This window comes from Apostichopus japonicus, chromosome 16 (genome assembly GCF_037975245.1).
Source record: "Apostichopus japonicus isolate 1M-3 chromosome 16, ASM3797524v1, whole genome shotgun sequence".
Classification (NCBI taxonomy): domain Eukaryota; kingdom Metazoa; phylum Echinodermata; class Holothuroidea; order Aspidochirotida; family Stichopodidae; genus Apostichopus; species Apostichopus japonicus.
In genome coordinates, this window is record NC_092576.1 from 29,615,461 (window position 1) to 29,687,549 (window position 72,089).

At 41.7% G+C, this 72,089-nt stretch overlaps 3 protein-coding genes, 2 long non-coding RNA genes and 1 pseudogene across 8 annotated transcripts; 5 read left to right on the forward strand and 1 right to left on the reverse strand.

Moving 5' to 3' along the window:
* The first annotated feature begins 8,730 nt into the window (after window positions 1–8,730).
* LOC139982503 (uncharacterized) lies at window positions 8,731–14,454 on the forward strand. The gene is made up of 2 exons (XM_071995398.1): window positions 8,731–12,896; window positions 13,913–14,454. The coding sequence occupies exons 1-2, from the start codon at window positions 11,531–11,533 to the stop codon at window positions 14,452–14,454; spliced, it is 1,908 nt and encodes a 635-aa protein (XP_071851499.1). The 5' UTR covers window positions 8,731–11,530.
* Window positions 14,455–24,735: 10,281 nt separating this feature from the next.
* On the forward strand, window positions 24,736–28,800 carry LOC139981930 (uncharacterized). The gene is made up of 3 exons (XR_011797929.1): window positions 24,736–26,916; window positions 27,947–28,132; window positions 28,655–28,800. It is a non-coding gene; the product is annotated as an uncharacterized lncRNA (long non-coding RNA).
* A 25-nt stretch (window positions 28,801–28,825) lies between these two features.
* Window positions 28,826–35,702, reverse strand: LOC139981931 (uncharacterized). 4 transcript variants are annotated; one of them, XR_011797933.1, is made up of 6 exons: window positions 35,129–35,702; window positions 34,200–34,409; window positions 33,112–33,711; window positions 31,812–32,971; window positions 31,544–31,688; window positions 28,826–31,463 (listed from the first exon to the last, which is right to left on the reverse strand). It is a non-coding gene; the product is annotated as an uncharacterized lncRNA (long non-coding RNA). The 4 variants fall into 4 exon arrangements; XR_011797931.1 differs by having other exon boundaries at window positions 31,812–31,988; window positions 32,352–32,971; window positions 34,200–35,702; XR_011797932.1 differs by having other exon boundaries at window positions 31,812–32,572; window positions 33,168–33,711; window positions 34,200–35,702.
* A 12-nt stretch (window positions 35,703–35,714) lies between these two features.
* LOC139982504 (piggyBac transposable element-derived protein 4-like) lies at window positions 35,715–49,760 on the forward strand. Its single transcript, XM_071995399.1, has 2 exons — window positions 35,715–42,763; window positions 47,715–49,760. Exons 1-2 carry the CDS (start codon window positions 42,016–42,018, stop codon window positions 48,863–48,865), a joined length of 1,899 nt encoding a protein of 632 aa, XP_071851500.1. The 5' UTR covers window positions 35,715–42,015; the 3' UTR covers window positions 48,866–49,760.
* A 5,980-nt stretch (window positions 49,761–55,740) lies between these two features.
* Window positions 55,741–55,835, forward strand: LOC139983886 (U2 spliceosomal RNA; annotated as a pseudogene).
* Window positions 55,836–67,206: 11,371 nt separating this feature from the next.
* On the forward strand, window positions 67,207–68,100 carry LOC139982505 (uncharacterized). Its single transcript, XM_071995400.1, has one exon. It carries the CDS (start codon window positions 67,207–67,209, stop codon window positions 68,098–68,100), a length of 894 nt encoding a protein of 297 aa, XP_071851501.1.
* Window positions 68,101–72,089: the final 3,989 nt, after the last annotated feature.

Here is a 72,089-nt window from a genome sequence, read left to right on the forward strand (position 1 = left end):
ACGAGGAGCTAAGAACTCTGCCTGCTCGCAGGAAAAGGGGGAACACGGCTAGGTGCCGAAAAAGACTCGTATTGGGGACAAAACATCGTACATAGGCGCCTTTTCCGTCATCACCGTTAATGTGAATGGGTTGAGGGGTACCCCCAAAAACCCTGTCGTCTGCTGTCGGGACGGCGTTCCCAGGGTGGGGTTGGGAGTGAGTTGGTTGTTAGGGTTGTGTGGTCGTTACATAATGAGTTTGTTTTTTTTGGTAGGTTTGGAGTTGTTTTTTTTGGGCCGGTTTGTTTTGCTTCTGTTCGCCTTTGGGTCCCTGTCCTTTTCACGTCACGTTAAACGCTACGTTAGGAAGAGATTTGTGTTTGTGGGTTTCAGTTGGGTTTTTGGTGGTTGCTTAACTGGTGGTTGTTTGTGGTGGTTGTTTTACAGACAGATTATTTTTGGTTCTGTTGACCTTTGGTCCGTGTCCGTCTTCTTTGCACGTATATAGCGATGTAATTATTAACATGATGATCACGTAGGTTTGACGTGACCCGCCATGCGGGATCCAAAACGATCACGTAGAAATGTGGCAGTACATTAGTACTTTTAACGTGACCCGCCGTGCGGGATCCAAAATGTCACGGCTAAACGGCACTACCGAATCATCCCATTCTGATAACGAAACGAGCCAGAAAAAGATATGCCCACCGACCTGCAGAGACGAACCCCCGACCACCAGGGTTGTGAATGAGTGGAATAGTTTGCAAGTAGTGTCAATGGGTTAAGAATGTTTTGGACTTGCCAAACTTGTTCCATTCGTTGTGCCAGGGGGTGCCAAAGTGAAATGCGGGTTACCAGCGACAGTTGACCAAAAACGCTAGATTTGCGAAAAGAAACCCGTACAAAACGCTAAATGGTAGTTTCCCTAAATTTCGTGTTGTTTCGAGTCAAGTTAGCACAGATTCGTAGGATGAATGGTCACCGATCACAAAATAGATTTTCAATAGTTGATTTGAGTGATAGTCTGACCCAGAAAAGAACCAAAAAAATATGGAAATTTCCGAAGATTGGGCCAAAATACTCAGAATAAATTTGGATGGGTCGCCAGGTAAGAATTTTCTTTGAAAAATCTGAAAAAATTGTCTATTTTTGGTTAATTTAACTACTTTTAGGCAAAAAACGCTAGAATTACCAAATTAGAAAAAAACCTACGCTACAACCCCAGAAATGACTAAAAACGCTAGATCTAGTGTAAAAACGCTAACGCTGGTAACACTGGTGACATGTGTTGTTTCGAGTCTTGGCTCCTTTCGCGCACTCTGCCAGGATTTACCTATTTTTGAGAGAGCGTCCGGGGCGAAGTTGGATCCAGAAAAGACAAAGGGCCTTCGTCTTGGTAGCTGGAGATACAGAGTCTTACCATTCGGTGCGTCGTGGTCGGATCAGAATATGAAAATTAATGGTATATGGTTCGGCTACGATGCACCTTGTGACGTCACCTGGAACGAGAGAGGGCTGAGGTATTTGTGAGCAGACACGAAACCTTTGGCACCCGCTGGCTTTCGATCTTGGGGAAAGTCACCGTTATTAATCGTTTTGTTTCGCCCATCTTGTGGTACCCGGGCGCGGTGTACCCAATTCCGCGTCGCGTCCTGGTGCGGTTGGAGAGGGCGATTTTTTGGTTCCTTGCTAAAAGCAAAGGAACCTATGTATTCAGGTTGGCGTGCGTGTGTGTGTGTGTGTGACGCTTTAGCTTGTATGCACGATAACTCAACAAGGGATTGACCGATCATGATCAAACTTGGTGGGTGGGTGGCCCATAGTGAGTAGATGAACCCTATTGTTTTTGGTGCCCACAAAGGTCACCAAAGGTCAGTTATGGTCCAAAAACCCAAAATACTAAAACTGCAATAACTCCCAGTGCCAATGTGCGACAAGGTTGATATTTTGGTACAAGTTGTGAACTGGTTAGGGGAACATTTTGAAACTTAACGGTCATGTGATCTGAGGTCACCAAAGGTCAATGAATGTTAAAAAACTAGTATTTTTGCGATAACTTGAGAACGAATTGTCCGTTTGGGTTGGGAGTTGCTTCAGTGTAATCCAATTGTCGACCCGCATCTGGGTGACCCTTGACCTCAATTTGACCTCTGGTGACCTTTAACTCCCAGTGCCAAGGTGTAACAAGGTTGATATTTTGGGACAAGTTGCAAATGGTATAGAGGAATATTTTCAAACTTAACAGTCATGTGATCCGAGGTCATCAAAGGTCAATGTTAAAAAAGTAGTATTTTGGGTGAGAAAATGGGCAAAGAAAAAACTTTTTGAATTTTTACAGTTTTGATGCTATATTCACGTCTCACCAATCAAAAATGTCAATAGGTTTACCCCAGGTGACCTTTGTGTGTGAAGTTATATGAGGTAAAAGTTAATTTTCAGACATTAAGTGCAATAATTCCCAGTTCCAAGGTGTGACACGGTTCATATTTTGGGACAAGTTGCAAATGATATAGGGGTATATTTTGAAACTTAACGGTCATGTGATCCGAGGTCACCAAAGGTCAATTAATGTTGAAAAACAAGTATTTTCCGATAACTTGAGAACAACTTGTTTGTTAGGGTTGGGAGTTGCTTCAATGTAATCTAATTGTTGACCTGCATCAGGATGACCCTTGACCTCAATTTGACCTCTGGTGACCTTTAAGTGTTTTGGGGATTTTTACAGTTTCGATGTTATTTTCAGATGTCAAAGGTACCTTCCGATCATAAATATCAATAGGTTGACCTCCGTGTGACCTTCGTGTGCGAAGTTATATGGGGTCAAAGTTTTCGGTCGGAGTTAGGATGGCTGTATAGACTTGTCGTGTTGCTTTTTGGAATCATGGGATCAAACTACATCTGAAACAAAGGTCAAAAGTTCCAAGGTCACATTAGAAAAAATGTGCCTGGTTTCGGAGAAAACGGAGGAAAAAGAAAATGTCTTTTCTTGTATGGGTTATAAAACTTCCACATATTTTTTTCTGGCTCAGTCATGGGCTCGATCCAACTGAACAATCGCTTACTTGAATGTTCTAGCATTCTTTATGGCCAAGCAAGATGATACTGTGTAGTCTCTGTACCATCCGTAAGATACATACTGTGCTGTGGCACCTTTGTACAGCACACAGATCACAGAAATGGAGAATTGAAGTGACAAGACGGCTGATCTGCGAAGGACCAAGCAAAAAGAAATCTCAATATTGTTGTAATTTTACTGTACGAATGTACAGAACAGGGGCACCGATGGCAAACAAAAAGAGCACGATGGCAATTTGTTTGCCGGCGGTTGACTGTATTTTACAGGCAAGCACGTCACTTACTTCAATAACTAATAGTGAGTCTGATGACTTTGATGCTCATATGTTGATAATTTATGAGGTTGAAGGATCAAACGTGAATATTTCAATTGGCATTAACTACTGACAACCATCATTTGGAATATCACCAAACTTGGTATGTTGATGTTGGTAGATAGACTATACACATGCTGTATGTTGCAATGATATGATACAAATTTATGAGAGGGCAGGGCTTAGCATTACTTTGGTAACCAAAGTTTGTGTGCATTAATTGCTGTTGTTTTATTAGGGCTTTCTTAAATTTCCCTATGAATGGAACTATTGAACAGCAGCAAGGAACCAACAAATCTTTTCATTATGATTATGTCGGATCAGTCATTATGATATTATTCAAAATGCAACATAATTTTCATTGCTTGAACTAAGTTCAAGTTTCAAGTTACCTCACTGCAATTATTCAAGATACAGTTTATAATATCTGGTTATGTCGGTTCAGTCACCAAATTTTTATTCAATATGCAACTTGATTTTCAATACTTTCGCAAAGTTAACGTTTCAAGTTACCTCCCTGCAATATACTTAATATTTACGGTTAGGTTTCATTGGGTAGCATTTTACATGTTTATGGCACGGTCCTGACTTTGTTTCTTCTAAGTGATGGTGTCCAGCTACAAGCAGTTTGCAGTAATTTGCTGTGTTGCATGTTCTTTGGTCGGCTCAATTTATTTCTCTTTCGCGTTCGTACAAGAAGGAAAAAAAGAAGAAAAATCCGATAGATTTCAGAAGAATCTCAGTTGAATTGAATGTATGTGCACGTACAACGCTTTAAAGGTAAATATGCATGTTTTCAATTTTTCTATTCAATGTTGTAATATTGTTTTATCTTAAGAATATTTATATATATTATATTATATTTATATAAGAATTCAATAAATAAATAATCATTAGGTTGTGGGGTTAATTACATTTCTTTCTGACTATGCACTAGCTGCATGGCCATCAACCAAGTGAAACATGGGGGGGGGGGTGGAGGGGGTGGAAAGCTCTCGTGAGATTTCCTAAAGACTAGCTGAGCGGAGTGGCACCTTGTATGGCGCGAAGCGATAAACATTTTTTGGAAAAAAGGACTTCTCAGATTGCTGAAAGAGGCACTTTCCAGGCTCGCAAGTTGCATCTAAGCGGTCCCTATATTTATACGTCATGTTCTAGAAACTGTACACTTCCTGACAAATAAAACTAACAAATTACTAGATGATTCAGTCAATCGTTGGAAGGGGACAACAACAAAAGCCTATTGCAAGGAATGGAGACAAGTTTGCCAGTGTCTTTGAGTTGAAATCCTTCCAGAGATTCTAGTGGCATACAGTATATTGTCAGTCACTCACCATACACCATCAAAATCCCCCAGTAATATTTTTATTGCCTGTGATCTTTGTGAAACCTTGTTAACAGACCTGTATTGTTTCTTGGCAATATTATGTTTGATATTGGCCCACAAGATCACATGTTCATGTTTATATTACCAATTCATCCCAACTGGCCAGTCATTTCGAAGTATTTTCTTTCAGCCTTTTTTGCAATACTCGGTGACAGCTCAAAACTAAGATTTTACGCTTTTGTAAAAATCAGTATCATTTTATTTTCTAGCCCCCCAAATTCCGATATAAAATCCCAAATTACACCTGTGTAAGGCCTGGGCAAAGTCTATCACTCGACATCGCAGTTGCCTCTTTGGCTCTCCTTGGTTTCCCTGCTTTTGAGATTTGGACACCCCGCAGAAGTTATACTTCTTACATCTGAATTGCGCGCCGCAGTGTGTGTTAACTTTTTCTAGTATAGTGCTATACAAGTACACTGGTGGTTCATTACCAGTGAAAGTCCTGTAAAAGTATTAAGGTAACCAGTCTACTCTTGGTGATCGTGTTTCCAATTCTTAATTGGTGGAAATTTTTAATGTTTCTCAAAGCGTTGAAAGCTTTCATAAAAATTTAAGCGACTTTCGTACTTTATCTTCGACGACTTCGTAATCGAAAGGCTAACGTAAAATAGATTGTATTCACAGATGATTTCAGACATGGTTGCAGTTACTAGGCCCCCTAGGCTTTAGGCTATCCTAACTGTGTTACTACTACTAGAGCGGCAATACCATATCATATTTATCACGGAAATTGCCTTCCAGCAATCGTTCGTTTTACAGTAAGATACGCATATATTTTTTAAGTGGCTTTGCGACTAGGGCTAGCCTATGTAGCCTACTGCAATATAATGTTGAAGGTTACCTATTATAAGGCTAGCCTACTTGAATAATTTTTATCATGTGTTTGTAACTTTGTAGAAATTTGATTTTTAATATTTGTGCGGGCGAAGGCTCGTACTCCTAGCCTATTAGCTGTATTACTTCGGCCTATGTGTGACCATGGTTAGTGTGTCATTGTACCCTCCTAGTCTTACCTATTCTGTTATAGCGCCCTCGAACTGATACAAGTTTGTTTTCAAAATGGCTGCCCCTTGTGGCGTTAGGCCTAGCCTATGCAAAATAAACACAGTCTGTGTTTACCATACATTGATAGGGTGTTGCTATAGCTACAGTTGTCTAGAATGAGTCGATAGGCTGGTGGCAGTTGTGTTAATTTAATGGTTATTGATTCCTCATGTCGTCGGAGAGACTTGAAGTATAGGTCGACACAATCATCCTATAAAAACAAATTGTGTCTCCATAAGTAGGCATACAGTAAACAACGGTAAATAAAAGGCAAAATGACCATATTTACCCGCAGGTGTTTTTAACGTTACAAGCTCAAAATGAGTTTTTGGCTGTTATTGTTCTAGGCCTAGAGAACGTTGGCTACCTTTTTTTTCTCTTGGAATAACCACTTGGTTAAAATGAAGCAAAATGTCTGCACTTTAGCTTAGTAGTACTTGTAACTCCCACTTCACCAGCACTATCAGTCAAATGTGAAATGTTGACCATTGAAAAAGTGACCCATATTTTGGGAACGTGAGTCAATTTGTACATCAATGTAAGAATTGGTGAGTCACTTTTGTGATATGTCCCTTGTTGGTAATTTTTGGGTTTGATGAAACTGTAAACTATGCGATGATGATGGCATGTGTGTGTGTGTATGTGACACCTAGCTTGTAAACACTGTATCTCCAGAAGGGAAGCTTGGACAGATCTCATATTTCAGATGTAGGTCTATCACATTGAATACAAGAAGCCTATTGTTTTTGGTGGAGGTCAAAGATCAGCTGGGGTGAAATTGGGAAAACCTTGTAAACACGATATCTCAAGAAGGGAAGCTCGTACAGACCTCATATTTGGTATGAAGGTGTACCACATTGACTGCAAATAGCCTATTGTTTGGGTGGAGGTCAAATGTCAGCAGGGGTCAGGTTGTGAAAACCTGGTAAACATGATATCTCAAGAAGGATAGCTTAAATCAATCTCATTTTAAGTATATAATTGTACAACATTTGAGTGCAAGAACCCTATAGTTTATGGTGGCAGTCTAAGGCCATTTTGGGTCAGCAGGGGCTACATTGTGAAAACCTTGTAAACATAATATCTCAAGAAGGGAAGCTTGGATCAATCTCATATGTAGTGTATAAGTGTACAACATTGAGTGCAAGAACCCTTTAGTGATTGGTGGAGGTCAGCAGGGGTGAAATTGTAGAAAACTTGTAAACACGATATCTCAAGAAGGAAAGCTTGGATTAGGTATGATTTTGGCACAAAGTTTGCTCAATATGTCTTGGCTTGTAATGTGCTTTCACCCTGGATGTTCCCCACTCTGTTATGCTTCATACTCACACTGGCAACCTGTGCAGCCTCTGTGATATATATACTTAACAATTTGTCAGTATCAAGTGAAGACTCCCAAATTATGTATCCCACCTGGCTTCTTTGTGAAGGCCAGGTTGTACTGTATATCATGTAGCATTTTGATTGTTGCACAGCCTGCAAGGTCTATTTTTTGGTTTAATTTAAAATTTCATTCTTGTTTCAGTGTCTATTGCAGTTTGTCACTCATTGCCCAGTCACGTTCTCCAAAATTTAAAAACCGTGTGTCTGAACTTGATTGTGTGAACTTTTCTCACCATCAACTGGAGCAACATCACCTTGTCAACCACACTATTGCTAAGGTAATTTCATAGTAGATGGTAACATCATGATAACAGAATTTTGAAATTCAACTTAGTTTTATATTTTTTTCACATGGGAACAGGAAGGGGTCCTAGAAAAAAACAATGTATGTAATAGTTTGTTTGCAACTGTTTTCAAACTGTATAGTTTTGTACTGTATAGTTTCAAACTGTATAGTTTCAAACTGTATAGTTCAAACTGTATAGTGTACTGTTTTCAAACTGTACAGTAGACAGTATAGTAGACAGTTAAAACTATAGTAGACAGTTCAAACAGTATAGTAGACAGTTCAAACTGTATAGTTTCAAACTGTATAGTTCAAACTGTATAGTGTACTGTTTTCAAACTGTATAGTAGAATTTTTATCAATTCATCATAGCACTCGCTACATCAAAGCCTCTGTGATATATATACTTAACAATTTGTCAGTATCAAGTGAAGACTCCCAAATTATGTATCCCACCTGGCTTCTTTGTGAGGGCCAGGTTGTACTGTATATCATGTAGCATTTTGATTGTTGCACAGCCTGCAAGGTCTATTTTTTGGTTTAATTTTAAATTTTATTCTTGTTTCAGTGTCTATTGCAGTTTGTCACTCATTTCCAGTCACGTTCTCCACAATTTAAAAACCGTGTGTCTGAACTTGATTGTGTGAACTTTTCTCACCATCAACTGGAGCAACATCACCCTGTCAACCACACTATTGCTAAGGTACTTTCATAGCAGATGGTAAAATCATGATAACAGAATTTTGAAATTCAGCTTAGTTTTATATTTTTTCACATGGGAACAGGAAGGGGTCCTAGAAAAAAACAATACATGTAATAGTTTGTTTACAACTGTTTTCAAACTGAATTTTTATAAATTCATCATAGCACTCACTACATCAAATGATATGTCACTTATATGCAATTCTCAACTTATAAATAAATTTGTATCATTTAAATTGTTAACATGAGGTCACATCATCAACTCGTTTCAGTGTCCTAACAAAAACTGAAATTTTGTGACAGCTGATTGAATGATTGTTGGCTGATAATGACAGGTAGCGAATTGTTTGTGATACTTTTTAATTGTTCAAATTTAATGTTAATAGTCTGTTTATCAGATGTTCTGAAATAATTTTCTCATATTGTGTGTGATACAAGTGAATATAATTTAAAGTTACTCACATTTTAATTGTTCCTTTATATGAATTTTAACGTTCTTCTCTTTCCTATCTTTGCAGACTTCCCACAAGTTGCTGGACCTATTTCTGCTGGTAATTCTTCTGCTGTCCTTTTCCAGCCAATCAATATCATTTTCATTCACTCAACCATCTAAAATAAATCAATACAACCTTCATTTTTTAATATACATGCATCGAGATTTACACCATTAACCAGCACATCAGTAAAGCATCAATTATACCTTCAAACAGTTTATCAATAACGCTGTAGATTAAGCCATCAACCAGCGTATCAGTGAGGCTGTAGAATACACCATCAACCAGCGTATCAGTAATGCTGTAGAATAAACCATCAACCAGCGTATCAGTAATGCTGTAGATCAAACCATCAAACTGTGTATCAATAATGCTGTAGAAGAAACCATCAACCAGCATATCAGTAACACTAGAATAAACCATCAACCAGCGTATCAGTAATGCTGTAGAATAAACCATCAACTAGCGTATCAATAACGCTGTAGCTCAAACCAGCGTTTCAGTAACACTGTAGAATAAACCATCAAGCAACGTATCAGTAACGCTGTAAAATAAACCATCCACCAGCGTATCATTAATGCTGTAGAATAAACCATCAGCCAGCTTATCAGTAACGCTGTAGAATAAACCATCAACCAGCGTATCAGTAACGCTGTAGAATAAACCAGCGTATCAGTAACGCTGTAGATCAATCCAGCGTATCAGTAACGCTGTAAATCAAACCATCAAGCAGCGTATCAGTGACGCTGTAGAATAAAGCATCAACCAGCGTATCAGTAACGCTGTAGATCAAACCAGCGAATCAGTAACGCTGTAAATCAAACCATCAAGCAGCGTATCAGTAACGCTGTAGAATAAACCATCAACCAGCATATCAGTAATGCTGTAGAATAATCAATCCATCAACCAGCTTATCAATAACGCTGTAGATCAAACCGGCGTATCAGTAACACTGTAGAATAAACCATCAACCAGCGTATCAGTGACGCTGTTGATCAAACCATCAACCAGCGTATCAATAACGCTGTAAATCAAACCAGCGTATCAGTAACGCTGTATTGAAACCTTCAAGCAGCATATCAGTAACGCTGTAGTTCAAACCAGCATATCAGTAACGTTGTAAATCAAACCAAAAGCAGCGTATCAGAAACGCTGTAGGTCAACCAGCAAATCAGTAACATTGGATAAAACCAACCAGCATATCAGTAACGCTGTAAATTATACCATCAATAACACTATTAATTCTTATATTATCAAGAAGCGTATCACTTTTGATCATAACTTGCACGTCAATCTCTGCATCTACTGACATGAGTAAGGCCATCAACTTTCATTTCAGTATCCGCTCATATATATCAATCTGCCTTTCAAATCCATAGCAAGTCACTTTCGATCACAACTTCAGCATTACTTCTCCATTTGTGTATATAAAATTGTATAATTTATTCAGCCATGCCACAAACTAAAAAGGCAAGCTACCAGCAAAGAAAAAAAGCAAACCAACAAAGAATTCTAGCAAGAAGGTCAAACCAGCAATGCCAATTACTTACAAACCCTAACCAAAGCGTAGATGAAGTATCACTACAACATTCACCCTATGCATTGACTGATATCTATTTACAAAGTGTGCAGAATCATGACACATTTAATTTCTTTCCAGTTGATGATGCTTGGCGCATTGCTAAGGTTAACGTCTTGGAACAATTAAATCAGCATCTTCATATCAATCATACTATGAATCTGCCACATGTCAAAAATTCGATCACATACATTAATACGACAAAACCATGTGATGTTTGGAAAATAAAATGCTGATGGGAATTGTTTCTTCAGAAGTTTGTCATTCTTAATTACAAATTCTGAAGCTAATCATCACTGTGTAAGAAGACTTGTGGTACAATCTATTGAGGAATCTCACCTTCCACCTTCTACTAATTCTGTGGAAGAATACATTCAGACATCAGGTATTTTGAAGGATGGAGTATGGTCTACAGAAGTTGAAATAATGGCAGCTGCGAAACTTCTACAAACTGACATATACACATATGCTGAATGTGGAAATCAATGGAAATGGCTTAGATTTCCAGCATGTGGTAATCTCAGAGACCGGGTGGATACAACTAAACATGCAATTTATTTACAAAACACAAATAGTGATCACTTTGATGTTGTTTACGGACTTGATAACACTGATCTCTGTCTGCTTCAGAATAGCCACATATCTTTAGAACCTAAAACAACTATACAGAGGATACAAGAAGAACAACAAAGGCAAACTTTCTGCCACAAACGTGAAGTTGAAGGAACAAACAATATTCAATTATCTCACAGCAAAGGTAATTGTAATAGTACCAAACGAATGCAAAATCTAAGACAAAAAAACAAAGCATATAGAGAAGAAGAAAGAACCAAAAATGCAAAAAGAATGAGAACTAAACGAACACATGATGTATACACTCAACATGAAAGGAATCAAAATACGAAAAGAATGACAGACTTAAGACAAAGCAAGGAGTACACTCAAAATGAAAAGAAAGAAAACATCAAACGAATGAAGGAAACAAGAAACGAAGAAGAGTATGTTCAGAATGAAAAGAAACAAAACATCAAACGCATGAAAGAAACAAGAAACAATGAAGAGTATGCTCAAAATGAAAAGAAACAAAACATCAAACGATTGAGAGAGAGGAGATACAAAGAAGAATACACTCGGAATGAAAAGAAACAAAACTTCAAACGAATGAAAGGAACAAGAAACAATGAACAGTATGCTCAGAATGAAAAGAAACAAAATCTCAAACGAATGAAAACTATCCGTAAAAGCAAAACCTAAACTGTACAAGAAAGGAAGAAGAACAAAGAACGAATGGCAGAAACTAGAACAGATGCACAATACACTACAAAAGAAATTAACTACAAACAAAACATGAGAGCTACAAGTCGAACATCATCCATCCAAGAATTGCAACAATTATTTTGGAATTCCATTTCAGTTGGTCCAGAATATGTATGCAGCTGTTGTGAACAGCTTTGGTATAAAGAAAGTGTAACTGACTTTGCACATACACTTAAGAAAGGCACATTAGACATTGCTTTACATTACCACAAACTAGATGAAAGCATGACCATTCCTGTGAAGTTTAAAAGGAAGCTATCATTTAAGCACTCTGTTCAAAGTGAAAATATCAGACCTAACAAGGTCATAACTGCTGCAAAATGGCTTGTTGCAAACAGCTCTTTATACAGAGATGAAGGTGTAACAATTAATAGAAGGTGGAATGAAACCATGCACCAAATGGAGGATGATTGGCAGGAGTTCATGGAACCCACTGAAGAACAACTAAACCCATTAGAGAATGGTGACCTATCAGTAGCTGCAACTTCTCAAAGTCAAACTAGGGATGAAGTTGACAACGATTCTGATGATGAATGGACAGAAGCACAAAATCAAGACATGCAGCCAACTGGTACTTTAGATACTTTGCTCACACCAGAATTTAATGAACAAAATCAACTTGCATATTGTCTTGCACCAAGCGAGGGAAATAGACCTATGGGTTTATTTCAAGACCATCAGTCTGAAATACTTGCTTATCCAACACTATTTTGTGGACAACCACGGAATGAGAATAAAGTAAAGGTACATTATAGCACCATATGTAAATGGGAATTGCGACACAAAGATAGACGATTTGCTAAATCTGTTCCAAACATTTTCTACAAAACAAAGAAACTACAAATCAACCAAATACAACAGAAGGTTACACTGAGTATGCGAAAGAAGAAAACACAAGGAAAGAAATTAACTGCTCAGCAGTTCAAAACAAACGAAAGTATTAAGCCAATTTTGTCCCTAGATGAAGGATTCAGAGTATTCCGAACATTACGAGGATCCCCTCCCTATTGGGAAAAGTCAAAGAAGGAATTGTTTGCAATGATTAGACAACTTGGAATTCCAACATGGTTTCTATCATTTTCTGCTGCAGAGACAAGGTGGCTTCATCTCCTCAAAATACTGGGAAGAACAGTCCAAAACAAAGATTTCTCAGATACAGAAATCTTAAGCATGGATTGGACTGAAAAGTCACAACTTATACAAAGTGACCCAGTTACATGTGCACGTCACTTTGACTACACATTTCGAAGATTTCTGAATGATTTCCTATATAGCTCGTATCATCCAATTGGTGAGATCACTGATCATTTCTACAGAGTAGAGTTCCAACAGAGAGGTTCTCCACACATGTGCTTTTTACGTGACCCGCCATGCGGGATATAAAACGTCACGGCCAAACGGCACTACCGAACCATCCCATTCTGAAAAACGAAACTCAGGTCAAGCGAGCCAATAAAAACATACGCCCGCCGACCTGCAGAGACAAAACGCCCAACCCCCCACTCAAACATTCAAAAAAACACAAAAGGACGACCAGCACGGATCGAAACGAAAAACCCCTCCCCAGCACACCACCGTCCAAAAAAGGCAGCCCCAGATAAACGGCGAAAATCACCTTCAATCTGAAGGCGAATGTCAGACTTCACCGCCTCCAGGACTGCCTGCCAACTGGCAAATTTCCCCCTAAAAACCACATCACATCTATTCCGCCAAACATGTTTTTTCACAATAGAGCAAACAAAAATAATGCGATGCAAAACAGCAACCGAACAAACTGGAGGGTCTACCCCATATAAAATAAAGCCCTGCCCTACCGACCATGAACGGTCTCCCGTAACACGGTCGGTCCAGGTCTGGAACCACTCCCATAAGTTAACTACAAAGCAACAATGCCAAAAAACATGAGCGGTACTCTCTAAGCTGTCACAGCCGGTCCTTGGGCACAGTCCATCACCCAATCGCCAATGATATCTTTTTAGGTTGGTCACCAAGGCACCGTGTGCAATTCTCCATGCAAGATCACGGAGCCTGCCACCATTCAGCCTTGAATGCACCGAACGCCATACTTCGGCAGAATGACGTCCCTGGACAAAAATTGCATTCAAGGCCCTATCTCGCAACGAACTGTGAACGAGGGCCGGCTGTGACAGGTCAACAGGGGGCAACTCAATCAGAGCGGAGCAGATGACACGCACCACCCTGTTTGGAGTACTACTATGCGGTTCTCTGTTGCTAAACAGCGCCGGGACCCATCGACGCAGGTGCAAACCGCCCCAAAAACGTACAAAATATGAACAAGGCAACCCTGGGTCAGTTACCGCTACAAACAACTGCTTAAATAACAAAAAAGAGGTTCTCCACACATTCACATGCTAGTATGGGTCAAAGATGCTCCTTTATATCAAACTGCATCACCATGTGAAGTTGAAACATTTATAGATCAATACGTCACATGCAGTAAACCATCTGATGCCATCCTTAACTCTGTCAGCTTGCAAACCCACAGTCATGCTAAGACATGCAAGAAAAAGAGACAAGGTATTTGTCGCTTTGGCTTTCCTATCCCACCGATGCCCAGAACCATGATTTTAACACCATTGGAAGGTGAAATCAATGACAACACCACAAACTTGTATAAACAGATCAAGGCTTATTTGGATGATTTGAAACTTGCTGAAGATGTCACTGATACTTTTGAAGACATGCTGGCAAAGTTACAGACAACAGAAAAGGAGTATATTTTGGCCATTCGCTCATCTTTAACAGCAGACAAAATATTTCTTGAAAGATCACCATCGGAAATAAGGATTAACAGTTACAATAAAGTGTTGCTGGAAACTTGGAAGGCTAATATGGATATTCAGTATGTACTTGATCCATATGCATGTGCATAGTAAAGGACAAAGAGGTATGAGTAACCTTATGCAACGTGCAACCAAAGAAGCTAGAGAAGGTAACATGGATATCAAGCAGCAAGTACGGCATATTGGAAACAAGTTCCTAAATCATGTTGAACTGAGTGCCCAAGAAGCTGTCTATTTAGTGCTACAAATGTCACTGAGGAAAGCCTCCAGACAATTTGTCTTTGTGAATACCTCACCACCAGAAGAACGAAGCATCCTTATCAAACCCTTAGATTACATTCAACAATTGCCAGATAACTCTACAGATATTGAATGTATGGGACTTGTAAAGAAGTATTCTGCCAGACCTAAAGCACTTGATGATTATTGCCTAGCAGACTTTGCAGCTTGGTTTGATATCAGTAGTGACAAAAAGAACAATTACAAAGATGTTAGTCTCAATGATACCTATCAATCAGATGATGCAGATAGCCCCGTCATTCAAAAACACACTGGTGAAGTTAAATGCTACTCAGTAGGTGCATTGAACTTTAGAAAAAGAAACAAAGCCAAAATCATCAGATACGTTCGCTTTAACAAAGACAATGATCCAGAGAAATACTATAGACAACAACTTATGTTGTTTTTTCCTTGGAGATCTGAAAAAATATAACACAGTCATGCGAAACATGTCAAGAACGTTACCTTCAGGTTGAATCCATAATTCGGGACAAGGAAGCAGAATATAACCACAGTGGAGATATTATTGATGAAGCAATTGATGACATGGACAATGATGTCTCTAATATGTATAATGAGGTTGCACCTAACACAGAGCACATAGAACGCTCTCATCAACAAGAAAAGGAAGAACAGAAAACAAAAATCCCTTGCAATGAAACACCCGAATTGTATGACATTGGACTAGACATTGGGGTTGCAGTCAATACTGTAAGCAGAGAAGAGTTGCAAAAACCTAGGTTGCCAGATTCACAATATGGAACTTTAGTCAACAGCCTGAACATTAAACAAAAACAGTTTTTCTACCATGTACTGCACTGGTGTAAGACCAAACAAGAACCACTGTATACATTTTTCACTGGTGGTGCTGGAGTGGGAAAATCACAAGTGTTGAAGGCTCTTTACAATGCACTATTGAAGTACTATTCTAGTCAGCCTGGAAACAATCCTGATGATACCCACATCCTTCTAATGGCACCAACAGGCAAAGCAGCATATGGTATCAAAGGCACCACAATCCACAGTGCTCTACACATTCCAGCTAGTCAAGGATATAATTACAAAGCATTAACATCAGACAAGCTGAACTCACTAAGGGTCCACTTTCGAAATTTGAAAATCATTTTCATTGATGAGATATCCATGGTTGGCAATGGAATGTTTGCATACATAGATAAACGTCTTCAGCAAATTATGGGTACTAAGAAAACATTTGGAGGTGTCAGCATTATTGCTGTTGGTGATCTCTTTCAACTCAAGCCAGTATTTGATGGATGGATATTTAATGATCTAACTGAAGATTATGGCCCACTGGCATCTAATTTATGGAAAGACCATTTCCTGGCATTCGAACTAACTGAAATCATGCGACAAAAAGGGGACCAAACATTTGCTCAACTTTTAAATCGCTTAAGAGAAGGCAAACAAACCAATCATGATTTAGAGCTGTTGAACACTAGACTGTTTACAAACAATGATGTTCCAACAAATACTGCACACCTTTATCAGACAAACCTGAAAGTTAATGCACACAATCATGAAGTTTATTCCAAGCTAAACACTACAAAATTCAGTCAGATCTAAAGATGTTGTTGTAGGCGATATCCCCAAACCTGTTAAACCAAAAATACTGACTTGCATCCCGATTGACCCGCATAAGACAATGGGTTTGTGTACCGAATTATCCTTGGGCATCGATCAAAGAGTAGACTTGTGCCTTAACATTTCAGTTGAAGATGGACTGATCAACGGTGCCTCAGCTGTTGTCAAATATGTAGAGAATCTACAGGAAGGCAATATTCATACTATCTGGGTACAGTTTGATGACACAACTGTAGGTAAAATATGTCGTCAGTCGAAAAAAGAACTGTATAATTCAATGATGTCTCCATCATGGACCCCAATTTGTCAAATTGCCCGACAATTTCGAATTGGTCGTAACAAAAACGCAGAAGTTATGCGGAAACAATTTCCTCTTAGACCAGCAACTGCAAAGACAATCCACAGATGTCAAGGAGATACGCTGAAAGAAGTAGTCATTGACATGTCTGGTAGTAGAATACAATGTCACATGCACTATGTTGCATTAAGTAGAGCAACTTCCCTGAATGGATTATACCTACTTGACCTTAACCAAGAAAAAATTACCGTGGATCAAAATGTTGTCAAGGAAGTGGAAGAAATTCGTTCAACAAGATCATTGAAAACCTTTGTCCATACTTTTGAAGACTGTGGCAACACAACAATCCTTCATCAAAATGCAAGATCATTAAGGAAGCACATTTCTGACATCAGAAATGACATGACAGTCACATCTGCTGATATTCTTCTGTTCACAGAATGCCACATCTCAGAAACTACCAATGATGAACTGCACATAAAAGGGTTTACATTATTCAAAAACATACCAGCTCATGCCCCTGTCTTAAATGCTCAACATGGTACAGTAATATATACAAAAAATGACATCACAACATTGACTGAACAAATACTCAATACAAAAAATATTGAAATTACACTGACAACCAAAGAAACACTAGCTGGATTAATTCAAATTGCTGTGGTGTACAGATCCCCAAAAGTTCCAATGCACCAATTACAGGAAGCACTGGAATACTTGCTGTGTCAAATAGATCACTCGCAGCCTGCATTGATCACAGGCGACTTCAATGTTGACATGCTTCAAGATACTTCAAGTAGAAATAGACTGCTTTCCCTTTTTACAAAGAATCATAATTACAAGCAAATGATACATGTTCCTACAACTGATTACAACTCTTGTCTAGACCAAATATATACAAACATTACTCCAAGTAATATAAGTGCTAGTGGAGTCCTTGAAAGCTTATTACAGTGATCACAAACCAATTTGGATTTCTTTAGACAATTGCCCTGTTTAAAAACATGTTTGTAGTGCAAATGGATAAATGTGAAACCATGATTCACATTTTTGGTGAAACTAAAATACCACTCTTGTACTTGTGAGTTCTTACTTAAAACCTGTGACAACAGTTTCCTAATAAAATTTCTTCTAACTGGATAGTAGGTCGCTATCCATATATTCATTCTAGCAAATATTGCATGTGATGAAGCAATTAGTTAAGCAAACATCAATAGTACAACCACAAAATTTCTACAAAGGCAAGACAAAACGCTACATTTTCTGAAATCACAAGGTTGACAAAAACTTTAAAAAATGGTGGCTTTTATAAAGAAGTTGATTGGTGTTTGAAATTGAATTAAAGCAACATATACTTTTTGGAAAGAGTAGCAGTTGGCATCACTGCCAACCCTAAGCATGGTTCACCTTTTTTTCTTCACATTATTTTCTTTTACTTATAATTGTGGTGCACTAGAGAAAACAACCATTCCTTTTCCTTTCAACAACAGATAACTGATTGATGATGGATTCAAACACAAGCCCAGCTAAAGGAAAAGGAGAGTTTGCGCCAAAAAGAAAATTGCAAGTGGAAACCTCCCCCACTTCAGGTAAGGAAGTTAAGCTAAGCTGTCTAGTTTAACTTTGAGCAGGTTAGGTTTAAGTTAAGCACTCAAACATGACTGTACACTCTGTATACTACAACTTATATACCGATTTTAGTATGTACAAATTCTCTTCAACTACTCAAAATGACTTTGCATCCATTTTAAGATTACAAGCAAATATTCTATTACTAGAATAATCCATGTTTTCCTTGGTTTGTTCCTCCTCAACACATATAAGCATCTTTCAATACTGTTTTGATTGTGAAATGTTATTTCAGTGGTATTTCACATTGGAGCATGTTCACAATTTCTTGCTGCAATTTTTTAACAGTCTACATCACATAAGTAAGCCAGCTTATGCCAGGAAATATTAGCTGAATTTATTCACCACAGAACAATTTACTCGCATCAGATTTCTTTTTGTTAATCCATCCATTTACTTTTCAATGTCTTACTGTGGTATTTCACACTTGCATTTTTTGATAATTTACAGGAATGACGCCTCCATCAGTATCCAAGCGACTATTTGCACGAAATATGTAAAGGTATTTAAAAGTATCAATTCTGTAACTAGGAAGAAATTGCAGAATCAACCTTCATTAGATGTACCATCTCTCTAAATTCACAACAAATGTTGACTAACCTTTTCAAAGACAAACTGCATTGTACATCACATTCGACTATTGAATTCTTATGTAACTAGTGGTTAGTCACCTTTCAAAGTAAATTCAAATGTTACAACTGAAAAATGAGTTGCCCATATATGGTAAGTGATATTTTGTCGTAGCAAGTCATTTGTTATGTCAAGTTGCCTGGATAATCAAGAAATACAGACAAATGATACACATCATTTTGAAAATTTATGTGAAAAAGAGTAGACAGTGTACTATGTCTCAGAAGCAACAACCAAAATTGCATTCCTATCTCTCAACACAAAACAAAACTTTCAACAGATGACATCAATGATGTAATATTACAGATTTCACTTGTGTGCTTGAATAGTATACATGATATGCCCATCAATCATTTCCCAACATTGTTTGGCAACAATTTCTTATGGAATTTGCTAAACAGGTACACTATGCACCACAGCTAACGATATAAATACAGTTGCAAATACTTCCCAAATAACACCAAAATCATTGGTATTTGAAACAAATGAAAACACTCCACACCCCTTTAAAATGAAAACAAACCCTCTTGTATGGTCCAGACTTCGATTTTTATTTCTTACAAACTATTAATTATATATGGAGAGGAGAAAAATCCAGTCATTTAACTATTACTTTGCATTTTTACAATATTTAGAAATGAAACTGAATGCATCAGAAATTAACTTAAAAAATGTCTTTAACCAATTCCCCATATCATGCATTAGTATCATAAAACAATTCTTATTTACAATCAGGGATGTGCCCAGAAATGTCAGGGTGCCAGGCAGCTGTTCAATTCAGTATACTGCATGTCCAAGGGACGAAGTGTCCCCTACTTACCCTTTAGGGGAAAAAAAGCATGTAAGACTGCTTGAATTTCATATGGTGTCACCTTTGCTAACTTTTCTAAGAAACAAATACTCAAAACTCCCCCCTCCCCCAAAAAAGAATAATTATTTGCTCAGTGCTGGGCAGAAATAGGAACAAAAAATCCTTGTGTCAGGCAGCACCCTGATTAATGAAAGGTTGACCAGAGGGCTCAACATTTTGCAGCCTGCTCAGGGCCCCTACAAGAAATTGCAACAACAAAATTTCCCAACAATATTACTCCACTATTGCTTTCTGGTGTAAAGATTACTCTGTTCAACTTAAAACTGATTACCAAATGTTGAAACAAATTAACTGTCTTTATCTGTTTCCAGGTCATGCAAGCAAATACAGAGGTCACCATGACAGCACAGGTGATGTCAGTGGGAGACCTGAAAACTGCCAAAACAGGCACGAAGTACAGAATTCTACACATTGCAGATGAGACCGGATCATTGGACCTCAAACTCTGGAACAATGATGCTGAAACAAAATGTGGTCTCTCAGAAGGAGACACAATCCTGGCACAAAACCTTAAGGTTTCAGTATATCACAATATTCGATCAGTGATTAAAAGCTTTAAAACTACAATAACAAAAGTGGATGAAGTGTGCAATGCAACACTCTCCCCAGAGCAAACAAGCTCAAGATCTGCTATCGAATGTTCCATTAAGGCAGTGAAAGAATTTTCTTTTTACAATTCCTGCCCTACTTGCAATAAGAAAGTCATCTCTCATGATGATAATAAGTGCTTCGGCAAGTGTGACTCATGTAACAGCTATTATAATAAATCCATGCTTGGTTCACTTGTCGCTTGGCATTGCAATCCGAGCATGATGAGTCCCTTCTTGCATTTGGCCAACAGGCCCTTCAGATCTGTGCTGTCACAAATGTCACAGAAGTAAAAGACAACATGGAAGAAGTCATGCAAACTATCTTCTCAACCAGATATAGGTTAGCTGTTAACAGGAGAAACAACCAAACCATCATCTCTGATGTTACCACACTTGATGTGTAAAGCTCATATAGGGTACTCTTCTTAAACCATTATACCATATGGAATAATGTTGTTTACTCGGTTTTCAGATGATTGATGTATAAACAATTGCCAATGGGTGTACTATTACTAATTAAAAAATAACACCTGAGAATAAGTAGTTAATTCATTTTGTTAACATGTTTTCAGATGATTGATTTTTTAAGCAATTTCCAATATCTGTACTATTACTAATTTTAAAATCACATCAGAATTTATAGTTAACAAACTATATTTGCTTTACATGTTTTAAGATCAGTGATTTATAACCAAAAAAATAAACAATCTGTATACTATCACTAATTTATACAAATCAGATAAGAATTAATAGTTACTAAGCTATTAAACATTCAGTTTACATGTTTTGAAACAACGGACTTCAAAACAATTTCCAATGGGCCTACTATTACTTATTTGAAAATTAACATGATAGTTAATACGTAACATATTTGTTTGATATGTTTTCTGATTATTGATTGATAGCAATTGTCCAATCTTTGTACTACTACTAATTTATGCAAATCACATAAGAATTAATAGTTATAAGCTATTGCACATCCAGTTAACATGTTTTCAGATGATTGATTCTTTAAGCAATTTCCAATATCTGTACTATTACTAATTTTAAAAATCTCATCAGAATTAATAGATAACATACTATATTTGCTTTACATGTTTTGAGATCAGTGATTTATAAATAAAAATCTATCTTTGTACTATTACTAAATTATACAAATCACATAAGAAATAATATTTATATATCTACATACAGTATTACACAGTTGATTTATACGCTTTTGATATCAGTGATTCATAGGAATTTTCCAATCATTGTTCTGTGATTGCTAATTTAAAAACAAATTACATGCTGGACGTGACAATAAACAATGTTGGATATTATGCATATATTCTGCTTATTTTTTTTCGTATTCACCTGTACTCTAACTGATCACAGATTTGAAATTTAATACAGAAAATTTCAGAAATATGGATACAACAGTATAGTCACAGGGGATGGTTTTGGTTAAAAAATTGTATGTCTGGTGTTGTCATAACTTCAGCTCCCATACATGTAGCTGTGCTTGTAGCTCATGCTTGTTCTTCAAGATCCTGATAATTTAAATATAGACTATATACAGAAAGTACAAGAATCTTGCTAATTCCAAATCAAGAATAAAAACCTTCATCAAATACATTAAAAGTGTTTAAGTTCCAAAACTTTGTTGTATAAGTCTACAACATCATAGTGCATTATTTTCATTTGCATCCTGCTAACCTTGAGTATTTCCCTTTATATATGCACAAGGGCGTAGGAACCGGGGGGCGCCAGCCCCCCAGTGAAAAATATGGGGGGCGGAAGTACAGGTATCATTCCGCCCCCCGCTCCGCAAGTCAGAAAACCCCTTTTTCATTTCCAAATGAGAAAAAAATCTCATTTGGAGCACCAAATTGCATTTAAGGCCAGGTGAAAATGCAAAATTCTTTACAAAATGGAGTGGGAGTTGAAGTGTGCTATATTGCCCCAAATTGCATCTAAGGCCACCTGGAAATGCAAAAAAATTCCAAAGGGGAGGAGGACACCCCCTCCCCTTAGACCCCTCCCGAAGGCCGGCCATCAGTCTTCAGCCCCCCCCCCCCACTCAAAAGTACCTTCCTACGCCACTGTATATGCATTATACTCTGTAGAACCCTACTGTGTTTCTTGGTTCCTTGCTGAAAGCAAAGGCACCTATGTATTCAGGTCAGTGTGTTTTTGTGTGTGGTGCTGTAGCTTGTATGCACAGTAACTCAAGAAAACTCAACAAGGGAATGACCGACCATTACCATTCTTGTGAGTGGTGGTCAGCTTGGCATCATTCCCTGAATAAATAAAACTGATAATACAGTACATTTTATTGCGCATGCATTTTACCTGCATTCTATTGCAGTACACTGGATCCTATCCATTGTATACCCTAAGGCCTACATAGTTATACTTGCTAGACACATTGGGTCCTTCCCCATTTAAGCTCGTTTACACACCACTTCTGTTTACACGTTTTCAGAGAGAGTGTCCAATCTTCCCCTCTTCTTGTATCTTGGTATTATTCCAGTAACTGAGAAAACTACATAGTTTGGTGCATGAATTTTTCTTGTTATGTTGGAGCTTTCTTAAAAATATTAGGTGTAAATGGAATCGATGAACAGCAGCAAGGAACCACTGTATGTTTTCATTCTGGTTCATTCATATGGTCTGGTGGTACAGAGCTGGTTAAGAGGGCGGTATTGTACCAAAAACTGGAGAAGGGGGACTATGGGTGGTTCATCTGGGAAGTAAGTTCATTTGTTTGTTATTTAAGCAATTGTTTGTAGCGGTAACTGACCCAGGGTTGCCTTGTTCATGTTTTGTACGTTTTTGGGCGGGTTGCACTTGCGTCGATGGGTTCCGGCGCTGTTTAGCAACAGAGAAGCGCGTAGTAGCACACCAAGCAGAGTGGTGCGTGTCATTTGCTCCGCTCTTATTGAGTTGCCCCTGTTGACCTGTCACGGCCGGCCCTCGTTCTCAGTTCCTTGCGGGATAGGGCCTTGAATGCAATATTTGTACAGGGACGTCATCCAGTTCAGTTCAGTTCTCGTGGAGTGCGGACGTGTTTTCGGCTGCTCTCCACCTTTCGTTGACCACACTTTTATTGTGTTTTTACGTTGGCCCTTCATTAGTTTACAGTTTGTTTTAGTGTAGTTTGTGTGTTTTGGGTTTGTTTCGTTTTGGTACCCCTAGCTGTCATGGCGGCTCGCCGTGACAGCAAAATCGTATTGTTGAGTTTTTCGGGGGAGGCTAAGGTCGTCCCCGTACAAGTTTTTTCAGTTTTGCGTTCTGTTGGTTTAAAGGTCCCTGGAGAGGTTGACGCGCTTCAGCGTAAACCTCTCCGGGGTATGAATTGTTTTGATGTACGGTTTACCTCGGAGGCTGCCCGCGTCCGAGGCGTCCATGTGTTGGAGGGAGTTGAGGGACTGAAGGTCACACCGTATGACAGTTCGGTGTGGGTGACAGTCCTCCATCTCCCTCTGGACATGTCTGAACAGGTTGTTGTGCGGACACTGGGGCGTTTTGGGAAAGTGACCGGCTACGAGGAGCCGGAATTCATTGAATGTAAAGGTGTCAAGACCGGGACTAGACGAGTTAGAATCGAACTCAAGTCCGATATCCCCTCTACCTTGTGGGCTAATAGGCACAGGGCCCACATTGCATACCCGGGCCAGCCTCGCACTTGTTGGAGGTGTGGGCTGGAAGGGCATGAGGCCAGGTTGTGCCCGAACAAGCGGTGTAGCCGCTGTTTACAGGTTGGGCATACCCTGGCCGAGTGTAAAGGGGATATCGTTTGCAACTCGTGTGGGAAAACGGGCCATCTCGCCCGTTTATGCCCAGACCGCTCATACGCCGCGAGAGTGGCTACGGGCGTGGTTGAAGCGGTCCCTGTCCCGGCCTCTGACACCGTACCACATGATGCTCCTGTCATCGCCCCAGTGTCCGAAACTAGCGCCCCGATGGAGGCTTTGTTCCCCCTTAAGTGTCCGACCTCTCCCCTGATCGAACTTGCCGAAACTGCCAGCCTGCCCACTGAAGCAGAGCAGGACAAAACGGCGGAGATGGTACTAGCGGAGTGGCACGCGGCGCAGGATGCCGCTTGTACTGGTTCACCGGTAGCTACGCCCGCTATTGGTGATACTAGCTGGGCCCCGAGTCAACCGGCCCAAGAGACATTAAGTGGCCCAGATTCTGACTCGCCAATGGAGGACTGCACTACAGCCTTATTTGTTGTGGCTAAGGAGTCCTCCGATTGGTTTGATGAGACCAAACAGGCCACTGATCTCATTGACTCGAGTGGCCCTTCCACCCTACCCGCAGCCGCTTCCGCTATACCGGACACGATGGTCGTTAGTGGACCTCCTGTTCCTGACAGGGAGGTCCACTCGATGAAGGTTGACGAGGAGTTAAGAACTCTGCTCCCTCGTAAGAAAAGGGGGAATACTGTTAGGGGCTTGAAAAGACCCGTATTGGGAAAATTTCGCAGGTAATGCGCAAGCCTGTCGTCTGCTATCGGGACGGCGTACCCCGGATGAATTTTGGAGTTAGTTAGTTCTTATGTGTGGGGTGGGGGGTTTGTGTGGTCCTTACATAATGTGGGTTGGGGGTTTTCTGTTTGTGGTTTGGTGTTGGCTTTTTGGGGCTGGTTTGTGGAGCTTTATTGTTTTGGTTCTGTTGGCCTTTGGGTCCGTGTCCTTTTCGCGTCACGTTGAACGCTATATTTTATACGTTTGTGGGTTTTCAGTTGGGTTTTTGGTGGTTGTTAAACAGACGGATTGTTTTTGGTTTTGTTGACCTTTGGTCCGTGTCCGTTTCTTTGCACGTAAAAAGCACACAGGGACGTCATCCTGTCGAAGTATGGCGTTCGGTGCATTCAAGGCTGAATGGTTGCAGGCTCCGTGATGTTGCATGGAGAATTGCACACGGTGCCTTGGTGACCAATCTGAAAAGGTATCACTGGCGATTGGGTGATGGACTGTGCCCGAGGACCGGCTGTGACAGCTTAGAGAGTACTGCCCATGTTTTTTGGCATGGCCCCTTTGTTTTGAACTTTTGTGGGAGTAGTTTCAGTCCTGGACCGACCGTTTATCGGGAGACCGTTCCTGGTCGGTAGGACAGGGCTTTGTTTTATATGGATTAGATCCTCCAGTTTGTTCTGTTGCTGTGTTGCAGCGCAATATTTATGTTTGTTCTGTTGTGAGAAAAACTTATTTGGAGGAATAGATTTGATGTTGTTTTTAGGGGAAAATTTGCCAGTTGGCAGGCAGTCCTAGAGGCGGTGAAGTCTGACATTCGCCTTCAGGTTGAAGGCGATTTTCGCCGTTTATCTGGGGCTGCCTTTTTTGGACGGTGGTGTGCTGGGGAAGGGTGTTTTGTTTCGTTGCGTGCTGGTCGTCCTTAGTTTTTGGAATGTTTCAGTGGTTGGTTGGGCGTTTTGTCTCTGCAGGTCTGTGAGCGTATAATACCTTTTTGGCTCGCTTGGCCTGAGTTTCGTTTGTAAGAATGGGATGGTTTGGTAGTGCCGTTTGGCCGTGACGTTTTGTATCCCGTATTACGGGTCACGTAAAACGCACTTTAAGCATTGTAATCGGGTCTGAGTGTTTGTGTCTTCAGTTTTTTTCCCTCTCTCTATAGGGTCCTGATCCTTTTTTTGTACTAAACTAAACCACCTCAAACATTCACAAAACTACGAAAGGACGACCAGCACGCAGCGTAATGAAACACCCTTCCCCAACACCACCGTCCAAAAAAGGCAGCCTTACATTTGTACTATTAAGCTAGGCTCACTGTTTCTTTACTGTCTAGCGTAGGCCCAGACCCATCGTGTAAGAAGTCACAGCGTGGGTATTTTTCTTTAACGTACTTAAAGTGCACCACCGAAGTTGTCGCATAATACGGGGATTTCCAGGATCAATGTTGCAGTGTAAATTGTGTTTTAAACTGGAAATAACTTCAATTACTGCCAGTTGATCAAATAACAAAAGTTGCTTACTATATCTGCCAATTCAGCTGTTAGTGTTAGCCTCATATGTTCTCGGTCTCCTATCTACAGCCCTAAAGGGGACCACCCCGGTAACAGCCCTGACCCATGGGACCCGGGAGTAAGAAATCTTTGTCAGAAAATTATTTATTCCAAGGCTTAAATTAAAGAGGTTATGAAATGGAAAATTTGTCTTGGAATGGTTTGTCTAGATTACTACAACACCACCCATGCACAACTTTCCGTAAATGCGGCTTCAAACCCCAGAAATTCGCCGTCAAAGTATTCCCTAGAGACCTCTCGACCTGACCCTCATAAAAAAGTCAAAGCTGCCCACCGCAGTTCATATGACGTCATCGAAGGAACCATTTCAGCCAAAGCCGACTTCCCGCTTTTTATCGATACGGCGTCATACAGTTTACTACATGTAAACACAAAACTCTCCTCATCAATTGAAAATGTCTTCTTCCGATTCCGAGGGAATGGGACTTCACCTCTCAGAATCTACGTCAAGCTATGACGAAAATGATTTTCTTCAAGAAGAAGATGAGGAAATAGTTTTCGAGGGTGATGAAGATATCGGTGTTTTGCCCGATCAATTTGAGCCCCTTGCCGATGGCCGAGACGCGCCGCTGCCGATTAATGTTCACCGAGCAGATCGGTTGGACGATCCTGACCGAAACTGGTAAGTTCAGCATGAACAAAACTCTAATGTCGATGTTCCTGCTACTTCATTTCACAGCAATGTTTGTTAAATTATGTTCAGTGCAAATGCAACTCCAGTAAGTAGTAGCACAAGAACTGCAGTAACACTTACTGGTCTAGACCTAACCTAGGTTAACAAGTACTGTAACAGACGCTGCATAACACTGCAGGCTGGACTGTGTAAATGTTATGTTACTTGTTTGTTGGATCATCCAATCATAACACGATGCCATTTCTACCAGCGAAGAGAAATTGCATATCTAGTATTGATTGTTCTAAATCCTACTGGCTTTTAAGTTTTGTTTAAAATACTGGGTAACCAAAAAGGAAAAAAATCGTCATTTGCTGCATCATGAGGCCTAGGCTGTGGTCATAACAAAGTTATTTACCTACTCTATAGTATGGCTAGGCCCACAGACACTCGTAACGTTTTCTAGGTGTATATACTACTATTTACTACGCCTAATTGTAAACGTTTACGTGCGCCCCTACATAGGCCAAAGCTAGGCTTATAATATTACATATACGGGAAGGAAAATAACGTTTTCAAGGAAGGAAACTGACATTTTACAGGGAGAAATGCATCATTTATCAGAGTGGGAAGCTGATAAATTGGTTATAGTGTAGGCTAAGAATAAATTTGACTCAATCGTTATTTTCCACGCCTAAATCATAAACCACATTACTAATAGTAATATAGTTACTTTGCTACTTAGATACTTTCCTACCCATAATATGTTGCTTTACTCTCCTAAATAACAGGGGAGGGATGTACCTTTTTGTGGAGGAAACAAACCTCTATGTGGCTCGGACTATAGCTAGCCTGAGTCTTAGCCCTCATCAAAGCTAGTGCCTAACTTGTAAATCTTTCTTGTCTCATTATAAAAAAATGCCCTTCATACTACCATGTTCCATATGATACGCCTCATGTTTGCTTTGGATGTGGTAGATATAATGCCACTTATTTTACAAAATGCTCAATATCATTCTTCATGTTTCTTTCATTGAAGGTGTTTATGTGGTGAATGTCCAGTGATGCCAACAGAAGAAGAATGTGTATGCTGTAAGAAAATTTAAGAGGTGAATGTCACAAGGGGAGAAAATGGAGCCTGTATCACACCTGTTCACGTGCTTCGAGTAGCATACTACCAATATCGCCAGCAGTATGGAGAAAGACATGGACATGAAATTAATGAGTGAGTACTGCTCAGTACTGTTTCGAGAGACAGTACTGTTAACTTAATTGCCAAGTTAACTAGTACAGTGATGGCAGTTACTGTTTCATGCACATTAGGTGTCAACAAGTGCCATTGCAGATTTCTAACTGGTCCAACTTGTGGATCTCAAACTTAAAATTTACCAATTGCACACAATAACTTTAAGGAGTAATATGTGTCCTATCATTGTCATCATAGGCATAGGAGCCTAATTTGATTTTGGGGGCTGTCACGACTTTCCCGAAAAATATTACCAAAAATTTTCAAGCGCTCCGGGCTATCAACATGTTAATGTGCATATCATATAGGCATTCTTCGGTTATTGCATCACATGCCAATTACATATAATCATGTGCCGTGTTATTACCCTTCCATATTGGTTAGAATTATTGGGGAAGTCGTTAGAATAATAATAATCATAATAATATCAGTTAAACCATTGAAAAACACATTGCAAATTATGATTGTCATATGAATATTTGGTTGTGTATTCTTTTACAGGCAATATCGGTACACAGCCTACAGACAATTTGTGAGATGGTGTTGGGGATTTCTTGGCAGACATGTGAGGGTAGTACTTCCAGCGTGTGCAGTGCAACAAATCAGACGTTCCTTCCCAGCTGCAGAGTTTGCTGGCTTCCGCTACCCAGATCTCAATTAGCATTTGTTTGTATTTTCTGAGCTGAGTGTTCTTAAAGAACTTGTGGCCAGGTTTGAAAACAGCATTGACTAAATTAAAAAATGGAAAAGTTCACATTCTTATGTAACCCACTTATTCACCTACCCTATTACGTAATATAAGATACCATTCAAGTCTCAGTCTTCCGATTGTTACGATCCCAGATGCGCTCACGCATTCTACATAACTGGAACTCGCCAACAAAGTGGTTCGCAGACTTCGTGAATATTCATAGCCTACTAGTACATTCCTTTACACTCCGGGTATAAAAGCCATAGACGCCCGATTGAGCGGCCTCTCCGTTTTCTCCGTTCGTTCTGTTCAGAGGTTGTCGCCACACCTCTGATGGTTCCTTGTCTTGATTACTGTGGCCATTTTAAACAAAGTACATATTAAACTCTATACTTTTGTCGGAATTCCGACCTACTACATTCTAATGGATTCTCGTCGCTCTACCTGAACTTAATCTACATCCAGCCGAACTACTTCTAAAGCAAACCTGGACACTATCCGCCTAGCACTAAGGTAACTCAAGAACTAAGCAGTTAATTGAATTAAGAAACTATAGCTATGTATGTTCATATTTATACTTTAGTAAGCTATGCTTTTAAACTTACTTTCATCCTCGTGTTCTCCTTTTATGTCACGTGATCTGTTCTCCACATTAAGTATGGAAACGGTCACGTAACAACATGTATCTTGTTTTGCCACTATTATATTGCAAAGTCCCAAGTTTATTTGCTACATTCCACTTTTTGACATTTTGTACATTATGGGATAAATAAATATGGTATCAAAACTCAATGAAAAAATGAAAGTAAATATAGAGTATCGAAATAGTATACGTGAGATGAGTAAAGGAATCACAAATAATTAAGAGGATACTTTTCTGGTCTGGTCCCTTTGTAACTTGGATAGTGCAATGAACAACACCCACCCACCCTCCCCCACATAACCATCGAAATATATATATATATATATATATATATCACTTATGAAGAAAGAAATATGAGAAGAAAAAAAGGAAGTATAACTAAGATGAATTGCTATAAAATAGGTATTTTTTCAGTTATATTCTCTTAAATGTATTGAGTGTGGAAGAAATTTTAAAAGTGAAAATGTGCTAAGAATTTGAAAATGGTTAAGACTGGTACTACAAAATGGATGGTGTAGCAAATTCATCTAACAAGTGTTATAGGATAAAAGAATAGTATAAAAGTAATTAAAAACTGCTTGGAGAGGATCAAGAGTGAAGGACCACCACGAGAGAGGGACATCAAGGGAATCATGAACTTGTTGTCTATCCAGTATACCCTTAATGTTACTGGAGTTTTTAACCTTGTACGAACATTTACCTCCCTGAATATTAAGAGAAAGTTAATTTGTTCTTCGCCAGTCAGAAATGTTTCAAAAATCACCAGTAGCTTCAGCAAGAGTATCACCTAAGTTCTTATTTTGTAGGAATACGGTGGTTTCATCAGCAAACAAGACAAAAGTTGACTTCCCGTTTATATAGATAATAAAACAATAGGGTCCTTGTACAGAACCCTGCGATACACTAATATTATATATGAAACAATCTGAGTGGGAACTATTACACTGTACATAATAACATATAGTATGGAGAATGATTATATAAAATGAAATAAATTGTTTGCCTATGGTGTTCGTGTTACCCCCATAACTGGTTTCAAAGTTAACACCCACCATAGGCAAACAATTTATTTCATTTTATATAATCATTCTCAAGACTTGATTTAACATGAGCAGGTTTCTTCATGAATCTGACGTAAAATATAGGGAGTGTGTACAACATACATATATTTCATCTCAGTAATGAGTGAACAGCAGTGTGATGTGACAAACAATAAATAAACAATAATATGGGCTGTCCTGAGATGACAATTGACCTCAACAGCAGACTTCTTGTACTAAATGTGATACATGAAGGTAATAAATATGACATCTTGCTGAAATGTGTAAATCATGGTTTTCAAAATTTTTCTCCCTGGTCAACCGAAATTTACACAAACCTTCTGCCCACAACATTAGGCTTCTTGTTCAATTACATACCAAAAAGCAGTATTATGGTCAAGTAGATGGAAGCAAAGTAAATGTTGGCTTTTGTTGGCTTCAAATGACATTTGACCTCCACCAAAATCTATAGTATTAGATCTGCTGACCTTTTACTTCCAAAAACAAAACGCTTCTTGTACTCCATGTGGTACTTCTACACATCAAACATTCGCCATCATGAATGCAAATATTAGAATTTTTATTGTAAACCCACCACCCCCCCCCCTCCCCCCATAAAATAACTGAAATCCATTCTTCAGGTGATCAATATTTTGAAATAGTCATTAAAACACCACAACCGGTGAAATCAATGATGGTGCTTCATGCTACTCATCACCAGCCTCTTGGTCAGTTATGTTTTGGCTTGCCTGCAGAATGTTAGTGGTAGTTGCAGATTCTTCTAAAGCAAATCTTGAGCTTTGTCTTCTTAAGGCCTCTTCCAAATCTGGTTTCCTGTATGTGCTGCTCACCGGTGGAGGTACATTAACGAGGCCACTAAGTTTCGGTTCTCCTCAAGACTATGGAATGCCTGCTCCATGAGGTGATTGACATATCCTACAAATATTGCCAAAAATTGCCTGTTACAATATTGCAGAAATCGAAATGTAAAATGAGGCACATTTTATGAAACTCACCGAATGTAACTTGGCTCTGTATTTCTCTCAGAGTATAATCTCCACGCTTAGCTCGAGGGAAGTCTATCGCATACAGCTGTTCCCAGACTTTGTTAGCGCTGGATCACGGTTGCTGTTTTCGTTGTAGTGAAGGCCAGCAAGTAACCTGCAAAGGATATATAGCACTCATCATAATATAATGTAACTTCAAACTGACAAGAGAGAAATTGTTCACGTGCATTGGTGGTGGGGGCGGGGGGTCAGGAGGTAATTCTTTTCGCATACTCACCTGCATGTCATGCCTTCATAGGAGAATATCGTCAGTTTCGGAGCAAAATAATTCAACAAAGAATGAAAAGCTTCGATTCTGGATATCTGCTTCTTTGCTTTGGAGACATCCTCTTCACGTCGTTCTTGAGTCTTGTTCCAAGGAGTAACTCGTTTAGTCTCTCACATGCGTCTGAACCTATGAAGGAAGGAAGATATCCATGGTCAGTTTCCAGCCTAGGAAGAGAGGTATTTGTGAAAAAATGTAAATAATTTCCAGGCCGTTTCTCCAAATTATCTATCTATATCCAGTTGCTAAAATGTACCTTCAAACTGCCTTAGGTTTTTTCATGCAAACTTTCCTACATTGAGAGAATGTTAACATCAGTTTTGCTCCGGTTCTCCTTGAGTTGGTGATGTAAAGTTACAAGTACTGATGCTTGCAATACTCTCCTGTCAATTAAAACTAATTTAAGCATGGTACTTTTGCTTGTTCTTTTTACAATTCCAACACACCTTTAAAATCTATATTCCTTTCTGCTAACAAGCTTTGTGTACTTACCTGGAGTGGGCGAACACATGCATGAAAAAGCTCCCCATCATGGCCAATGTGAATGTTCTGCACATGGTTTGCTACAGAAGCAAAGTTTTCCAGCATCATGTCTGGGTTACCACCAGGGGTGGAGGCAGCTGACCAGTGGAGGTGGCTAATGATGCTTTTGCACCATTCGTTGACAGCGTGACATCTCTTCTTACCAAGTGCAATAATTTTCTTCTTTATTGCTGAAAAAATAGCAATTCAATACATTATCACTATTTGAAAGCAGAAAATAAAAAGACAAAATAGTTCCTCGCCAACAGAAGAATCATCACTTAACTGGAATGCTTTTTCTGAACTTAAATAATTGGTGCCTAAATAGAGCATTTCATCAACAATCAACTCTCACATTTAGAATTTTTGGGGGGGGGGGGCTTTTTTATAATGAATCATTTGTTCAGGTATTGAGCTTGCATTTTTAAATACACAAGTAGTTGGGAAATAAATAATATTGCAACCGTATTAAATCTACGGCTTTTATAAAATCCAGTTTGCCTCCCAGGTTGGCACCCCCAATTTCAGATATGTGGGTAGTGGGAATGATGGAGGAATCTTAATCCTTGAAATCTTCAGGTGATGAAATACTTCTGATACTTTTTAAGAAAAGTCACCCAGGAAAGAACCTGGGCACGAAAACCAAACTACCAAACGACTGATCCGCTCTCAGCCCCAGTCCCCTTGCATCGGGACTGTGACTGTGTGATCATCGTCAGGTGTGTATCACCTTCTGATACCACTTTGGAAGACAGATATTAAAGGAAATAAGAACGATTTTCAAACCTGAATAATGGTAAAGTCCAAAATCGGATTGACGTTCAGCTCCATAAGAGTATAACTTCCAAATTTGGCTGTGTGTCCAGGACTATCAGCTCTAGCATCTCCGCCCAGCACCAAAGGCTTTCCAAGCTCCATTAGTCTAGAAACCAATGTGTGCTGGGTTGTCTCCCACACTTTGACAATCGTAGGCTGCAGAAAGTCAGTTTGGTGCTTAAAAAAAGTTCTTATATTGTGTGTTTTACATCCCATATGCTTTAACACTCTTACAGTTTTGGTAGGGCTGGCTCCTGCAAAAAGGATTGCTCCCGAAAAAAGAAAGTTGCCAGCTGGAGTATCTTTTATCATGGGTTGACTGTTCCATGTGCGCTTCCAAGAGCAAGAGGTGCACGACTCCTTAATTGACACCATTGTCCCAATGATGCTGCTTATCACTGCTTCTGCACCGTGGAAGCACTGCATACACACTGTAAATAGTGAAAGCAGACATGTCCCAAACACTATAAAGTTGTTTTCCCCAAAAACTGTCTTTCGACCTTCTGTGTCACTACTGAAAAAGGAGAGAATACACAAGACCTATATAAATAGAGAAATTAAACCACAGCAACAATTGCAGATAAAATACTTAGAAAACTCTGTTACACTTTGAAATCAATGTAGAAGCACCTTTCAGTGGTTCTGTTAAATGACCCAATTAACTTTAGACCAAAGCTGAAAGTAGAACACCTTATACAAACCAAAAGCAAGGAGATATATATTACCAATATAGTACTCAACCATTGATACCTGCTGTATGAAATGTAATTATCATAGTTCCAAACATAAACTTTTAAAGGACCTTTCCCAAATATGTTAATTTAATGCACTAAGAGAAGCTTTTTGCCCTAACACAATGACCAAAAGTGAACACAAGTTCCTGAACACACAAAATCTCCAAGAAAAATGACATGAGATACATGTTCAGTCAATTTTTGTTATATATACAGACAAGATAAATGGAAATGACTAGTGTAGTGAACAAATGTGTTTGAAAATTACCTATCTGTCTCCGAGTCAGATGATGGAGTGTGGTCAGAAGGTATATAATCTTCCTTTTCACCATCAGATTCCTCTTCAACCAGCTCTGCTGTATCATCTTCCACTGGTTAAGGTGCAAGTATGTCCTCTTCAGATGAAGGCAACAGAGAACATTGCACCTCTGCTTCTCTTAATAATACTGCACGGCTTTCCTCAAAATCAGTTGAGTTTCTGAAAGTTAGAGTACAGTTGGAGTGAAACTTTTGTGTGACCAACTCTCATTAAAGCAGCATCTCCCTACAAACTTCCAGAAAGTAAACAAAATGATTGATAAAATCACAAAACCCATCTCTGTATGCCTCATGCATGTGTATTTTAATGCATCAGGCATCAGACATACAAAGATGCCTGATGCATTCAAATACACAAATGTGTATTTGAATGTTGTCCGTAACAACTGAAAAATGCCTGTTGTTTATACTGTAATATTGGCTCGCCTGTTTTGACTATCACATACAAAAATTTAGTGAATGAAACAAGTTTGATTTGCTTTATTAACACAAATGACCTAACCTTCAAGCAAGCTTTACCTGATAATTACAATAAATTTTTATACCAATGCAGAAATTGAATAAGTAAAATGCCATAAACAACCTAATATGCAATTTTGGAATTACCTCTCTGCTATTTACTCAATTTGTGTTTTCGATCAGAATTGGTGAATCATTAGCAGTCAAGTTTCTACTTAATTGCAAGCCTTGGCTTTAAAGCCAACACAGTAATGACTACTTGTCCATTAAAAACGAAATTATATATACTTTACATTCAAGATATGCGAGAGAAAAGACTGAGTGTGCAACCACATTCCCTTTGCTATAAAAAGTCAAACTGTGCTGGTTGTTGAGAAACAAGTGTTTTACAATGTATGAGGGTACATTTTCATATACTACCTTTTTGTAAGCCTGTTGGGTAGCATTGTATTCTTCTTGACCTCTTCTTTGCCTTCTCTGGCAGAACTGTCAAGATAGTCTGTGCTGACTTTGTAGATGAGGATGACTCCACCTATTGTGTGGGAGGAGGATGTACAGCATTGATCAATCAAAAGTGTAATTTTGCATTAATACTGTACGTACTACCTGGCACAAACCACCTACTATACTTTTTGGGCTCAATGAACTAAATATGTATTAACACTGAATGGTTTTTAAACCACAAATATGGTGTTATAATACCCTTGTAACTGATAGTGCTGGCAACATTAGTTATCCGATACTCAGTTTAGGCAAGACACATCTCAGAGTGTCACTGGCACAGTAGAATTCATTTGAATAAGCTCTTTCTCCTAACTAATCATGCCCTACCATATGTGAATAAAATTCCAATTAGGAAATGAAACCATGGTACTGCATTAGAACCAATCATTTTTATCAACAATACATCAGTTGAGAACATGTGTATGAAACAACAAAAACACATTCAAAACTCGGAAAGGATCAACCTCTCAGGCATACTTTTTTATGTAGAACTCACCTCTCCTAAAGTTAACTTCAGATATCAGTTCATCTGGTGTCTGACTGTGGCGGAGATCATTTCCTTTTGACATATCTGGGGCTGAGGGCGCTATTACAGAATTGGAGTTAGAACTCGTGATTTGCAGAAAGCAAGGAATTTTTAGCCTGCACGATATCAGTAGATTCCATCCTCTTTTGAACAACGTTTTATCACTGGATATCCATGCAAGAGTTACAATCTACCATGATTTAACTAATTTCATTATTGGAGAGTCACAGTCATGTAAGTTTTGTGATAAATTGAGTTTTCCCTTTTTAAAAACCGAAGGTAGCCAGTGTCCCCTTTGCGGTGATTAATTGGGACTATAGTACCGGTTGCACGAAAGATTTCCCTGGGATCCATATTTTCCAATAGGGTCTTTACGTTTTGTTAGTGTGTCTTTGCACTGTCCCCAGGGGTTATTCCGTTATGTTCTTTTTATACCTCCAGACATTTTCACATTGTTTTGTCATTTTGACAGGAATTATAGGTGTAATTTGGTGGTTTTCAGGTTTGGGTGTTCAGAAATTGGGGGTGTTCGAAAACTGGCTCCTTTTTGTTTACTCGCTAAATTATGTATGATTTGTGTACTTTGTGATGTTTATTTACATTATTTAGCTCCACTAGGCTATTTTACAGTACAGGAGTTGGTGCATATACTGAATGGTTTTCTGATAGTTGATGAAACAAGACGTTTTATTCTTCCTCCTTTTCAGGATTACACCTTTTGCCATGTCCTGTATTTTCACAGATCATGCAGACTCCTTTTCTGGTCGAGTTACTCTGCATTATTGATAAGCAGACTTAACGCATTCATTGACCCTACCGGTCCGGCCCTTAAAGTGTCAAGGCCCTTTCACACATTTCATGTGTTGCCATTTCCTTTATGCTAGGCCTATGTTCTTTGTTCTTATGATCTATTATATCACGTACAAGTATGGTTCACTATTTTTCGTATATTACCTCAGTACTGTACACATATTCATTACTTTCAGGTGTTCTTACAGTGTTGTAATCTATTGATTATTTGTTTTGACCTAGTGGCTCAGTCGGGACAAGCCATTTGTTTGACTGTACTTTTTCTACATCTATTTTCCATGTACATTTACATGTGCTGTTGTACCTTTAGAGTATAAACAACCAACCAAACATGTTTTCCTTGTGTTTATTAGACACCAGGTGTCTTTTGTGTCATCTACCATGTTTAATACACTTTCATAGGTTTTTTATTGATAATTTTCCTATTTACTAAGTAGCTTATTTCTACACATTCTCATTATGGAGCCCCATGATAGAGCCAGGTGAATTGCAGTATCATTGGATGAATGATTTGGGATATGTTTAGCTGTGCTTCTCTTGTTAACCCAACTGGTTCTCATATTTGATAACATTTTCTCATTTCAAGCTACCGGATATTATCAGACGGCTGTTCCAGTTCTACCAGTATCTTATCATACATTTGAAGTTATATATCTTGCATGTTTTACTTGTGAGTAAGATAGTTATGAGTTGTTATATATTATATCTCAACAGTTCACCGTTGAAGTATAATAAAGTGGAATCCATTGCTCAGATCCTTGGCCGCTTCTTTTTTATTTTCATCGGTTCACACTAACTGGTCGATTACAAAATTACCGGTTCTACACATTGGCCAGTACACTGACAGACTTCATTTTCCCTGTCATATGCTGCCACTATTTCTTCAAGCATCCATCAAATGAAAGACAAATACTTGAACATAATGTAATGATACATGTGATCTTCCTACTACCGATCTAATGCAATTCTGCCATATGTACATACCACCATGCCTTTCCGCCATAGGTTTTGTTTTGATTCTCTTCGTCATGGTGGCGAAATGGTTCAAAATATGTCACTTTGGTTACAGTCAGTAGCCTACCGCACCTAGCCTTGACACGTATCACATTAAGCAATTTATCAATATATTGATTTATCATAGGCTTAGTCTATGCTCAATTGTTATATCAACTTTGCTTGTCGAATAGGCCTGTAGAGGATTTAGCTTTAATTAAATGAGAAGATTAATTACGCTCAATATTAACTTCATCAATGTTTTGACTCATGCTGGGTCAAGAGATATTGGTTTCGATTAAAAAAGGATAGTTTTATTCTGACGAACGATTAGCAATATCTTTCACACAGTGAAAGATTATATAGCTACTTACGACTATGACTTGGATTACGATATTGAACGACTCGACAAAGATCACATATTTGAAATAACCTTTATTGTTTTTCCCTATTTCTATTCAATATAACATCGGATATGTGTTGCCCCCGCTTCTGTGCGAATAATATTATTTTTATGGATTAGGATTTCCATATTGGGATTTGTGTTTGAATTTTTCATTGGAGCCTGTCTGTAGGGTTCGTACGAGACAGCGACCTATATAATTTACCGCCTAATAACCCTAGCGTCTAAAGGCCCACTCAAGTCAGATGGTGAAACACTCCTCATGATGGTCCCTTACTTCGCCTAGTATTTGCGTGCATTATGCTACGTCAAGGCTAAGGAAGGCTTGGCTACACAGCACTTGCACTATAGCAATGTAGGCAAACCAAGAACTGTAGTAAGAGTAACGTTACAGTTGTAGTTTAACGTTACGTTTGTAGTTTGCTTTTTGTTGACCACACACTTTGTGTTTTTTACGTTGGCCTTTCAATAGTTTGTAGTGAGTTTAGTGTAGTTTTGGCTTTGTTGCGTGGTTTTTGTTGTTAGTAGGTGGGTGAGTGGCTTGCCACAACCCTCGCTGTCATGGCGGCTCGCCGTGACAGGAAAAATCGTATTGTTGAGTTTTTCCGGGGAGGCTACGGTCGTCCCCGGACAAGTTTTTTTTTTCAGTTTTGCGTTCTGTTAGTTTAAAGATCCCTGGAGAGGTTGACGCGCTTCAGCGTAAGCCTCTCCGGGGTATGAATGATTTTGATGTTCGGTTCACCTCGGAGGCTCCCCGCGTCCATGTGTTGGAGGGAGTTGAGGGACTGAAGGTCACACCGTATGACAGTTCGGTGTGGGTGACAGTCCTCCATCTCCCTCTGGACATGTCTGAACAGGTTGTTGTGCGGACACTAGGGCGTTTTGGGAAAGTGACCGGCTACGAGGAGCCGGAATTCCTTGAATGTAAAGGTGTCAAGACCGGGACTAGGCGAGTTAGAATCGAACTCAAGTCCGATATCCCCTCTACCTTGTGGGCTAATGGGCACAGTGCCCACATTGCATATCCGGACCAGCCTCGCACTTGTTGGAGGTGTGGACTGGAAGGGCATGAGGCCAGGTTGTGCCCGAACAAGCGGTGTAGCCGCTGTTTACAGGTTGGGCATACCCTGGCCGAGTGTAAAGGTGATATCGTGTGTAACTCGTGTGGGAAAACGGGCCATCTGGCCAGTTTATGCCCAGACCGCTCATACGCCGCGAGAGTGGCTACGGACGTGGTTGAAGCGGTCCCCGTCCCGGCCTCCGTACCAGCTGACACCCGACACCGTACCACCTGATGCTCCTGTCATCGCCCCAGTGTCCGATACTAGCGCCCGGTGGAGGCTTTGTTCCCCCTTTCGTGTCCGACCTCTCCCCTGATCGAGCTTGTCGAGACTGCCAGCCTGCCCACTGAGGCAGAGCAGGACAAAACGGCGGAGATGGTACTAGCGGAGTGGCATGCGGCGCAGGATGCCGCTTGTACTGGTTCACCGGTAGCTATGCCCGCTATCGGTGATACTAGTTGGGCCCCGAGTCAACCGGCCCAAGAGACATTAAGTGGTTCAGATTCTGACTCGCCAATGGATGACTGCACTACAGCCCTATTAGTTGTGGCTAAGGAGTCCTCCGATTGGTTTCATGAGACGAAACAGGCCACTGATCTCATTGACTCGAGTGGCCCTTCCACCCTACCCGCAGCCGCTTCCGCTATACCGGACACAATGGTCGCTAGTGGACCTCCTGTTCCTGACAGGGAGGTCCACTCGATCAATGACGAGGAGCTAAGAACTCTGCTCCCTCGTAAGAAAAGGGGGAACACTGCCAGGGGCGTGAAAAGACCCATATTGGGAAAACTTCGCAGGTAATGCGCAGGCCTATTGTCTACCATCGGGACGGCGTACCCCGGATGAAGTTTTGGAGTGGGTTATTTTTCAGGTGTGTGTGGAGGGGGGGGGGGGTTGTGTGGTCTTACATAATATGGGTTGGGGGTTCTGTTTGGTTTGGAGTTGGCTTTTTGGGGCTGGTTTGTAGAGCTTTATTGTTTTGGTTCTGTTGGCCTTTGGGTCCGTGTCCTTTTCATGTCACGTTGAACGCTACATTGTATACATTTGTGGGTGAGTGAGAGATTTCTGTGTGTGGGTTTTCAGTTGGGTTTATGGTGGTTGTCTTTGCTGGGATTGTTTTTGCTTTTGTTGACCTATGGTCCGTGTCCTTTTTTCTTTGCACGTAAAAAGCACACACAATGCCACAGCCAAGCCTAAGTTCTGGTTAGGATTAGGCTAGCCTAGTCTATATTGGAGGCTTGGCCATATTGGATCACTTTGATAACAGTTTGATCTGTTGATTATACTTACATTCTTCTGTGACCGCCTCTCTGAGCTAAATCTTTGACGTTTGGTCAGTCCTGGCTCATCCTAAGGAGTTGATTTGACCCTCAATCTTAAGAGTCCGTTTCTGCCCAGATGTTGATCCAGTAGTAGTACTACTAGTACTAGGACCCGTAACGTTAGGCTGGTCCACTGTTTTGCCTACGGTATTCTTGTCTTCGCTCGCCCCACTATATGCAACCTTGATTGTGGGATATTTTCCAGGCAATATCGTTCTTTTGCATTTAATTCCGAGGCTTTCCTTAATTTGGAATGATGGATCGTAGAAATCCTCCGTGAAATGGCCACTGCACATAACAAATGTTTGTGTTGCGTGTTTAAAATCGGACCGACAGTTTTCAACGAATCGTGTCCAAATTCTTCGATTCCTCTTGTCTTTTGGAAATGCGTGCAGGTGAATCCGTCTTTACTTGTGTTGGAGCAACCGCCAACTACACATCGGTTTGGCATAATTAGCAGTTACGAGATAAATTCACTTAAAAACAAAACTCCAAATCTCAATTACTACAGTTTACAGGGCACTGCAAAAGTGTTATGTTGTTAACTACACGTTTATGCACTTGATGTAAACATAGCGTCCCGGAAGTGAGCTGGGTTTCTCGACTGACGTCACGTCTCACTACCATATATAGCAAAATTTTGGGGAAATCTTTAGTAACCCTCGAATTTTTCATCATCGACAATGCTAGCTACGTTTGACACATATTTCATATCATTTGAAAGCTACGAGTGTACAGAATACGATGATAACATTTTCTTTTTCCATTTCATAACCTCTTTAATATGTTAATTTTATATAATAGGCTGAATGTAGTTTGTGCTTGGATTTGGTGAAGTGCAGAAAAAAACATCCTGTCTTATATTATATAGTGTGTTCCGTCATGTGGTTGTTATATTTGTAGGATTTATTTGGCTATATGCGGGTGCCGCACTAAACCAGTAAGTGACCTGCGTTTACGCTTGTCGCACATAATGTGCCTGTATTCATCGAATAGTGTTTGTGTTCAAGGAGTACTTGTCGTATGGTTGAGTTAAATCCGTAGTTTCATCCACGGGGGTTACATTGAAGAAGAAACCGCACTTGTTTTCCCCTCATAACATTGAACGCCGTCATATATAACTTCACGATATCAATGCCCGTTGCGCGGGCATCGAATGGAATAACGGAAGGAAGCACGAAGCAGTTGGCTTCGTGGAGTGCAGACGTGTTTTTTGCTCTCGCTCTCCATATACTACACTGTACTATATTAACTTATACTGTATTGCACTGTATTGTACTGTACTGTACTGTGCTTCCCGCCAGGCGGGAGTGGTATTTTCTGTTAGTACGTGCGTGCGTGCTACAGGCGTTGGTTTGTTTTTCGATATATTGTTCTTACTTCACTATTACTTTTGTTTTGGTTCGTTTCTTGCTCCTCCGTGGCCTAGCCACCTTGCGGTATCATGGCGTCGCGCCGTGATAGCCGTATTGTTAACTGTTATCCTGCTGAAAGCCACGATCGTGGCCCCCAAGTTCCGTGCGGAAAGCCACGATCGTGGCTTTCATGTAAACACCCGAAATATTGCCACGTGGCTTGTGATTGGTTGACACTAGGCACTAGATATCGCGTCAGCGAATAGGAGTTGGTATTAGAAGCTACTATAATGCCGAACTTGACCATAAATCCATAGGAAATCGGCAAATTATATGCCAAATCCAAACAGAATCCAGACGAAAATGCAAGCAGATTGCAATACGGAGCATGGTAAAATTCGCTATACTACTACCAACAGTGAAGAGGCAGTCGGAAGAGCGAAACTTTCACTAGTTTTCAGAATTATTATCGGACGTTTTGGAGTGTATTTCAAGATGAATTCGGACGACGAAAGTGATTTTGATAACTTTGGAGACAGCATTTCTGATATTGCTTCCGGTGATTCAGCTTCGAGTGATTTCAGTGAGTCTGAATCATCCGATGGATCAGACTCAAGTGATGATGGTGGGCCTAACCTAGGCCTACTAGTTAGGCCGTGGATCGCTATACCAGATTTACAAACGGACATAATGCCAGCTCATACGTTCCAGTACAACGGTGACAGTGGTGTTGTTGCAGCCAATTTTCGGCCTGATATGAAGCCAGTGGATTATTTTTCGAACCTCATGACTGATGGAATTTTGCAAGAGATCGTAGATGAAACTAACAGGTATGCCAAGGAAAAAGTTATGAGAAATACACCTCTGCGGAGAAAGTCAAGATATGCTGAATGGAATGGCACTGACCTTGAGGAAATGAAGGCATTTTTGGGGATCATTGTCAATATGGGTCTTGTCCAAAAAACATGTCTCAATGCATACTGGGATAGCTCCAATCCATCTCAATCGACCCCTTATTTTCGACACGTCTTTCGGAGAGACAGGTTCTTACTACTGTTGTTGGCTTTCGTGGAGTGCAGACGTGTTTCGCTCTCGCTCTCCATCTGATACAGCTACTTTCTTACCTTACCTTACCTTACTGTACTGTACTGTGCTATACTTCCCGCCAGGCGGGTGTGTGCGTTTGTCGTATATAGTTATCGTATATCGTTTTAAGTTTAAACCTGTCTTTATAGTTTGTTTTTGTTACTCCTCTGTGGCCTGGCCACCTTCGGTATCATGGCATCGCGCCGTGATTCGAAAATTGTTAAGTTGACCTTCACCGGTGAACAAGCGGTTCCACCGGTGCAAGTTTTTAGTATTTTAAAAAGTAAGGGTGTTGTTGTGCCTGGAGAGGTTGATGCTCTACAAGCTCTCCAGGGTCGTAATACGTATGATCTACGTTTTACCAGTGACGTGACCCGGCAGAAGGGTGTCACGTTGCTGAGTGGGGTTGAAGGTTTGACAGTTACTCCATACGAACGTTCCGTATGGGTAACTGTCATCCACGTAGGATTAGAGGTGCGTCAAGAACTTGTCGCAACTGTTTTAGGTCGGTTCGGGGCTGTCAAGGCTATTAAAATGTGCTCCTACGCACAGGCCCCTGGGGTGTTCAACGGGCACCGACAGGTTCGGATCGACCTCAAGTAGGACATTCCCTCCTTCCTTTTTATTGCCGGGCATAAAGCTCACGTGCGTTACCCCGGTCAGCCCCGTACCTGCTTCAGGTGTGGGGAGACCGGGCACGAAGCCAAGGGCTGCCCAAATAAAAAGTGTGGGCGCTGCCTTCGTCTTGGGCATGATACCTCTGCTTGCCCAAGCGAAGTCGTGTGCTCACTCTGTGGGAAGGAGGGACATGTCTTTCGCGCTTGTCCCTCCTCTTATGTCTTTATGACAAAGAGTGGGGGTCAAGCAAAGGCGCCAAGTTCTGGCGCACCTACTGCCCCGGAGGAAGCTCCACGCAAGGAGGGGGAAACGGGTGCGGATTCACTCTCCGCACCTCCTTCACCCTCCCCCGTAGTTGCAGACCCCAACCCCGTGCCCGCACCGAGAAAGTCTACACCAGCTTCCCCCATCAACCCCGTGCCCACACCGTCTCCACCACACAGCGAAGCGGACACGGGGTCTCCACCAGCTTCCCCCATCAACCCGTCCAGTTCCGTCCCCAGTCCGCCGCCGGTATCGCCAGATCCGGAGACTGTCCGACGGCGACTCCGGGGACTCGGTAGTCATCGGGTCTCCGGAGGCTCTGTCTGACAGCGACTCCGGAGGCTCGGTGATCGTCGAGCCGAAACGTGCCACTGGGACGAGCTGGTACGACGAGATGGGGGAACCATCACTGAAAAGGTCGGCCTCAAGTGACGACTCCGACGACGATATGTCGTCTAGAGCGCGCTTGAAGCTTACAGAATCGACGTCGGCGTAGTTTTGCCCCATTGCCCTCTCATGGCCCATACATTTTCAGTTGCCACCTTGAACGTGAATGGCATGAGGGATCATCGCAAGCGCAGTCGCATTTTCCAATATTGTATTTCAATGGAAGTCGACTGCGTTTGCCTGCAAGAAACACATATTTTGGAAGAAGATGTCCCTCTATGGGCCTATGAGTGGGGTGGTGGGCTGCATGCTTCGTTTGGTTCGTCTTCATCCTGTGGCACTGTCATCCTCCTGTCACCTCGTCAGGCGGGTTGTGCCACTAGGGTGGAGACGGATCACGAGGGCCGATTGGTTTGCATTCTTTTCAAGTATCCACAGGGTAACATCTCCCTTTGCAATGTGTATGCTCCCAATCGGCCTTCTGCTAGACGAGATTTTTTTAACACACTGCCTTCCTTTGTTCCTGGTAGTGCTCCATGTGTCATGGTCGGAGACTTTAACTGTGTCCCAGACTCGGGTCTTGACAGACTCGGGGCTTCTGTGTCTGCTAGTCCCGACGCTGGGATCACAGAATTGGACAGATTCACTTCCGCACACCTTTTAGCCGATGTCTGGAGGCGTATACACCCGTGTAGTACGGTGTATACGTGGGTGAGGCCTAACGGAGAAGATGCCTCCAGGATAGATCGAGTGTATGCGCCCGTAAGTTTGAAATTTTCGGGTTGCGAGACGCTCAGCTGTCCGCTCTCTGACCATGACACTGTGGTAGCACGTTTTGTTTTGCCTTCCATTTTCCCGATCGGGCGGGGCCTATGGAAGCTTAACTGTCGGATTCTTGGCGAGGCAGAATTCCGCCAAGGTTTCGAGACCAGGTACAAAGGATGGCAAACATTGAAGCCGGCCTTTGCTTCTACATCCCAGTGGTGGGATAATATCAAGTTGCGCATCAAACGCTACGCAATTCAGTATTGCGTGACCCGCGCACGGCGTCGAAGAGAAAAATTCTCGAAGCTGTGCGCGGAGGTGAAGTTTGGCGACCCTTCGGCAGTCATCGCTTTGCAGACGTATCTCGATGAAAAGTACCACGGTGCCCGCGTCAGGGCCCGTGTGGAAGCCGAGGAGCGCCCTTCACTGAGGTTTTACCAGTCCGTTAGCTCATCGGCGGGTGACAGACGCGTCCCGTCTGTGCGCGCTACCGATGGGACCGTGGTCAGTGACCCTCACGGCATTGTCCGCGTATATAAAGAGTATTATTCGAGTTTGTTTACGCGTGGCAATGTCGACTTGTCGGCACAGTCTGATTTATTGAGGGGAATCTCAAAAACCGTTCCCCACGATGTCAATGATATTTTGGGGGGCGGAATAACCACTGTTGAGCTTTGGAAGGCGCTTTCGAAGATGAAGAATGGCAAGTCCCCGGGTTCGGACGGGCTTCCGAGGGAGTTCTACCGAACCTTCTGGGCAACAATAGGACCCGACATCAGAGCCGTCTTCGAGGACGCCTTCCAAAACGGACTGTTAAACCAAAGTCAACGTCTGGGCATGATTACTTTGCTGCCAAAGTCTGGGGACCCCTTGGATCCCCATAACAAGCGTCCGATCACCTTGCTAAATGTGGACTACAAGTTGCTGGCTAAGGCTTTGTGCAACCGCCTTGCACTGGCTATGCCGCATCTTGTTGGTGATCTCCAGACTTGTGCAGTGAAGGGTCATTGCATCCAGCAGAACTTGTGGTTCATGCGCGACTTGACCGACTTTGTTATTGAGCGTGATCTGCCATGTGCATTGGTGTCTCTGGACCAGCAGAAGGCCTTTGACATGGTGGATCGCGGTTTTTTAATGAATGTATTGGAGACGTTTCAGTTGCACCCAAATTTTCGTAAATGGATTTCTGTTTTGTATGAAGAAAGTTTCAGTTTTGTTATCGTAAATGGGTTTTGTTCGGAGGTTTTTAACGTAGAGAGGGGGGTGCGCCAGGGGTGCCCTCTGTCTCCATTACTTTATGTTTTGTTTAGCGAGTCCCTCTCTCGTCTTTTGGAAAGGGACTCCAAACTTGTTCCATTCGTTGTGCCAGGGGGTGCCAAAGTGAAATGCGCTCAATATGCAGATGACGTGACATGTATTGTTTCGAGTCTGGGCTCCTTTCGCGCACTCTCGCAGGATCTATCTATTTTTGAGAGAGCTACCGGGGCGAAGTTGAATCCAGAAAAGACAAAGGGCCTTCGTCTTGGTAGCTGGAGATACAGAGACTTACCATTCGGTGCGTCGTGGTCGGATCAGAATATCAAAATTAATGGTATATGGTTCGGCTACGATGCACCTTGTGATGTCACCTGGAACGAGAGGGCTGAGGTATTTCAGAGCAGACTCGAAACCTTTGGCACCCGCTGGCTTTCGATCTTGGGGAAAGTCACTGTTATTAATCGTTTCGTTTCGCCCATCTTGTGGTACCCGGGCGCGGTGTACCCTATTCCGCGTCGCGTCCTGGTACGGTTGGAGAGGGCGATTTTTTCATTCATATGGTCTGGGGGTACAGAGCTTGTCAAGAGGGCGGTATTGTACCAAACACTGGAGAAGGGGGGACTAGGGGTGGTTAATCTGGGAAGTAAATTGACCTTTTTGTTATTTAAGCAGTTGTTTGTAGCGGTAACTGACCCAGGGTTGCCTTGTTCATATTTTGTACGTTTTTGGGGCGGTTTGCACCTGCGTCGATGGGTCCCGGCGCTGTTTAGCAACAGAGAACCGCATAGTAGTACTCCAAACAGGGTGGTGCGTGTCATCTGCTCCGCTCTGATTGAGTTGCCCCCTGTTGACCTGTCACAGCCGGCCCTCGTTCACAGTTCGTTGAGGGATAAGGCCTTGAATGCAACTTTTGTCCAGGGACGTCATTCTGCCGAAGTATGGCGTTCGGTGCATTCAAAGCTGAATGGTTACAGGCTCCGTGATCTCGCATGGAGAGTTGCACACGGTGCCTTGGTGACCAACCTAAAAAGATATCATTGGCGATTGGGTGATGGACTGTGCCCTAGGACCGGCTGTGACAGCTTAGAGAGTACTGCTCATGTTTTTTGGCATTGTTACTTTGTAGTAAACTTATGGGAGTGGTTCCAGACCTGGACCGACCGTGTTACGGGAGACCGTTCATGGTCGGTAGGGCAGGGCTTTATTTTATATGGGGTAGACCCTCCAGTTTGTTCGGTAGCTGTGTTGCACCGCATCATTTTTGTTTGCTCTATTGTAAAAAAAACATGTTTGGCGGAATAGGTGTAATTTGGTTTTTAGGGGGAAATTTGCCAGTTGGCAGGCAGTCCTGGAGTCGGTGAAGTCCGACATTCGCCTTCAGATTGAAGGCGATTTTCGCCGCTTATCTGGGGCTGCCTTTTTTGGACGCTGGTGTGCTGGGGAGGGGTTTTTCGTTTCGCTGCGTGCGGGTCGTCCTTCTGTACGTTTTTGAATGTTTCAGTGGGGGGGGGGGTTGGGCGTTTTGTCTCTGCAGGTCGGCGGGCGCATGTTTTTTTGGCTCGCTAGACCTTAGTTTCGTTTGTCAGAATGGGATGGTTCGGTAGTGCCGTTTGGCCGTGACGTTTTGTATCCCGCATGGCGGGTCACGTAAAAAGCACTGTTGGCCATGTTCAACATGCCTACAATGAAATGTGATGCCACCAATATTTTTACTGACTCAGAAAAAAGAGCATACTCTCTCATCCACCGAGTTGGGGAGACATCGCAACAAAACTACATCATGAAAGAGGCAGTTTCTGTTGATGAAAGCCTAGTGGGTTTCATGGGGCGGTACCGGGGCATCCAATACATGCCGAACAAGCACCATCACAAATTCGGAGTGAAAATGTGGTTGTTATGCGAAGCTGACACTGGCTATGCCTATCACATGATCATGTACACAGGAAGGAGACCTGGGCAGCCAAGACAGGACAATCAGGGATACAAAGTGGTGATGGGTCTCATGGATCCCATTTTAGATAGGGGACACCACTTATTTGTCGACAACTTTTTTTCCTCACCAAAACTTTTTCGTGATCTCTACGATCGGAAAACCTTTGCCACTGGGACATGCCGGAGTAATCGAATGGGACTTCCAGATAGTATCAAGAGGAAGCTGGCAAAGGGTTCTGCAGCTGCTTCACGTTCTGGGCCCCTGCTATCGGTTGGATTCCATGACAAAAAACATGTTATCATCCTGTCAACAGTGGCCAGCGCAAATATGAAGGACGTGACATCGAGGCGAGGTAGGGCTAGGCACATTCCTCATGGGATCGAACTGTACAACAAGTCAATGGGTGGAGTTGATTTGAGTGACATGCGTCTGTACTGTTTCCTAGATGAGCGGAAAACTTGGAAATGGACAAAGAAATTATTCTTCAACGTCATCGGTCGCATGACTCTCAATGCATACATCCTCTACAAGGACCATGTGACAAAGGCTGGAATCAAGCCCATGGAGAGACGGATTTTCCAGGTGAAGTTGGTGGAGGGACTTGTTGGAAATGTAACAGCTCCTGCCATCAGCAAAGGGGGAAGACCACCAAGCAATCCTATCGCTGCTGGTGTCAGGCTGAACAATCCAAGATCTCACTTGAAGCAGACGAAGCTTGCAAAAGGAAAGCGGAGAAATTGTGTCATCTGCACTGATCACCAAGCCCGGCCAACACCAAAACGAGTGCGGACTAGCTACATCTGTCAAACCTGTGATGTTGCTCTTTGCCTGGGACCCTGCTGGGAGCAATACCACACTAAACAAAACTTGTAAGAACTGTCTTGAGACTCTGGACAAACATGTGAAAGAAGAGAGCGACACTAGTACTCATTTTTCTCATTTTTCATTCATTTTCAATTGATTGATTGATTAATTGATTGATCAATTAACTAATTAGTTCATTATATGTACATGTTATCACTGGAAAACTGAATAAAGATACATACCTCCTGAAAAGAAATACTTTCTAAGCTTATGGGACATGTTAAAACAGATACAAATTGAAACAGAGCAGAAACTGCATTACAAACTGCATTTTATAGAAAAACTACGCGCACTGCGTAGGTTGTGTGTAAAACTCCGCAGGATAACAGTTAAGTTAACTTTTACCGGTGAACAAGCGGTTCCACCGGTGCAAGTGTTCAGTATTTTGAAGAGTAAGGGTGTTGCGGTTCCTGGAGAGGTTGATGCTTTGCAGGCTCTCCAGGGTCGTAACACGTATGACTTACGGTTCACCAGTGACGTGACCCGGCAGAAGGGTGTCACGTTGCTGAGTAATGTCGATGGTTTGACAGTTACGCCATACGAACGTTCAGTATGGGTAACTGTCATCCACGTAGGACTAGAGGTGCTTCAGGAACTTGTCGCAACTGTTTTAGGTCGGTTTGGGGCTGTCAAGGCTACCAAAATGTGCTCCTACGCACAGGCCCCTGGGGTTTTGAACGGGCACCGACAGGTTCGGATCGACCTACAGCAGGACATTCCCTCCTTCCTGTTTATTGCAGGGCATAAAGCTCACGTGCGTTATCCCGGTCAGCCCCGCACCTGCTTCAGGTGTGGGGAGACCGGGCACGAAGCCAAGGGCTGCCCAAACAAAAAGTGTGGGCGCTGCCTTCGTCTTGGGCGTGATACCTCTGCGAAGTTGTGTGCTCACTCTGTGGGAAGGAGTGACATGTTTTTCGCGCTTGTCCCTCTTATGTATTTATGACAAAGAGCAGGGGTCAGGCAAAGTCGCAGAGTTCTGACGCACCTACTGCCTCGGAGGAAGCTCCATGCAAGGAGGGGGAACCGGGTGAGGATTCACCTTCCGCACCTGGTTCACCCTCCCCCGTAGTTGCAGACCCTAACCCCGTGCCCGCACCGAGAAAGTCTCCATCAGCTTCCCCCATCAACTCGTCCAGTTCCGTCCCCAGTCCGCCGCCGGTATCGCCAGATCCGGAGACTGTCCGACGGCGACTCCGGGGACTCGGTAGTCATCGGGTCTCCGGAGGCTCTGTCTGACAGCGACTCCGGAGACTCGGTGATCGTAGAGCCGAAACGTGCCACCGGGACGAGCTGGTACGACGAGATGGGGGAACCCTCTCTAAAAAGGTCGGCCTCAAGCGACGACTCAGACCACGATATGTCGTCTAGAGCTCGCTTGAAGCTTACAGAATCGTCGTCGGAGTAGTTTTGCGTCATTGCCCTCTCATGGCCCATACTTTTTCAGTTGCCACTTTCAACGTCAATGGCATGAGGGATCATCGCAAGCGCAGTCGCATTTTCCAATATTGTATTTCAATGGAAGTCGACTGCGTTTGCCTGCAGGAAACACATATTTTGGAAGAAGATGTCCCTCTATGGGCTTATGAGTGGGGTGGTGGGCTGCATGCTTCGTTTGGTTCGTCTTCATCCTGTGGCACTGTCATCCTTCTGTCACCTCGTCAGGCGGGTGACTAGGGTGGAGACGGATCACGAGGGCCGATTGGTTTGCATTCTATTCAAGTATCCACAGGGTAACATCTCCCTTTGCAATGTGTGTGCTCCCAATCGGCCTTCTGCTAGACGAGAATTTTTTAACACGCTACCTTCCTTTGTTTCTGGTAGTGCACCATGTGTCATGGTCGGAGACTTTAACTGTGTCCCAGACTCGGGTCTTGACAGACTCGGGGATTCTGTGTCTGCTAGTCCTGACGCTGGGATCACAAAATTGGACAGATTCACTTCGGCACACCATTTAGCCGATGTCTGGAGGCATATGCACCCGTGTAGTACGGTGTATACGTGGATGAGGCCTAACGGAGAAGATGCCTCCAGGATAGATCGAGTGTATGCGCCCGTAAGTTTTAAATTTTCGGGTTGCGAGACGCTCAGCTGTCCGCTCTCTGACCATGACACTGTAGTAGCACGTTTTGTTTTGCCTTCCTTTTTCCCGATCGGGCGGGGCCTATGGAAGCTTAACTGTCGGATTCTTGGCGAGGCAGAGTTCCGCCAAGGTTTCGAAACCAGGTACAAAGGATGGCAAACATTCAAGCCGGCCTTTGCCTCTACATCCCAATGGTGGGATGATGTCAAACGCTTCGCAATTCAGTATTGCGTGACCCGCGCACGGCGTCGAAGAGAACAAAGAGAAAAGTACCACGGTGCCCGCGTCAGGGCCCGTGTCGAAGCGGTGGAAGCCGAGGAACGCCCTTCACTGAGGTTTTACCAGTCCGTAAGCTCATCGGCGTGTGACAGACGCGTCCCATCTGTGCGCGCTACTGATGGGACCGTGGTTAGTGACCCTCACGGCATTGTCCGCGTATACAAGGATTATTATTTGACTTTCTTTACGCGTGGCAGTGTCGACTTGTCGGCACAGGCCGATTTATTGAGGGGAATCTCAAAAACCGTTCCCCACGATGTCAATGATATTTTGGGGGGCGGAATAACCGCTGTTGAGCTTTGGAAGGCGCTTTCGAAGATGAAGAATGGCAAGTCCCCGGGTTCGGACGGGCTTCCGAGGGAGTTCTACCGAACCTTCTGGGCAATAATAGGATCCGACCTCAGAGCCGTCTTCGAGGACGCCTTCCAAAACGGACTGTTAAACCAAAGTCAACGTCTGGGCATGATTACTTTGCTGCCCAAGTCTGGTGACCCCTTGGACCCTCATAACAAGCGTCCAATCACCTTGTTAAATGTAGACTACAAGTTGTTGGCTAAGGCTTTGTGCAACCGCCTTGCACTGGCTATGCCGCATCTTGTGGGTGATCTCCAGACTTGTGCAGTGAAGGGTCATTGCATCCAGCAGAACTTGTGGTTGATGCGCGACTTGACCATGTGCATTGGTGTCTCTGGACCAGCAGAAGGCCTTTGACATGGTGGATCGGGTTTTTTTAATGAATGTATTGGAGACGTTTCACTTGCACCCGGTTTTTCGTAAATGGATTTCTGTTTTGTATCAGTACAGTTTCAGTTCTGTTATCGTAAATGGGTTTTGTTCGGAGGTTTTTAACGTGGAGAGGGGGGTGTTTAGCGAGTCCCTGTCTCGTCTTTTGGAAGGGACTCAAGACTTGTTCCATTCGTTGTGCCAGGGGGTGCCAAAGTGAAGTGCGTTCAATACGCAGATGACGTCACGTGTGTTATTTCGAGTCTGGGCTCCTTTCGTGCCCTCTCGCAGGATTTATCTATCTTTGAGAGAGCTACCGAGGCGAAGTTGAATCCGGAAAAGACAAAGGGCCTTCGCCTTGGTAGCTGGAGATGCAGAGACTTACCATTCGGTGCATCGTGGTCGGATCAAAATATCAAAATTAATGGTATGGTAACGAGAGGGCTGAGGTTCTTGAGAGCAGGCTCGAAACCTTTGGCACCCGCTGGCTTTCGATCCTAGGGAAAGTCACCGTAAGTAATCGTTTTGTTTCGCCCATCTTGTGGTACCCGGGCGCGGTGTATCCAATTCCGCGTCGCGTCCTGGTGCGGTTGGAGAGAGCGATATTTTCATTTATTTGGTCGGGTGGTACAGAGCTTGTCAAAAGGGCGGTAATGTACCAAAAACTGGAGAAGGGTGGGTTAGGGGTGGTTCATCTGGGAAGTAAATTGACCTTTTTGTTATTTAAGCAGTTGTTTGTAGCGGTAACTGACCCAGGGTTGCCTTGTTCATATTTTTTACGTTTTTGGGGCGGTTTGCACCTGCGTCGATGGGTCCCGGCGCTGTTTAGCAACAGAACCGCATAGTAGTACTCCAAACAGGGTGGTGCGTGTCATTTGCTCCGCTCTGATTGAGTTGCCCCCTGTTGACCTGTCACAGCCGGCCCTCGTTCACAGTTCATTGCGGGATAGGGCCTTGAATGCAATTTTTGTCCAGGGACGTCATTCTGCCGAAGTATGGCGTTCGGTGCATTCAAGGCTGAATGGTGGCAGGCTCCGTGATCTTGCATGGAGAATTGCACACGGTGCCTTGGTGACCAACCTAAAAAGATACCATTGGCGATTGGGTGATGGACTGTGCCCGAGGACCGGCTGTGACAGCTTAGAGAGTACCGCTCATGTTTTTTGGCATTGTTGCTTTGTAGTTAACTTATGGGAGTGGTTCCAGACCTGGACCGACCGTGTTACGGGAGACCGTTCATGGTCGGTAGGACAGGGCTTTATTTTATATGGGGTAGACCCTCCAGTTTGTTCGGTTGCTGTTTTGCATCGCATTATTTTTGTTTGCTCTATTGTGAAAAAACATGTTTGGCGGAATAGATGTGATGTGGTTTTTAGGGGGAAATTTGCCAGTTGACAGGCAGTCCTGGAGGCGGTGAAGTCTGACATTCGCCTTCTGATTGAAGGCGATATTTGCCGTTTATCTGGGGCTGCCTTTTTTGGACGCTGGTGTGCTGGGGAGGGGTTTTTCGTTTCGCTCCGTACTGGTCGTCCTTTTATGGTTTTTGGAATGTTTGAGTGGGGGGTTGGGCGTTTTGTCTCTGCAGGTCGGCGGGCGTATGTTTTATTGGCTCGCTTGACCTGAGTTTCGTTTTTCAGAATGGGATGTTTCGGTAGTGCCGTTTGGCCTTGACGTTTTATATCCCGCATGGCGGGTCACGTAAAAAGCACGGAAGGAAGCAAAAGATGCATCTATTGAAGCAGTATCATTATGAACGGACAAGAGCTACTTAAAAAATGATTACATTGAGATTCAGATTCTTTTTATTAAGACATAAGACTTAAAACAAAGATACGTAAAAACGGTAAAATACAAAATACAGTAAAACAGCACCAGAGATACTTGTGAAACATTGGATTGCACAATGAGCAAGAATACTGACCTAACGAGTAAAAGATTCATTATGAAGTTTAATACGAGGGATAAAGGAGGATTTGTAACGATTCGTAACGGCACGGGGTAGTCTCACCCGCCCACTGCGGGGTATTATTGCACTTTCCAAATTAATGTGTGGAGGGTGGCTACTGTTGTTCAGAACCCCAGCAAGTTTACTTTGAAGGTGAAGATGATATGAGGTGTTCACTGACTGCTGACGTTCGCCTAGGATGCGACTGACTTGGCTTATGATAGAATCTATCCGTTTTCTGTCGGTACCATTGACATTACCTCGCCAACAATTAATGCAATGTGACCACACACTGAAAATCAGACAATTGTAGAAAATAGAAGGAATGTTTCTACTGATGTTGAAGGTGTTCAATTTCCGCAAGCAATAGAGTCTTGGATTGATCCGTCTTACCAAATAATCAATGTGGTCATGCCAATTCAGCTGATCATTCAAAACTACGCCAAGGTACTTATAGGACGAGACACGGTTTACAGCCAGGTCTTTCATGATCTCCTTTCCTAAAATCAATCACCATTTCCTTTGTTTTCTCGACGTTAAGCTCAAGGAAATTTTCATCACAGTAGTCTACAAACCAATTTATTTGAGTATATAATCATTTGAACTTATAATTTGGCTAAGTTATTGGCATGCAATTTGGATTACCGGCGGTAAATAAATAATGAAGTACAAAAATATTATACAAGATGAATTAAAAAAGAATTCGGATGCGTATACTATACAATAAATATATATATGTATATAATATTTTAAATTGAGTGATATCACTTACCGTTTATTTTTACGAAGTGAAATTTTGTCACGGCTACATGACCCTATTGGTATTTGACATTTTGAAGTATAGAATATATCGTTCGATTACCTTTAGTATGGTAACGTTACATTTTTGTTTTTCTTGCCAGTAAACAACTTCTACAACAAGAAGAATGGAAATAGTAAAAAATCTTTGCAAGATGACTTCTTTACGTCTATTTTAGTGATTTTGTTTACCGAAATTTGGCTTTAATGCTATACCTTTTTTATTTGGGATAAGACTTTGTTTTTTTTTTCATGAATATACTAATATAATCCTGAAAGTTTTGGTAATTGAATCATACAAGTTTCTCTTATTGGGGACAAAAATTTAGTCTTTTTCGTGAAACAGGATTGTCTGTAATAATATCATGAAATTTTGAATAATTACATAATATAATCGATGTTGGGTGACACGAGGTAGGAGCACTTCCGTAACAGCTGGCGGGCTTTTCTTTCACCGGCGATGTAAGCATCCCAAAGGGCAATTAGCTGTCCCTGGACCAAGCGATATTTGTTGGCGTTGTCTACGATGCAGTTCTTTGTCAGACACTAGACGTACTTGGATGCCGACCATGTAGGTTGAAAGTTAAATTTCCTCTGCGAGCGTGGCGATTCAGGGCCCCGTGCCAGCCCTCGAGATCGTTGTAGGTGCGGACAGGTTGTCTGAAGACACTCCATGTAAGTGGTTTCCAGAGGTCTCTTCTATCCATTGGCGTCGCATATATGCAACAAGCTCCTCTAGTTTCTCTCTTGTGGCCTTCTGCTCCAATTTTTCAAACACCGCCTGTATATGTTCATGCGGTAGATATGGCAAGGCGAGGAGCTGTCGGCACAGTTCCTGGGTTCCATCGTCGTTCCGATATGCTGGGCAAGTCTGATCTCTTGTATTATTCTCCATATACACTGTGTCCAATGGAAGGCCAGCCTCTAATTGTGACGTTCGGAAATACTCGAGGGATAGCATTCCAAACGGTCCTTTCAGTCTTATACAATCTGTCACTCTTTGGGTGGTAGTGAGTTTCTCAACGGCTTTCAGAACTCTTCCGTTAATCTCTCTCGCGTCTCGCTTCTCGGCCTTTTGGCTAAGATCATGTGTAGTATCTGTTCTTTTCGGGAATGGTGATACACACCTGACGATGATCATACAGTCACAGTCCCGATGCAAGGGGACTGGGGCTGAGAGCGGATCAGTCGTTTGGTAGTTTGGTTTTCGTGCCCAGGTTCTTTCCTGGGTGACTTTTTCTTAAAAAGTATCTCTCTCGCGTCTTGCCGACATCTAAACGAACATGAGGGGCACCTACTTCACGTTATCTCCACTGCGCACGAAGGAATATATGGACATCAGCTGGCTGAACGGATCATCCACAACCTTGAATGTCCTATCGATGTACCATGTTTTCCAGCAGTTCAATCATTTTGTCACTTGCGGACACCAGTTGGCGTTTCCCGTCAACTCGAATGTCTTTTCGGAGGAAATCACTAGGAATATGACTCATCAATCTAGAACTCTTAGGTGTTGTGGTTCAGCAGGTCTCATCTTTTGACGGTGTCTGTTAGCTCTTCTTGCCAGATTGACAGGTTTCTGGAGCGCCTATAAGGATTCTGTTGCTTCCTGGATTCCTTCCTCGAGCATTATCTTGTTCACAATCTCTGCAGCCGATGTGAATATCTCTCGTGCAGCCCGTCTTCTTCACTTCGGCTAAAATCATATTTGTCATTTTGGCGCCAAGTTGACCTGGGTGAATATGAGCCTGGGTAGCTCGCGTAAAACGTGTTCCTTTTTGCAGGACCGTAGCCTTGCACAAAATAGCTGTATTTCGAACGCTTCATGTGCAGGTTCTGTTTCCATATGCTTGCTGCGTCTTTACTGTATATGTGTACCCGTTACTGTCTGCTAACTTTTCTTTGCCTTTCTGTAAACCGTCTGTGATGATTTGGTACGTAGTATCTGATGAATCGCTTCCATTCTATGGTTGGGTGGCATGCTCTTCCATGGACGAGTTTTGCTGGATTTGTGGAAAATAAAAATCACCAAGTGCTGGGTCGGTCGGAGACTGGAAATCGTCGACATCCATCGCCTGCTCACCGTCCTCTTGTTCAGCCATGAAGTCGATTCATGCATCTTGTGAACGTCGGCTGCTCTCAGCGATAGAATTCGCGGCCTCAATCAGGCATGAAAAGCATATCCATTCTACGTCTGTTTTTTGGGCTACAGCCATTCTCTTTTCTTGACGGCTTATCCCTGGTGGGGGGGGGGGCCATTTTTTGGTTTAAAAAGAGCCAAAAAAAAGAAGGTAGCCGCGTCAGATATTCATACTCTTTCGCTTTCGAAAAAGTGACGACATTCGGAAAAAAGCCACAAATAAAAGCTTACCGAATCAAACCGGGGGAACATCGTGGAAATGTTCATTCCAAAAGTAAACAAAAAAATCATAACCTCTTGTAGACCTATTCCCTTCCCTTTTATTATCTTACTTTGTTATAATTAGGGAGGGCAGAGACGGAAGAGGGGCTGGGCGCTTTAGCCGTAGTCCCCCTTCTAGACCATAAAAGAATAAGTTCGGTAGTGCCGTTTGCACGCTAACAACTGTTGGGCAACTTCTGAGAGGAACTTACTCTGTTTGCAAGCAAAATGTTGCTTCATGCACTTAGCAAAGGGTTTGTGCCAAATAGTTCAGCACAAAGAGTGTTGCATCCAACAAATTCGTTTGGCCTTCATTGTTCTGCACTGCAATCGCACCATACCGTACCTGTGCGCAGTCAACTCAAGCTCCGAAAACAAACGGTGATTTGTCAAATCAATTCTCACCTGATGGGGAATGGATGAGCTAATAGAGACTTTTGAAGGTAGTTATTTGTAATTTCCTTCGCTAAAACCGTGCTTGTGCGACATACACGATTTTAACTTTCGTCCGTTGGCCTAACGCGAGGCTAGGTCGCCGTTACTATTGGTTGTAGGCATATACGTTAGCCTAGAAGTAGTAACAGTAACAGTAACGTTTTAAAATTTAGCTTGGCAAGTAGGTATTATTAGTGTTAAGATGTAATGTGAAGTCTTATGAATATGATAATGAGCTAGGCTAGTAGTAGTACACAGAAACTGTGGTCACGCTCCACCGAAAGTATGCACCAAGGGCCTAGTCTTGGCCAGACATTTCGTACTCATTCTTTGTGATAGTGGTGATCTGGTGAGCCTAACACCATGATTAGCCTAGGCCTAGTTACAGAGTTTTTACCAGTTGAAATGTTGCTTAGGCCTAGGTTGCAATTGAGACCTGTAATAGGCTAGCTATGCTGGATTGCTGGAGGTACAACATAGAACCAGGCCTTGTCCCAGCCTACCACTATATTACCACGCAGTTATGGTTTAGTTACTTTCCTCTAGTCTTATTGGGAAGTTGCTGCCACTGGGGGAGGGAGTGTCCCATGCATGACCACTTTGTAAAGCTCGAGCCTGTATAACACTTGGCCTAGGCCGACATTGTGTGAACGAAAAGGACAATTACCCGTTCTTCGAGTTCTTTAAGGAAAATCTGTCACATTATAAGAATAAATCCTTTACTTATTTGAAAATCGTGCAGTACTATGAGTTGCTATATCAATTTCCAATCTGTTTTCATTCTGTATGGCCTAGTCTGTTCCTCGATTTTATGTAAACATTTCTTTATTAAACTATCTTAGCAGCACAAATATAGTGTTCAGATTACATTGATAAAATCAGTCAAATCCAAACCCGCTACGTACAGCAGTTTCGTTGTTGTAAATCAAGCCTCTAAAGCGCAGCACAATAGGTTACTGTAGTGTAATCAATTAGAACTTGCATGTTTAACTGAGACTGCTCTGTTTCATTGTTATGATTCTGCTGTGTGGCAAATAGTAACGCGTACAATACTACAATAGCTGTAGGTTGGATATGCGCAAATATATTGGTGATTGTAGGCCTATGTAGGTTAACTATAGGAACCGATGTATTATGAAAGTTTGTTATTGTAGTTTGCATGACTATCATGATAATATGGTTGGTTTTTGGAAAATTATAAGAAACTATTAAAAGTACAATTTTAAATTTTCTATCAGGAATAGGCCTATTTGTTAGAGATTTGCCTGCACCAAATAGAAATAAAGCGCCGTGCGGGATTTTTTAATAAGTGCCAGGCGGAAATTCTTAGGGCTGGGTGGAGGCGCCCGACAGGGGCACATCTCTGGAAGGAAAATGGACATCTGACAAGATTGCTTGTTTTGATTTTTTATATTACAGGAGCAGGCTCTTGTTTTGTTAGTATTTACAGGAATGGTGGTCTATTTTTTCTTTGATTTGCATTCAGTTGGTCTTTTAAAGCCACCCAGGTTACCAATTTCAAACATTGGTCAGTAGTTTTCTCAAATTGTTTTGATCACATTATTCATATAAATATGAATAGGTGTTAAAGTAATACTGTTTTCTGAGGTTCGTTTGTAAGAATGGGATGGTTTGGTAGTGCCGTTTGGCCGTGACGTTTTGTATCCCGTATGATGGGTCACGTAAAAAGCACTGTTTTCTTTTTTCTTTGTTGTTTCTTTCAGACAATGAGATCGACCTTGAATCATTGAAACTTCTTGATGAAACTTCACTGAAAGACCTGATTCCAAAAGTTGGGCTCCGTGTCAAGTTTTCTATGTTAGTATTATCACCACTGTTTCTGCATAAAATTACTTAACTACTTATAGTTACTATCATGTTATTAGTATGCTTCAAGTGTCTGGCTACATTACAAGTGACAAGTGAGAAGCTCTTCTTGGTCATTACAGGAGACACAAACATTGAACAATTCCCTTAATCAACTGTCTTTGACTTCTGTTTCAGCATATATTTTTCACCCCTAAAAATTTGGGCATCCCATCCCTGCAGTAAAATGGAAATGGCAACCCATGATTTAGGAGTGAAATTTTTGTTTCTTGTAGCAAGATTAGAGATACTAAATTAAGAAGCTTTCAGTACAAGTTTATCCATCGTATCATTGCTACAAATAGTTTTCTTAGTAAAATTAACATTATTGACGACCCAAGTTGCAGTTTTTGTGCTGAGTCTACTGAAACTTTAGACCTCCACCTTTACTGGTGCTGTAGCGAAGTTGGAGATATTTGGAACAAAATATATCTTGAAATCTTTAACTCAAAAGTTGAAGTTGAGTACGAACACGTGTGTTTTGGCTATGATTACGAGAACAAAATGAAATGGTATAGCCTGACAATGTTTTATGCCAAATATTATATTTACCTTTGCAGAATTAACAAAAGCGTTCCAAGTTACGATATTTTCAAGCATAAGCTGTCATTTTTCTTGAGTGCTGAAAAGTATATACTTATCAATAACAAAAAGCACAAAGAAATTAAACTGCTAAGAGATTCTTTGCATTATTGATAAAGGAAATGCCCTTTTGGTGTCATGAAGCGAACTTTTTCTTTCTTTTCAACTTAATATGTTGTGCAGAAGAGATGGATGCAAATACAAATTTCGAAAAAAAACATGATTTAGGGCAGTGCACTAACGATGGGTTTATGCAACTATTTTTAAGACCCTGCAAATTTGTATACCAGTCTATATGTACATTTTTATTTTCTGCGTTTCGACAGTGACAGAAGAGGAACTTGGATTTTTTTGCTCTGCCATATGTATTTCAGAGTCGGCACAAGAGAAAGAAGGGCAGAGGATCGATGTTATTTTCTGCTGGTGTAAAGGCATTCATACACATCCGATCTGTAAGTATTGAATATTCATTCAGTTAATAGATGATGATGGTGGCTGGATATTTATACATATCTGTTGGCACCCATGTGACCATATGTGAACCTACACTTGTGATATGCCACGAATTGCTGTTAAACCAAGATTTATCTTCAGACTGGTCCAGCATATCCAATACCCACAATATTTATATGTCAAGGTCAGCATCACAAGCTTTTTCATATCTTTGATGGTATCATCGGTCAACAGGGGATATCATGAATTTTGGTGTCACAAAATGTTTGGTATTGTCAATGTTTTTTCATTACAGTGATGTCTACTCAGTTGCAAATATCAGTAAGCCGTTTGTCTGATATGCATTCATTTATACTAATAACAAAACTTTATTATAGATATTGTGAAATAAATTATTGGCCTACACTTTTTCCATCCTTATATCTGCCATAAGTCTGTTTGTCCATCTGTCTGTTGATCAGCTGTGTCTCTCTTTCAGTCAGCATTTATGTGAATGATTTATACATCCTTTATAATTACAGAACGTGACAAACGTCAAGTCCTTTTGTGGAGATATAGATGAAACGGTACATCCACAGCCATTTACTGTAGTTCTTTGGGACTTAAAGCAGAAGTCTCGTCAATTTTTTGTGCTGATTGAGAGAAAGCCTCTTCCTGCAACGTCACTGCTGAAAGCCATTGACACATGCTTCAAGATGCACTTTTGTGTTCGGTATTGAGTATCAACCTGACTGTGAGGCATCATGGCAATCTCTGCAAAGCATTATTTATGAGTTGATCACAGCTATCATAAAGGAAATAAGCTCTGTGAAGGCTTTCCGTGCCTATTACAACTCAATGTAAAGTATTATACCACCAGCTGCTATTACGTGTAACTGCCTGCATTGATAACCCTGTTCTACTGTGTAGGTTGTAGCTTTTCTGTTGTAAGTTCTATAATGGACTTTGTTTGCTGTAATGATTAAGTTGCTTTTCATGAATATTATGTGTTAGTTGATCACTTTCATCCAACATGACTTGACTAGTTTGATGGTTTAAGATTGAATTGTTTACCTGAATATTATTATTAATATAGCAGTTGATTATGATTGAATAGCTTGATTGTGATATTATGTATCATTGTTTATGACTGATTGGTTTGGTTACCATTGCCATGTTGGTACTGATTTATTATGTAAGCTACATGACTGACTAGTTTGACATCACAAATAATATGATAGTTAATTACAATTGATTAGCTTGATCAACAGTTAGCATAAAGATATTTCATGGGTTATTCATTGTAAGTTAGATCAACATAACATGTAATTACCATATAATGATTTATTTGTTCAACTACATGAGTGATTCAAGTCTTTGACCATCAGTATATGGTGGGTTTTGTTGGTCAACATTAATGTTTAATTGATTGGTTTCTTAATTAGTATTGAAGTCCTCAGATAGAGTGGTAGTTATAAACCTGTTACTTTGATGAATTCTATATTTAGGCATAGATACTTTATATCAGGTAGAAAGTATATCATAAGTCATATGACATCAGCAGAGGCTATAAAAACTTAGGTACTCTGCCTGTACATGCAGGGATTGCAAAGTCAAGAAGCATTTGGATATATATATAGCTCAATTTCAAAAGCCCTCCATGTATTGTGTTCCAGGCCCTGAGATTTTCCTGACCTGGCATACAATGAAAACTTAATTGGAACGATTATGATATGTTTGTTAAAACTGTGACTTAACATCTACCACGCCTGAAAAACAAAGTTATAATAATAACAACAACAACGATATATTAGCTTTTTCAATTAAATAGAGTAGTGAAAGGGATGACCTCACTATGAACAGGTATTTCATTAACATCATCAAACTCTTGCCATGTTAGTCAAAGATTTAGGCCTGGTTTACTTGCAAACTCTACAAAATTTACAGACCACATTTTACAGTGAATGATAACCATTTTTTTTGTATCACATTTTTGTTTGTTCAATTTAAACCGAAGGTTCCGAGATAAATTCTTTTGGGGATGTTTATGTTATCATATTATATATGTGCAGATACACTTAAAACTTATATCACAAGATTAAAAACAAAAGAATAAGTAACTGCAAGAGAACTTGTATAAATTGCCAAATGTTGCTTAAGAGAAAGTGAAAAATAAAGCAGTTTGCGAATCAGAAACTTACTTTGGTCAATTCTGTGATTTGATTTGCATGTTTGTTATTGCTGTATAATCTAAAAATCAACTGTAGCAAAAAGTGACCAACATTGGAGAATATAATAGTGCTAGAAATTGGGGAAACATAGCACGTAAGAATTATTAGCACTTTTTGCTGAACTGTGTTTAGCACAGGTTTTTCCTAAACTTTTTGGTAAAAATTTTCATAAATATTGGGTAAATATGACATTGCCCATAGTTTAGCAACTCAAGTTTTGCCCAATTTTTAAGAAAAATGTTACCCAAAAGTTTAGGAAAAACCTGTGCTAAACACAGTTAAGCAAAAAATGCTACAAAGTTTCACGTGCTATGTTTCCCCAATTTCTAGTAATTATATTCTTCAATGTTGGGCAATTTTTGCTACATCGTTCTTAGCGTGTGGCCGTGACGTTTGTATCCCCCATGGTGGGTCACGTAAAAAGCACAGTGCTGTAGGAAAGTAATATATATATATAACTTTCATCCAGCCCGTCTCGCTTATTTCAATAGTTAGTTGTCCTACTTTTCATTCCCTTCACTCAATATCGTATATATTCATTGAGAAACCAACTCGTGTTTCCCAAAATTCTCCTACAGCCCTCTTGCATTGCCTTTTCTTTTTATATTATCTTACCTCAGAAAATTATACTCAATGTTTCGGCCGTCATTACCCGCACTTCCCACTCCTACACTATACTTAGTTTTCAACCAAAACTATATACTTATCCTTACTCTTTCATTTCAAGTTAAAACATCCACACTTCCATTTCAAGCGATTATAAAAGTTGGTAGTTGGTTTTCGTGGAGTGCGGACGTGTTTTCGGCTGCTCTCCACTTTTCGTTGACCACACACTTTGTGTTGTTTACACGTTGGCCTTTCAATAGTTTGTAGTTTGTGTAGTGTAGTTTTGGCTTTGTTGCGTGGTTTTTGGTTTTCGTAGGTGCGTGGATTGCCACACCCCTAGTTTTTCGGGGGAGCCTAAGGTTGGGCTAAAACAGAACTTCATGTTCAAAAATTCATTTATTTTTATTCTAAGTCATGATTAATTAAGGAAAAGACAACCCTTTTCATTTAAATCTTATTGTTTACATTCCGTTTCCATAGCAACCAGCCGAAAACTTGGTGTATTTGGGGCGGTTTTCCAGCTTTTAATGCCATTTTTTCAACTGTTTCCCTCTCACCCTAATACTACAGTCCAAGAAAGTGAAATTTCATGGGAATAGGTTCACCAAAAAGAAGCAAAATTGTGCAACAAAGACTGCAGAGACCACGGTGAGTGATTCTGTTCAGTTGCCAGGAGTACATGATAGCATAGGTACTAGTTCTGCTACTAGTACTAGTGGTGCAACTTACAGTTGTATGGAGGAACTGAAGTAGAAGCCCCCCATCAGGTAATATGATCATCGATATTGGTTTATTCTCTGAACTAGTAAGTGAAATCTGCCATTGCTCTTGTGGTGAAAATCTAAGTTGAGAAGTGGACCGGCGGCTACAATGAATTTTTTTTGTACAGGGCTAAATTGTGGTAATGAAAAGATGTGGCATACCTCAACTGTATATGCAATGACGTGCGCCCATGGAAAGGCAGAACCGCCGTAGAAGAGTTTTGTGGCTTGTTGAACATGAATGCTCCAGTCAAGCAGAAGTCATGGGATATACATTTTCCGTCAGTTTTGCATGCTACTGAATCTGTTACCAACGAAAGTATGAAAGCCGCAGCTAAAGAGATCCAGAAAGAGGACAGGGTTACTGACACTGCCGTCACATGTGATGGCACTTGGCAGAAAAGGGGACATTTATCTTTACATGGTGTCGTGACCGTCTTATCCAGTGAATCGGGTAAAAACTCGACTATGAATCACTCAGTAGATATTGCCACGCATGTCCTAATAAGACAAACATGTCAGCTGGGGAGAAGGAGGCTCATGAAGAGGTTTGCGCTTGAAACTATGACGGTTCTGCCACGGCAATGGAACCCGTAGGGATGGTCAGGATTTTCCATCGGTCAGAAAAAGAGCGAAATCTGAAATATGTAACCATATATTGGTGATGGAGCAGTAAGTCATTCGGCACAGTAAAGGAGTCAAACCCCTATCCAGGGAGGATCATTGAGAAGAAAGAGTGTGTGGGTCATGTCCAGAAAAGGTTGGGCACAGCATTGCGCAATTTGAAAAAAAAAAGCCATGAATGGAAAGAAATTGCCTGATGGTAAGGGCATCGGAGGAGCTGTGAGGCTGACGGACAAGGTTATCGATAGTATCCAGAATTGATATGGTAGGGCTATCCGATCCAACAAAGGCGATCTACAAGGGATGAAAATGCTGTTTGGGCTACATGGTTCCATAAGGGATCGACTGACGAGAAGCCGCAACACCATTTGTGCCCGGTCGGAGAAGAATCTTGGTGCAGATTCCAGAAAGCTGAAGCCACAGGGTCTGTAAACAGTCACAAACATGCACTACCAGAGAGTATAATGGAAGCCATCCAGCCAACCTACACCCGCCTATCAGATGATGAGCTGCTAAAGAAATGTATCGACTGTATTACCCAAAATGCAAATGAATCACTCAACCATGTTATATGGAATCGGTGCCCAAAGGACACATTTGTCGGGGCAAAGCGTATCAGATGGCTGCTGCGGATGCTGTCAGTACCTTCAATGATGGTCTCCAATCCAGAAAGAAGGTACTGGCACTCCTCGAGATAAGTGACAGGGAAGTAAGCAACACATTCTTAGCAAAAGTTGACCGGAAGCGATTGTCACAAGCGCAGACTAAGTGTTCACCAAAAGGCGTTGCGCAACGACAAAGACGACGAAATATCAAAAAGGGATTTGAAGAGGCCAAAAAAGTGATAGAGGGGGAAACCTATGCACCTTTTTTTTTTTAGTGCCATTAAAGTAACTTGTCACACACCAGGTACCAACCTAACTCATAGAAAATGCCTTTTTTTCATACCATATATGTAAATATTGCGCAATATTTTCCAACTCGAAATCTGATTTTTCATAATTTTTGATGGGTTTATACATTGTATATCCTGAGTGGTACAGGCTATTGACCTGAAACTTTGCAGAGATGTGTATTTCTATAGTACTTTTAGTGTCCTCTAAAGAAAATATCACATGTCGTTTACTTTTTCAATGATGACCACTCACGAGTTACTGAAACTGATAGTCTCGTTACGACGAGATAATAGTCATAGTTAATTAACTAAATGTCTGTTTAGTTTCCTTAGAGGAGACCATTTTTATACCTCCAATACAAGTCTGTGCAAAGCTTCAGCGGAATGCAATGTAGTATGTGAAAGTTATGATGTATATAATATATTTCTTATGTATTTCATTGCTTTTGCAATAGGCATATGAGCAAATGTGAACATGTGAAAATTTATGCCTATTTTCACTTTTCACATGCAAAAGGTCTGAAAACTAACCAAAGTTTGTTGTTTATAAGCTCAAAACCAATAAATACTGTTTGAAGGGTATATACGACCTTGGGTCCCTGGAGAGGTTGACACGCTACAGCATAAACCTCTCCGGGGTATGGCTTGTTTTGATGTTAGTTTCACCTCGGAGGCTGCCCGCGTGCGAGGTGTCCAAGTGTTGGAGGGAGTTGAGGGACTGAAGGTCAAACCGTATGACAGTTCGGTGTGGGTGACAGTCCTCCATCTCCCTTTGGACATGTCTGAACTGATTGTTGTGCGGACACTGGTGCGTTTTGGGAAAGTGACCGGCTACGAGGAGCCGGAATTCCTTGAATGTTAAGGTGTCACAGACCGGGACTAGACGAGTTAGAATCGAACTCAAGTCCGATATCCCCTCTATCTTGTGGGCTAATGGGCACAGGGCCCACATTGCATATCCGGGCCAGCCTCGCACTTCTTGGAGGTGTGGGCTGGAAGGGCATGAGGCCAGGTTGTGCCGGAACAAGCGATGTAGCCGCTGTTTACCCTGGCCGAGTGTAAAGGGGATATCGTGTGTACCTCGTGTGGGAAAACGATACCCAGACCGCTCATACGCCGCCAGAGTGGCTACGGGCGTGGTTGAAGCGGTCCCCGTCCCGGCCTCTGACACCGTACCACCTGATGCTCCTGTCGCCCCAGTGTCCGACACTAGCGCCCCTTTGGAGGCTTTGTTCCCCCTTTCGTGTCCGACCTCTTCCCTTATCGAACTTGCCGAGATTGCCAGCCTGCCCACTGAGGCAGAGCAGGACAAAACGGCGGAGATATACTAGCGGAGTGGCATGCGGAGCAGGATGCCGCTTGTACTAGTTTACCGGTAGCTACGCCCGCTATCGGTGATACTAGTTGGGGCCCCGAGTGAACCGGCCCAAGAGACATTAAGTGGCCCAGATTCTGACTCGCCAATGGAGGACTGCACTACAGCTTTAGTATGTTGATGTATGTTATGATTCATCCAGTTGTAGTATAATGAATGAAATTATAAATGAAATACTGGACTGACCTTTAGCACTTGCAAATTTTCGTCCAATATCATTGAACTTCATCTGGCAACTGCAGAGGTGTAGATCCGATATTGATGGATTGTTCACGTGACAGTCGACGGGGAATAACAGCTATTGATTGATTCCATGCATGAGAAAGTTGAAAAATGAAGTTATTACATCCTACGATGTCACGGCATTATTTACTTGTATTCCTCCCACGGACGCGATAAAGATCACCAGAGAGTGTCTTGAAAAGGATACAACTCTGAAAGATAGAACTGATTGGGGCATAGACCACATCATCGAAGCTGAAGAACTTTATCTGGAAACCACTTATTTTTCCAACAATGAGCAGTTTCACAGACAATCATATGGCTGCTCCATGGGGAATCCCATTTGTCCAATTATTGCGAATTTTGTTATGGAATGGTTTGAACAGCGTGCTCTAAACACTTATCCAGGTGTACCCCCGAAGTTGTGGCTCCGTTTCGTCGATGACACCTTTGTTATCATCAGTAAGGAAGAACAATCAACAATATTAAAAACCAACATCAAATTCACGCAAGAAGAGTGTCATAACAACAACCTCGCTTTCCTGGATTGCCTTGTTCAGATAAATCCTAAACGCAAACTTAACACGGTGGTGTATTGCAAGCCGACCCACACAGATCACTACCTGCAATTTGGGTCGCACCACCCGCTGATCCATAAACTTGGCGTCATCTGCACCCTCCACTACCGTGCCGATACAATCATCAGTGATCAAAGTGACATTCCATCGGAGAAAGATCACATTGAAAGAGCGCTAAAGAGGTGCGGTTATCCAAACTGGGCATTTGATAAGGCTAAAAAACAAAAGCCAGATACAAACCAGTGCTCTACCAACGCCAACCCTGATTCTGAATCAACAACCAAAACGTTGATAACCATCCCCTATTGTTTGGGTGTCTCTGAGAGAGTAAAGAACGTGTATAAGCTCTTTGACATAAACACCGCATTCAAGCCGACCAACAAACTACGCGGCAAACTTTGTCCACGTTAAGGACAAGACCCCCACAGACAAACAATCTTATCTAGTTTATGGGATTAAGTGTGCACAACAAGACTGTCCTGAATCATATGTTGGTGAAACGAAAGTCTATAAAAGCCCGTGTTGACCAGCATCGCCGCCCAAGTTCAAGCGATTATCAACCGGATTCAGCAGTGTACACACACGCCAAAACAACTGGGCACTAAATTGATCCCAAACACGTCATTGTAGATCGTGAAGAGAGGTGGTTTGAACGAGGAGTTAGGGAAGCCATTTGGGAACGCGTGGAGAAACCTTCCCTCAATACTAGAGGGGGGGGGCTGCGTTTTCAACTTTCTCATGCATGGAATCAATCAATAGCTGTTATTCCCCGTCGACTGTCACGTGAACAATCCATCAATATCGGATCTACACCTCTGCAGTTGCCAGATGAAGTTCAATGATATTGGACGAAAATTTGCAAGTACTAAAGGTCAGTCCAGTATTTGATTTATAATTTCACTCATTACAGCTTTAGTAGTGGTGGCTAAGGAGTCCTCCGGTGAAGTATGTAGCATAAATCCACTTCGATCTTTGACGGGACGAAACAGGTTTCACGAGACCAAGCAGGCCACTGATCTCATTGACTCGAGCGGCCCTTCCACACTGCCCGCAGTCGCTTCCGCTATGCCGGACACGATTGTCGCTAGTGGACGACCTGTTCCTGACAGGGAGGTCCACTCGATCAAAGTTGACGGGGAGGTAAGAACTCTGCTCGCTCGCAGGAAAGGGGGGAACACGGCTAGGTGCCTGAAAAGACCCGTATAGGGAACATAACATCGTAGATAGACACCTTATCCCTCGTCACCCCTTAATGGGGATGGGTTGAGGGGTACCCCAAAAAGGCCCGTCGTCTGCTGTCGGGACGGCGTTCCCCGGGTGGGGTTTCGGGTGAGTTGGTTGTTGGGTGTGGGGGTTGTGTGGTCGTAACATAATATGTTTTTTTTTTTCTGTTTGTGTTTTCGAGTTGGCTTTTTTGGGCCGGTTTGTAGTATTATTTTATTTTGCTTCTGTTGGCCTTTGGGTCCATGTCCTTTTCACGCCACATTAAACGCTACGTTAGTGAGAGATTTGTGTTTGTGGGTTTCAGTTGGGTTTTTGGTGGTTGTTTTACAGGTGGTTGTTTTACAAACTGAGATTGTTTTTGGCTCTTGTTGACCTTTGGTCCGTGTCCGTTCTTTTGCACGTAAAAAGCACGTTTTGACTGGATACCTCCCGTCGTGCGGGTGCAACTGCGTTAGTTGTAGTACTTATCGAAATTGTGACTTTTACGTGACCCGTCCTGCAGGATCCGTTGGCTTATATGCCGGGAGGCACACCGCATCAGTAGTAACCTTAGCTTACGCTTGTTGCACATGTGCGCGTGTTACAAAGAAGAACAAGTAATTGCACTTCGTTGACGGTTCTTTTCACGCCCCTTACACATTCAACAGCATCACATTCCTTCATCGTTTCAATGCCCGTCACGCGGGTTATCTCTCGTTTGTAGGTAGTAACGAAAAGCAAATGGTGCATTTCGATGTTTTAATCCCAAGTTGTCAATACAATATTCACTCCTTTTTAATTGCTCAATATGAACGGAAAGGAGATACGTGAGAATGTTTAGCTACGTTGATTGTGCATTTGGTTTGGTAAATTTTAATGCGGTTTGAATGCCATGGAATTTACTGAACCAGGGTTCTAAAAGGTGTACCGTATTGCGGGTTTTAATGCGTTAGTGCTTGTTAGGTGACCCGCTTTGCGGGATCAAAAACGTCATGGCCAAAGGGCACGTGTATTATTTTCTAGACAATTAACATAAATGGGCGTTGTACATGCGTACTTTGACGTGCTTTTTACGTGAACCCGCCGATTCAAAACGTCACGGCCAAACGGCACTATTCAACCATCCCATTTGAACATAATAAGACTGGAGTGGAAATACTTATGTGCCATGTGAAGTCACATAATTATACATGTACAGTACCAGTGTAGAACTTGCACTGTGGCCTTTTGTACAAAATGCGTCGCGCTTGCTGCCGAGTTCTGATTACCCGATAAAATATGTTAGGGGTTGGGAAGGGAGAAATCAGACCGACGGCCAGTTCAGTTCAGTTCTCGTGGAGTGCGGACGTGTTTTCGGCTGCTCTCCACCTTTCGTTAACCACACATTTATTGTGTTTTTACGTTGGCCCTTCATTAGTTTACAGTTTGTTTTAGTGAAGTTTGTGTGTTTTGGGTTTGTTTCGTTTTGGTTTGTGTATAGGTGCGTGGCTTTGCCACACCCCTAGCTGTCATGGCGGCTCGCCGTGACAGCAAAATCGTATTGTTGAGTTTTTCGGGGGAGGCTAAGGTCGTCCCCGTACAAATTTTTCAGTTTTGCGTTCTGTTGGTTTAAAGGTCCCTTGGAGAGGTTGACGCGCTTCAGCGTAAAGGCTAAGGAGTCCTCCGATTGGTTTGATGAGACAAAACAGGCCACTGATCTCATTGACTCGAGTGGCCCTTCCACCCTACCCGCAGCCGCTATACCGGACACGATGGTCGCTAGTGGACCTCCTGTTCCTGACAGGGAGGTCCACTCGATCAAGGTTGACGAGGAGTTAAGAACTCTGCTCCCTCGTAAGAAAAGGGGGAATACTGTTAGGGGCTTGAAAAGACCCGTATTGGGAAAATTTCGCAGGTAATGCGCAAGCCTGTCGTCTGCTATCGGGACGGCGTACCCCGGATGAATTTTGGAGTTAGTTAGTTGTTTGTGTGGGGTGGGGGGTTTGTGTGGTCCTTACATAATATGTGTTGGGGGTTTTCTGTTTGTGGTTTGGTGTTGGCTTTTTGGGGCTGGTTTGTGGAGCTTTATTGTTTTGGTTCTGTTGGCCTTCTGGTCCGTGTCCTTTTCGCGTCACGTTGAACGCTATATTTTATACATTTGTGGGTTAGTGAGAGATTTCTGTTTGTGGGTTTTCAGTTGGGTTTTTGGTGGTTGTTAAACAGACTGGGATTGTTTTTTTTGGTTTTGTTGACCTTTGGTCCGTGTCCGTTTCTTTGCACGTAAAAAGCACCGTATAAACCATGACTGATAACGTTGTTGTTCATCAAAGTTAGTATAATAGGGGAAATGTCCAAATTTTATGGAAGTAGCTAGCCTACATCCTTATAAATGTTTTCATTTATTCCCAATTAAGGTAATCATTATTATTTTTCCTTCTAATGCACTTGTCAATTGGAAGTACCTGGATATGTACAGCCATTGACCAATGTGTATCACTGTGTCATGCAACTCAGGTAATTTGATCACACTACAAAGTGACATATCAAATGACAGACAAGGGAGTCACATTTGCGACTGACAATCAAGGAAAGTGATGCACCTATGGGTCCACTTGTAAAATGTCAATGACACAACAATGACAGACACAGACCCTGCCCAGGGTATAGGCCAGGCCTCAAAATAAGCGGGCGCTTGGGCGCTATTTGCACCCTTTAATTAGAAAATAGCGCCCGGTGACATTTTCCGGGCATTGTTTTCTCAAGTAAATGACGCCCGGATTAATGCCAGACAGCGTTTCCATGAGAAAAACACGCCCGGATCCTGTTTTCTCGTAGAAATAACCACCCGGTTGTATTCAAACCGGCCTTTAGTCTGAACAAAAGTAACTCCTGGCATTCGACTGCTTATTTTGACCCCTGGCATAGGCGACCTACAAAATGGCATTCTGGGGCAGGGGGTGCCTTGTCATCATAGTGTTAAGCCTGGCAATAGCTGTACGTCAGGCTATTTTGTTGATAGCGATAATTACCTCAATCGTGGATGAATTGAAAAAAAATTTCTTTGTGGGTCCAACTCCTGCACAAATATGAAGTTTAAATAAAAAGCTTGAAAAAATGGCTCATACCAGCTTATATACATGCAAAGTCGATGATTTTCTCGGCAAAACAGTTTTAAATTGTCAAATACAAAAATTTTAAGATTCATTCAATACTGCAGC

Excerpts from the sequence above, each read along its gene's own strand:
- LOC139982503 (XM_071995398.1), top strand. The coding sequence starts at position 11,531 with ATGGCAGAAACTAGAACAGATGCACAATACACTACAAAAGAAATTAAC. Across the intron at positions 12,897-13,912 it reads AGTAGAGTTCCAACAGAGAG|GTTCTCCACACATTCACATG; the intron begins GTTCTCCACACA and ends AACAAAAAAGAG.
- LOC139982504 (XM_071995399.1), top strand. The coding sequence starts at position 42,016 with ATGCCAAATCCAAACAGAATCCAGACGAAAATGCAAGCAGATTGCAAT. Across the intron at positions 42,764-47,714 it reads GGCTTTCGTGGAGTGCAGAC|CACTGTTGGCCATGTTCAAC; the intron begins GTGTTTCGCTCT and ends TCACGTAAAAAG.
- LOC139982505 (XM_071995400.1), top strand. The coding sequence starts at position 67,207 with ATGAGAAAGTTGAAAAATGAAGTTATTACATCCTACGATGTCACGGCA.